Here is a 60,948-nt window from a genome sequence, read left to right on the forward strand (position 1 = left end):
GGGCTGACGGCCTGAAGGTGCTGGGGATATGGTTCGGAGGGACCGGGGCATGCGTTAGAAACTGGAAGGAGCGAGTGGCTATGGTGAAAAGGAAACTGGGCATGTGGGAGCGACGCTCCCTCTCCATTGCGGGTAAGAACCTGGTCATCAGGTGTGAGGTACTCTCGCTGTTGCTGTACGTGGCGCAGGTCTGGCCCATTCCACACTCCTGCGCGATGGCGATCACTCGAGCCATCTTCCGCTTTATCTGGAGGTCAAAAATGGATCGTGTCTGCAGGGACGCGATGTACAAGCCTCTAGATAAAGGGGGAAAAAACGTGCCCAACATCGCCCTCATACTGATGGCCACCTTTGTGTGTGGCTGCATCAAGCGGTGCGTAGACCCTCAGTACGCAAACACCAAGTGTCACTACGTGCTGAGGTTCTACCTGTCCCCGGTGTTGCGAAGGATGGGTCTGGCCACGCTGCCGCGGAACGCTCCAAGTAGTTGGACCGTGCCGTACCACCTGTCCCTGGTGGAAAAATTTATGCAGAAAAACACCTTTGACCACAAGTCCATCAGGCAGTGGTCAGCACGTAACGTCCTAGAGGCCCTGAGGGATAAGGAGAGGGTGGACCCTGTGGGATGGTTCCCCGAGCAGACTGTCAAAGTCATTTGGCAGAATGCCTCATCGCCAGAACTTTCCAACAAGCACCAAGACGTAGCTTGGCTGGTGGTGAGAAAGGCCCTCCCCGTCAGATCCTTCCTACACGCCAGGAGTCTCACCCCCTCTGCAAGATGCCCTCGAGGTGGCTGTGGTGGGGAAGAGACCGTTGTTCACCTCCTTGTGGATTGTGCCTTTGCAAAGAAAGTCTGGAGAGAGATGCAGTGGTTGCTGTCGAGGTTCATCCCGAGCAGCTCTGTGACACAGGACTCTGTGCTCTACGGGCTGTTCCCAGGGACACACACCGAGACAAACATCAACTGCAGCTGGAGGATCATCAACTCGGTGAAAGACGCGCTTTGGTCTGCCCGAAACTTGTTGGTCTTCCAGCACAAAGAGTTGTCCCCGACCGATTGTTGCGGACTGGCACAATCCAAAGTCCAGGACTACGTGCTGAGGGACGCACTAAAGCTTGGGGCAGCTGCCGCAAAGGCGCAATGGGGAAGGGTCGCTGTCTAAGACCTTTCTACCACAGCGCACCGAGAGACTGGGAACTGTTTAGAGCCCCTCGGGCTGTACAGATCAAAATGAAAGGCTGTAAATGACTGTAATATTGTTTGTACTGATGCACCTGGTGATACATTTTGTAAAAGTTTAACCTGGATTGTACCCTTGTAATGTTGTTTTTGAAATGGTTTTGAATGTGATTGAAGATTTTTATGAATAAAGTATATTTTTACAAAAAAAAAAAAAAAAAGCATCTTGAGCGAAGAAGAAGCAAAGCCATTTCCCAGAGAAGCGGCAAGAGGCGTCTCCCATCCGACATGGATGACAGGGGCAGCAGCTCTTCGGATGATGAAGTGCCAGGGCGGCACCGACAGAAGAGGCGGCAAAGCTCCAGGGCGTTGGAGGACGAGACACCCGAGCTCCAGAAAATTGGAGACAACAAGGAGACCAGCGCACCCCAACTTTGCCTGCAACCTGAGGAGGCCAGTGCACCACAGCCCCTGGAATCTGGGAGCAGTGAGGCAATCATCGCACCCCAGCTCCAGGAAGCCGGGAACAGCAACACCCCAGAGGGGGTGAGTTTTGGAGAAGCTTCTCCAGCAAAGGTCATCTCAAAACCCGCTCTCTACGTGAACCTCCAGATGCCACTTGAGCAGAACACTGCCAAGGAGATCTACCTCAGCCCATCCAAAGTGAAGGAATTTGAGCTCACTACGGGTATGAAGGAGCAGACTAAAGGTCTGGGACTCTCAGAGACAGTGCTTTTGGTAGGAGAATAAATGCTTTAAAATGGGTTTAAAGATTGTATCCATAAATGTGCGTAGCATTAAATCTACTACGCGATGTGTTGCGACCTTGGACTACTTAGCCAAGGTCAAAGCTGACCTGTTGTTTCTGCAGGAGTGTGCGATACCGCACCTCAGCTCCTACAAGCAATGGTCACGATGGTGGTCCCATGGGCCATCGATCTGGTCGGGCGGAAATGACTCTCGTTCCTCCGGCCTGGGTATTCTGCTGCAGGGAGGCAACTTCACCGTCTCCGAGGTTAAGGAGGTGGTGGGCGGGCGACTCCTCATAGCAGACGTAATGTACAAGAACGCTCCACTCCGGTTAATTAACGTGTATGGCCCGGCACAAGGGGCTGAGCGGCTGGAGGTTTTTCAGCAGCTCCCACTGCTGCTGGCGACCTCCAGGCCGGTCATTCTGGGCGGTGACTTCAACTGCATCATCGTTGCGGCTGGACGATCCAGCAGGGCCGGCAGCAGATTGGACGCTACGTCCAGATCCCTGATGGAAACAGTTAAGGATGCCAAGCTGCACGACGTCTTCAGCAACCCTGCAGACGGAGCGCAGCGTAGATACACCTGGTCGCGGCCAGACGGGTCCATTCGTTCCAGGATAGACTTCCTGTTTGTGTCCCGTGCATTCACAGTCAGATCCACCGACGTCAAGCCGGTGTTCTTCTCTGACCACTGCCTCCTACTGGCGGACTGCCACTTGGAGAAGGACCTGAGGGTGGGCAGGGGGGCATGGAAGCTAAATGTGCAACTGCTGACCCCAGAGAACATTGAGGAGCTCAAGAGGGATTACAAAGGTTGGAGAACCGTGAAACCCCTCTTTGAGTCCCTGACACACTGGTGGGAAGCGATCAAGGGAAACATCAAGAGGTTTTTCATCCTCAAAGGCACCCAGAAAGCTAGAAAGGAACAGAGGGAAATGTCCCGACTCCAGAAAAACATGCAGAATCTGCTCCGGCTGCAGTCGATGGGGGTCGATGTCAAGGAGGAGCTCCAAGAGGTGAAGAGCCAGCAAGCCTCGCACTTTGCCTCAGAGGCCTCCAAGATCATCTTCCGTTCCAGAGTCCGCTCCGTGGAGCAGGATGAGACGTGCTCACGTTTCTTCTTCCAAAAGGTACACAGAGAGAGCTCTGTGATCAGCAGCCTGAAGGAAGAAGACGGCTCAGTAAAGTCATCACGGTCCGACATTTTGAGGATCAGCAAATCCTTTTATGCCCGATTGTATGACGTGAAGCCCACGGACAGCACGGCCTCCCAGTCCTTCCTGTCCTCTATCACGGAGGTCTTAGACCACAGTACGCGGGAGAGCCTGGACAAACCGCTAACTCCTGATGAACTGACTAAGGCCCTTGAGTCCTTCAAGAAGAGTAAAACTCCCGGAAGCGATGGCTTGCCGGCGGAGTTGTATTCGGCTCTGTGGGACTTGATCGGCCCAGACCTGCTAGGAGTGTACGAGAGTATGCTCCTGGCCGGTAGTATGTCAGAATCCATGAGGAAAGGCATCATCACCCTCATCTACAAGCACAAGGGGGAAAGGGAGGAAATTAGAAATTGGCGACCCATTTCACTGTTGAATGTGGACTATAAGATTCTGTCCAAGGTCATCGCCAATCGGGTCAAATCCGCTCTGGAATTGGTGATTCACCCTGACCAGACCTGCTCTGTGCCAGGCAGGAAGATCTCTGACAGCCTCGCGCTGCTCAGGTATACGATTGCCTATGTACAGGACAGGGGTGTGGATACCTGCCTCATCAGCTTGGATCAGGAGAAGGCCTTTGACAGAATATCGCACACCTACATGGGGGATGTGCTCTCCAAAATGGGGTTTGGGGAGGGAATTCGAAATTGGATCCAACTGCTCTACACTAACATCAGTAGCGCAGTCTCAATCAATGGGTGGGAAACAGATAGCTTTCCGATTAAATCTGGAGTCAGGCAGGGCTGTCCTCTCTCGCCTGTTCTTTTCGTGTGTTGCATAGAACCCTTTGCCGAGTCCATCAGGAAGGATCCGGGCATAAGAGGAGTGACGATCCCAGGCAGTGGAGGCACTCAGGTAAAGGCCTCCCTGTACATGGACGACATCGCCGTCTTCTGCTCGGATCCGCTGTCGGTGCGCAGACTGATGCACATCTGCGACCAGTTCGAACTGGCCTCGGGAGCCAAGGTAAATCGTGGGAAGAGCGAGGCCATGTTCTTTGGGAACTGGGCTGACCGATCCTTTGTCCCCTTCACTGTCAGGGCTGACGGCCTGAAGGTGCTGGGGATATGGTTCGGAGGGACCAGGGCATGCGTTAGAAACTGGAAGGAGCGAGTGGCTATGGTGAAAAGGAAACTGGGCATGTGGGAGCGACGCTCCCTCTCCATTGCGGGTAAGAACCTGGTCATCAGGTGTGAGGCACTCTCGCTGTTGCTGTACGTGGCGCAGGTCTGGCCCATTCCAGACTCCTGCGCGATGGCAATCACTCGAGCCATCTTCCGCTTTATCTGGAGGTCGAAAATGGATCGTGTCCGCAGGGACGCGATGTACAAGCCTCTAGGTAAAGGGGGAAAAAACGTGCCCAACATCGCCCTCATACTGATGGCCACCTTTGTGTGTGGCTGCATCAAGCGGTGCGTAGACCCTCAGTACGCAAACACCAAGTGTCACTACGTGCTGAGGTTCTACCTGTCCCCGGTGTTGCGAAGGATGGGTCTGGCCACGCTGCCGCGGAACGCTCCAAGTAGTTGGACCGTGCCGTACCACCTGTCCCTCGTGGAAAAATTTATGCAGAAAAACACCTTTGACCACAAGTCCATCAGGCAGTGGTCAGCACGTAACGTCCTAGAGGCCCTGAGGGAAAAGGAGAGGGTGGACCCTGTGGGATGGTTCCCCGAGCAGACTGTCAAAGTCATTTGGCAGAATGCCTCATCGCCAGAACTTTCCAACAAGCACCAAGACGTAGCTTGGCTGGTGGTGAGAAAGGCCCTCCCCGTCAGATCCTTCCTACACGCCAGGAGTCTCACCCCCTCTGCACGTTGCCCTCGAGGTGGCTGTGGTGGGGAAGAGACCGTTGTTCACCTCCTTGTGGATTGTGCCTTTGCAAAGAAAGTCTGGAGAGAGATGCAGTGGTTGCTGTCGAGGTTCATCCCGAGCAGTTCTGTGACACAGGACTCTGTGCTCTACGGGCTGTTCCCAGGGACACACACCGAGACAAACATCAACTGCAGCTGGAGGATCATCAAGTCGGTGAAAGACGCGCTTTGGTCTGCCCGAAACTTGTTGGTCTTCCAGCGCAAAGAGTTGTCCCCGACCGTATGTTGCGGACTGGCACAATCCAAAGTCCAGGACTACGTGCTGAGGGACGCACTAAAGCTTGGGGCAGCCACCACAAAGGCGCAATGGGGAAAGGTCGCTGTCTGCCATTGAGCACCGAGGGGCTGGGGAAGGTATAGATCCCTCAGGCTGTACAGCTCACAATGAATATATGCATTGAATACTAACTGTATTATAATTGTATTGAAGCACCTCAGAGTGCAACATGATTGATGTATGTTGATAACTCCAGTACCATTGGCTGATTGTCTGTAATGACCATATTGAAATGATTGTAATATTCATTGATTGTATTGATGCACTTCGTGATCCATGTGTAACAGTTGAATCTGATTGTACTTTTTGTGATGGCAATTTTGAAATCTTCCAGATATTTTATGAATAAAGTATATTTTAAAAAAATCTTGACCTGGTGAGTATTTCTGGCATTTTCTGTTTATATTAAAATCTCTTATTGGTTTGATCCTTGTAATCGCAGAAAGGCTCTCAGTTTGAAATGCCTTCCATTATATTACAATAATGCAAATTCTTTGAATACCTAAATAACACAAAGGAATTTGTTTTGCATAGTAAAATATTCCAGTGAATGTTCTGTTTGAGTGAATACACTGGAATAGAATTTGGGTGAAGGAAACTTGCATGTTTGAGGTGAGTTATTTTTTAATTAAAACAATGACTTGTTTTAGCTTGTTAAACATCCATATTGGGGGGAGACTACTGATTTGGCCAACAGCTGAATATGATCAGTGAAATTGTATTCCATTAACAGCCAATCTTTGACCACATTAAAAGTAGTTTAGTTAGGATATGTGTTTTGTCTGTTGGTTGCATGGCCTATCTTATCTTGATTAATTCTGATGTGACTCGGGTAGTTACTTCAGGCGGTTTTATTAACACTGTATAGAAGATAGTTTACAGAGTATGTCTCTCATGAGTACACATTGTTTCATCTGCTCTACAGAGTCTCTAGCACATATGACTGCTGATGTTACCATTACATCATGATGTGTATCATGGCATTACTATTCTATTAACCCATTATGCTGCAATATTGAATGTTTGTGGAGTAACAACCATATGCTTTATGTCTGGTTTGTGTTTTCAATATTGGCTACGTCAATGAAATAGTTCTTGAATTGCTATTGTATTAAAACACCGTTTACAAGATACACTGTCGTACTGAGTATGATGTTACAATTTAAATGGGAGGTTCATGACAGAATTGTAAAGTTTATATTTGGATAAGATAGTAACTTGATTTATATATTTAGAATTTGTCTCTTGATTTATAAGGTTACTTCCAGGTCAGAATTGGCAACCCTTACACTGGTCTGTCATGCACTGCTGTTTTGTTTTCATTGCTGTGCAACATTCTCAATTTCCAACTGGGGAAAAATGTAATAAATTGAAAATCAGGCATATCTGTGAAATGTCTTCCAAATTTTTATGTTTGTGTTCAGGGCATTGCCCTATGAGGCTGCCTGGGATTTGAATGTTATTCGCTTTAACACAGTGAAACTTGGGCCAACTTTTGACAAAACGCCCAGAGTAAATGTGGCTTCGCTCTCAGTGTCACAGTAGCTCGTGGGCGTGGACTTCCTTCCGGTCCCAGGATTGCGTAACTCATTTGTTTTCAGACCAGCGGCAACAGTAGAAGTCGGAGTTCGCCGAAGAAGGCAAACAAATCATAAAATCTAAAGGTTCTGGAGTTTTCTTCAAATTTCTGACCCCGGCGGAGAGGAAAAATTTTTCCCGAATATTTAAAGATCGAGAGAAGTGGGGAATGGCGGAGAGACTGATCCTCGCTCTAATGGCCATCGGGGTGGCCCGGGTAACGGGTAAGCAGCGCTCCGGCTCCGGCTCCTTACTGCTGTTTCAGGAGGGGGTTTTTAAAGATTAAAAAAAAAATACCTGGAAAAACTCAGCAGGTCTGACCTGCGCGTTTATATAGCGCCTCTAACGTGATGAAACATTCCCGAAGCGCTTGGCTAGGGGGAATATGACACCGAGCTATGTTAGGACCGGTGGCCAAAAAGCTTAGTCAGAGAGAGAGAGAGGTTGGTAAAGGGGCATCTTAACAGGGAAAAGTGAGGTAAACGGGCAGAGAAGTTTAATGGACGGTATTCCAGAGCTTGAGGCCTAGGTAGTTGAAGGCGCGGTCAGAAATGCACAAAGGGAGGTGGGGTTGTGGAAAGCTGGTGTAAACGGAAACTTGAGTCAGGCGGTTTGGCATGCATTACACATTCAGCAGATAGCAGCAAAAAAAAAAGTCGTGGAGCTTGGAGAGTTTTAGAGGGTTGTGGGGCTGGAGGCCATTAGAGATAAACATGGTGTGATTCCATAGGGGATTTGAAAACAAGGGTGTGAATTTTAAAAATAAATGTGTTTTTATTTTCTTCTTGAGTGAGAGCCAATGTAGGTAAGTACGCATGGGTGTTTGGTGAATGGGACTTGATTCAAATTAGGATTTGGGCAGCAGAGTTTTGAATGACCTCAGATTTGCAGAGGGTGGAATGTGGGAGGCCAGCCAGGAGTAAATTGGAATAAGCAAGTTTAGAGGTAACACGGGTGTGAATGAGCATTTCAGCAGCTGATGAGATGGGGCCAGGGTGAATTTTGGCAATGTTGTCATGGCACAGATGCGACAGCAAGATTGTGAACAGTCAGGTTCAGCTTCAGACAGTTGCCATGAAGAGCCAAGGAGTATTTGGCACAGGCATGGAGTTTTGGGAGGGGACTGAAGACAGTGGTTTCTGGTTTCTCAATATTAGAGGAGCTCTCTGTTCGTCTATTGGACAGGAAGATGGCATTAGAGGCCGTGAAGGGTTCAACGGAGGTAGGGTAAAGCTGTGTGTTGCCAGTGTACATGTGAAATTGATGCCATGTTTTAGATGATGTTGATAGCATGTAAATGGGGAAAAAAAGGAGGCAGCTAAGGATGAATTCTTGAGGGATACCAGAGGTAACAGTGTAAAAGTTAATTAGAGAAGCCACTATGGGTGATTCTCTGGGTATGGCTGGATGGATAAGAATGAAACCAGGCAAGTGTAACAATAGGGGTAATGAGACCATGTGAGATGACAGGATCATGAATGTGTGATGAAAAGTATATAATGGAGAGTGAGATTTGGGGAGGAAAGAAGGGCAGTAAACTCAACACAGTTTAAGATGGTGATTGGAATCATGGAGAATGTGAACTTGTTCAGTATAGCGGCAGAGGGAAAGATGCTGGGAAGTTAAGATTGAAAAATTTGAAGTGATGCTTTGGTGGGCTGTACAGAAAAAAGATTTTAAATGTAGTGAGAAGGTTGGAATAGGGTGAGTTTCTCAAAGGAGATCAATGATGGGGCTCATTTACCTTTAGGTGCTCAGAATTTTACTGAGTGTCTGTTTGGGGTACACCATCCCTGCACTCTGGATACAGTGAAGGGCTTGATATTAATGTCAGTGGAGGAGCAAAGACAGAGAATTCCAGAGCTCTTCATTGGTGCATTGTTTATCTACAAGTAGCTGTGAATCATAGTTGTTCTCAGAATACTTGTATTCCAGAACAAACCGTACCACTAAACCAGCTGTTCCAGCAATAACATGCTTACTAATATTCAGTTTGGATTCTGCCAGTGCCACTTGGCTCCAGACCTCATTACAGCCTTGGTCCAAACATTGTCAAAAGAGCTAACTTCCAGAGATGGTGTGAGAGTGACTGAAACAAAAACAGAATTACCTGGAAAAACTCAGCAGGTCTGGCAGCATCGGCGGAGAAGAAAAGAGTTGACGTTTCGAGTCCTCATGACCCTTCAGCAGAACTGAGTAAAGTTAGGAGAGGGGTGAAATATAAGCTGGTTTAAGGTGGGGTGGGGGGAGAGAAGTTGAGGGGGGGGGGTGGGGGGTGTTGTAGGGACAAGCAAGCAGTGATAGGAGCACATAATCAAAAGATGTCACAGACAAAGGAACAAAGACGTGTAAAAGGTGGTGATATTATCTAAGAGAATGTGCTAATTAAGAATGGATGGCAGGAGACTCAAGGTACAGCTCTAGTGGTGGTGGGGTGGAAAGACTGACAGGGCATTACAGTTATAGATTTAAAAATAATGGAAATAGGTGGGAAAAGAAAAATCTATATAAATTATTGGAAAAAACAAAAGGGAGGGGGAAGAAACGGAAAGGGGGTGGGGATGGGGGAGGGAGTTCAAGATCTAAAGTTGTTGAATTCAATATTCAGTCCGGAAGGCTGTAAAGTGCCTAGTCAGAAGATGAGGTGCTGTTCCTCCAGTTTGCGTTGGGCTTCACTGGAACAATGCAGCAAGCCAAGGACAGACATGTGGGCAAGAGAGCAGGGTGGAGTGTTAAAATGGCAAGCGACAGGGAGGTTTGGGTCTTTCTTGCGGACAGACCGCAGGTGTTCTGCAAAGCGGTCGCCCAGTTTGCGTTTGGTCTCCAATGTAGAGGAGACCGCATTGGGATCAATGAATGCAGTAGACTAAGTTAGGGGAAATGCAAGTGAAATGCTGCTTCACTTGAAAGGAGTGTTTGGGCCCTTGGATGGTGAGGAGAGAGGAAGTGAAGGGGCAGGTGTTGCATCTTCTGCGTGGGCATGGGGCGGTGCCATAGGTGGGAGTTGAGGAGTAGGGGGTGATGGAGGAGTGGACCTGGTCCCCTGGACCCCTCTCCTATCTTTACTCAGTTCTGCTGAAGGGTCATGAGGACTCGAAACGTCAACTCTTGTCTTCTCCGCCGATGCTGCCAGACCTGCTGAGTTTTTCCAGGTAATTCTGTTTTTGTTTCGGATTTCCAGCATCCGCAGTAGTTTTGTTTTTATCTGTGAGAGTGACTGACTTCAATTTTGTCAAAAGTAACGGGAATGAGGAAAATACTACCATGTTCGCCTCTAAGTCACATACCAACCTAACTTGGAACTTTTGACCCTAACTTGTAGGTTCAAAACCCCCGAACTCCTTCACTAATAGCACTGTAGATGTTGGATGGATTTCAGCGGTTCGAGAAGACAACTCACCACCATCTTCTCGAGCGAAATTTGGGATGGGCAATAAATAACTGTGACTAAATAACTGTGAATAAATAACTTGACTGTGGCTCTGACTTCTCATGAACAAATAAGGGAAGGGACCTTGTTATTTAGTTGTGGATATAAGATAACAACACTTTCTTTTAGGAAACAGTATCCAAAGCTTTTAATCGAGCACTTTATTGACTGCAATGAGAAAGATTTGTATCAATTGCAAGTCCATCTGTTCCACTACTAGTTTTACAAAGTCACTGATACAATTATTAAGGGATTTTGTACTCTACCTTTTTTTTCAGGGTAGGTGGTATTTGTTCATTACATTGAAGTGAGGCTTTTGAATCTGAGGTTCCAGTTGCTGTGCTAGCTCACTAGTTGACTAACAGATAGGGCATCTCATTTTGGGTATTATACTAATTGCTAGAGGGAAAAAAGATTGTGTGTGTGACTTGACTAAAATCTTATTTTTGACTGCTCTTTTCCTCACCAATTGACTGTGAAAAGACCAATTATATGGCTGACCTCTTTTGTGTAAGCTGTTTAAATCCATTTTGCTTTGTCACTTGTCTGAAGCAAGTAAGTCACTCTGCCAGTGTTTGGTAGATGACTTGGGATTTTTGATTTGATTTTGGTGAATTCTGTGTTTCATTGCTTGTCTCATAGTGGTATTAATCTCCTTTGTAACGTCAAAACACAGCTACTTGGTGTGTGTGTATGTGTCGCAACTTCAGATTTTAAGCTTTTCCGGTAAGTTGCCTAATCTTGGCCATTGCAACATTGTAAGTTTGCTACATATTGATAGTTTGATCTCTTGGTTTCAAAAATCTGTCAATTGATTTGACATCCCTACTGTCATTCCTTCTGATCATGTAGGATAAGTGGGATCTGCTTGGCATATTAGAGACTTTTTTCTTTGCCTCACTTGTAGACAACTGTGACCTTTCAGGATGTTTTGACTATTTGACCTCAGAGGAATTCTGAATTAATGTATAAAGGTTAGTCAACTTATATGGCTTTGCCCCACAGTGAGTTTGCAATACCCTGTTGAATTGTCTAATCTTATGCCAACATTCTTACCTGAAGTGCTATTGAGCTCGTGTTGTTGTAAACCCACTGTGATGAGTTTACTGCTCTGACATATTCTGTTGTTACTTAAATGGCCCATGATATGTGAGCACTATAATGTGAACCTCAATGTTCACATGAAACTCCAAAACCTATTAATGATATGTAATTTCCCCATTTATAGTGGATTTTGAAGATTTGTCTCTTGAAGTTTTGCCCTACTAGTATTGCTGAGCACTTTGTGCTAAACTGTAAATTTGAAAAATAACTGTTTAAAAACAATATACAATACTATGTATAACAACATTTCCAGTGTTTTCTGTTTGTTTCAGATTTCTAGCATTTGCAGTACTTTGCTGCTGTTCCGCAGTATTTTGCCCTTTTGGTACTAAATCTGCCTTGTGTTGTTCCTTGGTTGCCAAGCACAATTGGGAAGGTTGGAACCTGTTCAACTCCTACTTTGGAGATCTTGTGGGTTACTACACACAGGATGTTTTTGCTGTACAACACCAAATTTTGATTGTTTTAATCACTTAATTTGATCTGTCACCTAAGGACAATGTCAGTTCAGTAACATAGAACATTTTAAATATTCTGCACATTTGCTTTGATCAGCCAGTTCCTTGATGTACAGAATCCTACTGCCTAGTTTGAGTCTGAGAAATCTGAACTCAAGCTCTGCTGTTGAGAATTCTATTTACTTAACCAATGCAGGGAGCTTGGGTGCAGGTTGCCAAAACCAAGGTTTAGGAGCGATACACTGTAGTTTAACTAGTTATGCAAATTAGCCAAGTATCCTCCTGTTAACTGTTCAATTAAGGCTACCCTACCCGTTGAGGCATTGGCAAACGGGTGGCACTTCAGTGCAGTACGGCACTTTTCTGGTATCCTGAACAAACTTAATTCCTTAACTAACACAATCAAAGTGGATTGATTCACATTCAATTTACTGCTAATAATAAGACCTTACTGTGTGCAAATTGGCAGCCATGTTCATCTACAAAATAAGTAACTAATTCATTAACTGTAAAGCACTTTGGGGCATTTATAGGATATAAAAGCTGCTACTTAAATGCAAGTTAGTTTTCTCTTTACGTTATATCCAATTCTATGCTAAACACTAGACTTGCTTGTCAGAGACTTTAACAAGGGCCTTGACCATGGACCAGAGGAAACCATTTGTTACATGTCTAAGAACCTTGAATCATGAAGGAGAACTGTTAGAATGCAAGTCTTTAAGCTGTCAGTTTAATAAATATAACTTACAATCTGCTTCTCTGTAATTGAGGAAAGATCTATGTGTCCTTGGTCCTTTATGCACTTTGGGAGGACTGTGTCCAGTGAACTGAATAGCCATTGGGCGCTCAAATTCCAGTATGAATCAACAATTGCACATCTAGATCCTCAATTCTGCATCTGTCTGGTACACTTCTATTTACACTTGAAAATCTATGAATGAGGAAAAATTTTGATTGCTCCACTAGCATACCTTGTTCTTGGCATGAGGGGTGGTGAGTGGAGGTCAAACTCTTTTGCCATTCGCATTCATGTTCTCCAACCCTAGATTCTTTTGCAAAGTTGAAGACGCTTAGAATAGCTTATTTCTGCATGCCCTTATTCAAATTCCCTCTTTTCTAGCCAATGTCTAAAAATATAACTAACTAAAATCTTGTTTTTAAGGTTAGGGGCATAAGATACATGTGCAGCAAAGTCTTGAGGGTGTGTTCCGTATGGAACTTTATTTATATTTTGTTTGAAATTCAACAGCATTCATGAATAGAAGATAATTGTTTCAAGGGGACCACTTGTATAAATAAGCACAGGTACAGTGTCTTAAATCCAGCTGCCCAAAAACCAGACGTTTTTAGAATGTGCCATGCATCAATTTTAATTAAGTAAACTTAAAAAAAAAAATTACCTGGACAATTTGGCTAGTTATGGTGTGACACCTGACTAGTTACCTGCTTGGCTGCTTCTGTGTCAGTCTATTCTGGCACTCTGAGCAACCCTTGACTGCACCTGATCCAACTTGGCCCAAACAGTGCACAGCCTGAACCTCCTGACCCAAAATCTGGCACTAACTTCCAGTAGCACCTCTACAGGACTGGTTTAAGCTAAACTTGCAGGGGAATGGGTGCCAGCACGTAGAGGTAGAAAAGTGGATTAGGTTAATAAAGGAGTAAAGGTGTTGGATCGTACTAGAGAAGGAAGTCATATAATATTAGATAGTCATCCTTAGTCTGGTCCTATGTGGAATCCAAAGACAGGTTTAAATGCCTGTATGTAAATACACAAAGTATGGTGAATAGGTTTGTGAGCTTCAAGAACAAATAGCCATTTTGGAATATGATGTAGTGACAGTAATGGTGAGGTTTATGTGATTAATATTCAGGGATACAAGGTGTTGAGAAAAAATGGGGAAAGAGAAAAGGGATGCGGGGCGGTAGTGCTGATATGGAAGACATTGTAGTGTTGGAAAACAATGTTGTCCTTGAAGGGGCAAGGACAATCCCTTTGGTTAAAGTTGAGAAGCAAAAAAGGGGGCAATCACTCTACTGGAGGTATCCTGTAGACCTCCAAGTGGTGGCAGAGATAGAGGAGCAAATCTGTAGGGATAATGGAGATGTGCAAGAGCAATAGAGTGCTGACATTGGGGGGGCATTACCTAAATATCGCTTGTGATAATATTAGAATAGTTAAAGGGTAAAGAGGGGAGGCATTTCTGAAATGTGTTTAGGTGACACTCCTTAACCAGTATAGTCTCTGCAGTTTGGGAGGGAGGAATTGCTGGATCTGTTGCTGGGAAATGAGGTAGAGCAAATGTCTGTGGATGAACACCCTTGGGTAAGAATGATCATCACATAAGGTTTAGATTAATAATGGAGAAGAGCAAGGAACAATCTAAAGTAGGATTTCCCATTTCAACTTAGATGAGAAGGGATTGAGCATAGGTAAAATGGAACCAAAGACAGGTTGGAAAAACAATAACGGAACAATGGGTGATCTTTAAGGAGGAACTGTTCCTTGTTACAGCTTGGTACATTCCAGCAGGGGCACAAAATATTGGAACTGGAACCAGAACCAAGATTCCTTGGATGATGAGAGAGAATATGATGATGAAGCAGAACAGGAGGGTGTATGTTGCATCTCGGGTGAATTTTTCAAGTGAGAATCAGGCCAAATACAATAAAGTTGAGAGGAAGTGTAAAAGAAAATAAGATTGGAATGGCAGTTAAAAGGGAACCTAAACTCCTCTACTTGCATGCAGGTAGTAAGCGGTGAGTTAGGGCCTATTAGGGGCAAAAAAGGTGATGTATGCTTACAGGTCAAGGCTTGAAAAGTCGGAGTACTTAGTCACCGCTGATATGAAGGGAGAGCATGCAGATCCAAAGGTGATAGAGATAATGGATGGGATGAAAATTGTTAGGGAGAATGTACTTGAAAAGGCCGGCTATGTTTTCTTTTATGCAGGCATCCACAGTTAGGTAAGCATAATTCCTTGCATACTTCTGGGTGGCACCTGGATAGGATTTCACTTAAGCGCGCAGAAAAGGGTTGTTATGAGTTCCAGTCATGGCAACAGGTCCACAGGGACAGAGGATGTGGGAACATAGCAGGAGTAGGCCATTCAGCCCCTCGAACCTGCTTTGCCATTCAATTAGATCATGGCTGATCCTCCTAATTTAATGCCGTTTTCCTGCTCTATCTCCATTACCTTTTATCTCTAATAAACAGAAATATATCAACCTCAGTCATTGAGTATATTCAAGACAGAGCTTCAACAGCTGGCTGGGGTAAAGAATTTCAAAGATTCGCCACCATCTGACTAAAGAAATTCCTCTTCATCTCAGTCCTAAATGACCTGCCTCTTATTCTGAGACTGTCATGTGGTTTTAGAACCCCTAGCCAGGGGAAACATCCTTCCTGCATCTACCCTTTCTAGCCAAGTAAGAATTTTGTACACTTCAATGAGATCACCTCCCATTCTTCTAAACTCTGAGAAAACTGGGCCTGTATTCTCTGATCTTTCCTCGTAGGACAATCCTGCCATCGCAGGAATCAATCTGGTGAACCATTGCTGCACTTCCTCTATGGCAATTATATCCTCCTTTTGTTAAGGAGACCAAGACTGTACACAGTACCCCTGGTGTGGCTTCACCAAGGCTTTGTACAACTGTAGCAAGACTTCCTTACTCATGTACTCAAATCCTCTTGCAATAAATGCTAGCATACCTTTTGCTGCCTCTCTTGCTGAACCTACGTATTCACTTCCATTGATTTTATGAACAAGGACACCCCGGTCTCTTTAGATGTCAACACTTCCCAGTGTCTCTCCATTTAAGAAATTTCTATTTTTTCCTACCAAAGAGGATAACATCACGTTTTTCCACATTATGTTCCATTTGCCATGTTCTCGCCCATTCACTCAGCCTGTCTCAATCCCCTTGAATCCTCCTCACAGTTCACATTCCCACCAAATTTTATGATCAGCAAACTTGGAAACATTACATTTGGTCCCCATCCAAATCATTAATATAGATTGTGAATAGCTGGGCCCCAAGCACTGATCCTTGTGGTACCCCACTAGCCAAAGCCTGCCATCCTGAGAATGACCCATTTATTCCTACTCCCGTTTTCTGTCTGGAAACCAACCCCCAATCCATGCTAGTATATTACCATTACTCCCCAATCCCATGTGCTCTTAAGGTACAGGTCCAGCTCTACTTCAGGTAGAGTAACAATGGCATCCACGTAATGGTAGAACTAACACATTTCCCAGAATGGCTACCATCGGTATTCAAATTTATTTTTCAAACTTATCACTCTGCAGCCCTCCATCACCTTTCTTTAACTTCACATTTCTGTGTGTTTGATTTCTGTGCCTTCTGGACAGTTGTGTTCTCCTGTCAAATCTGCTTTTGGGCCTGTGTGCCATTTTAAATTTTTCTTGTGTGGTCCTGCTCTCCGATTTCTGTCCTTTTTTAAAATATATTATACAATAGGTAATGCTTCATACAGGATTTGTTCCCAGTTCTTCCTCTATATCTCCAATTGCTTTGCCCACTCAACTCCTGCCTCCAGTCTTAGAAAATTTAATATGATTAAGCGACGATGGACTATTCCCTCATCGTCTCTTCCTTCCCCCCCCCCCCCCCCAATCTCTGCCCTCCAAAATCTATGATCTTCCAATTCTGGCCCCTCTCCCATGCAAGAAATGGGACCTTTAATAAATTATACCTTTCAGAATGAACATATAATTCTAATTGAACTGATAGGCTTGGCATAAGGCCACTTCAGAGAAATTGTTTCATGCTCCCTCTGGATAAGCACACAACAGCCTCTAGAAATGTCAAGACCTTGTGCTTCAGGCTTCCATGTTGATATTCCTAGGAGGATAGGCTGGTGCCTTATGTGTACCCTCCTGGTAAGGGCTAGCAAATGGCCCTCAGCATGAGATAAACTTAAAAAGTGACCTTGAGTTAAATGATGGACAGCGGGGAGGTGACCACCCTGACATCTTGGTACCTGTCCCATATTCACTGGTAGAGAAAGTTTCAACCAAGTGATTGACATAGCCCTCAGAAATAAAAGCATGTTCAGGAGAGCTTGAAGGCGGGGCAGTCTTCGTGGTGTGGTGGGTGTGGGCGGTGTGCACGGTGGGGGAGGGAGGGGTGGTGTACGTCAGATGGAAGATGGACCAGGAAAGAGTTCCTGAACACTTTGGCTAGAAAGCACAATGCTGCCAACACCAGCTACTGACATCCATACTCTGCTAACTATTTGTTCGTCTTCTGGATTTGTGAACAACACTCACTTATCACGGGTCGTATACTTTTCCTGTCTATTTAACTAATGCATCATGTCTAAACTGTTGCTTCTTAACAAGCTACCTTAAATTTTCTTACCTAAGACAGACAGTTGAGTATTTGTGTCTGTGGCTCCTGAACACACGGCCTTGCAGTCATCCTTAATCGCTAAGCTCTGCCACGTGCCCATGACTTCAGATATCCAGGACCAAAGCTTTGAAATTTCCCCCTAAACCACTCGGTCTTTACATCTTTCCTCCTTGAAGACACTCCTTAAAACTTAACCCTTTGACCAAGCTTTTGGTCACTTGTCCTGGTATTTCTATGTGGCTCCGGGTCAGTTTTTGATAACAGGCCTTTTGAGTTGCTTTACTATGTCAAAGGTGTTATTTAAATAAAAATGGTTGCTGTTCAAGCTCCTCTGCAAAATTTAAAATACTGCCTGAATTATTTCCGCTGTGCTTCAAACAGTGGTTTTCCTCATTCCCCACACCCTAGTGATGTCATCAGAAGGGGTTCCTTGGAACTCATGAGAGCAGCTGATAGCAAGGGAAAAGGGACCGGTTCACAGTACCAGTAAAAGGGCAGATACAAGATAGAATGGAAAATAACTGGCAGAGCAACAAAGGACACAGATACAAATGAGAATGAAGGAAGCAGGAAAGCAATAAATTGTAGTGAATAGAGAGAGGGGGCTTGATCTGGCAAGAAACAGCAGGGAATAGGAAGACACCTCACTGGATGCTGGTGAGTGGAATGGCAAGGAGCCAGGCTAAGGAACACCAGGAACTGAGGTAGCAGTTGAAAGGCAAAGAAAGTCATGGGATGCAGTGTGAGTGAGACGGTGATGAGGGAACCAGAAGAGAGAGGTAAGGGAGGAAGCAAGAAAGACATTGGGACACAGAGAATTGGAAGGGGTGGCCAAAAGTGAAGTGGGGAGAATATAAAGACTGAAGCCATATTTTCTCACATCTTGCCAGTTTTAAAAAAAAAATCCAATTTAAATCCTCTGCTTCCTTCTCTGCACCATCTTACACTCCCAAAGACAGCAGAGGAAAAAGAAATGACAGACAAGCAATGACAGAAGAAGAAGAATAGATGCTCATAAAATAAAATAAAACAATTTTGCAAATGAGCACGGGGCAAACTAAAATAGAAGTAGTTAAAGGAGTCATATGATGACAAGAGATGGGTAAGATACTGTATATTCAGACTTCTTGTGAGCAGCGCTTTGGATGATAACTAATAAACTAATAGCTCTTAAGTATCTTAAACTAATGAGCAACTTCAATAATTTATACAGGCTTTTTCTTTGATGTAGGCAACATAAAATCTGCCATGGTGAGACTGGGTTAACGTTGATATGACAAAGCATATCCTGCAGCTGAGCATCATTACAGGAGAAGAACTAGCTTTTCTAATATTAAAGATTGCTTGTAGGGCGTTCATTTCACACTTCATGGAATGTAAAAGTTAAATACTGCAGATGCTGGAAATCTGAAATAAAAACAAAATGCTGGAAAAACACTGCAGATCTGGCAGCATCTGTGGAGAGGGAAAGTTAACATTTAGAGTCCGTATGACTCTTCAGAACTTCATGGAATGTCTTTGGGTAATAATTTGGTGTCTTTTTAATGACATAATTGGACTCAATTTTATTCAGGAGCCCTAATTTCAAAATTTATGCTACTAACTTATAGTTGGATCATATCTGAACTTTTTCACAAAGTGCTTGGGCTCCAGCTAATTGTCTGATGTCCAAGTTTATTTAAATTCACTCTCAAATTTTTCAAGAGTAGCCAATTCAAAAATGAACCAATCTAATTGCGTAACCAAAAAATTCCAAGCTTTAGGAATCCTCTTGGTTTAAATTATTAATGTCCTCAAAGTTTTAAACTAAAAATGTGGGTGCGAAAATCTTTTGAGGCTCAAGAGCTTGCACTCACCGTTGTAAGTTGTTGAGTGGCTTAGATGGAAGTGCACTCCTCAGGTCTCTGCTGTGGTCTAACCTCATAAATATTATCTGTACTTTCAAACCCTTCTCAATGCTGCAAGCATCCAAGCACTTCGTCTCCAGTAATGCTAGATACTGGTATCTCAAGTACTGCACCCTTTTAGCCTATTCATTGCTGTTATATCTTTCTTGCTATCAGACGCTGAAATCATCCAGTAAACTAATACTTGTGTTCCATGATGCTAATTCCAGGCTCTCCCTTCATAGCACTGTGATGCCTAACCCCTCCTTCATGACTGCATGATCCATTAGATCTGTAGAACTGGGCACATGTCATATAATGTCGTTTGCCTGCATAGTGATGCTTCATGGCTTCATTTAATTATTTGTGATGAAATCTGCAGTTTTCAGGACCAATGGGGAAATGCGAGAATTCCCATCTGCTGAGATGGTTTGTCAGATATTCTGGTGGGTGCACTGACTTTGGAGCCTGTTTTTTTTTAGACAGAGAAACTAAAACTTAAGGTTCCTAGGAAAAGGTTTGTGACTTTAGATTTCTGGTTGTGACATTAGATTCTTAAGAAATCTGACTGTGATCTTAGGCTGCTAAGAAAATGGAAGCTTTTTGAAACCAGAAGGAAAAAAACAGAGCCCTCAGATCAGATTTCAGCAGGAGAACAGTAAAGGCAGGCTCGGGAGAGGATGTGTGTAGAACAGCTGAAAAGAAGGAAACTTGAAGATTGGATGTAGCAGTTAGCAGGATAGTGAAATAAAGTTACTGCCACTGCTTCTGTTTTTGGAGGGACTGATTAATCGGGGTCGGGCATGCAGTGCACCGCGGTGTTACGGAGTAATCTGATGAAGGTGACAGGGGAATCCATGCCATCAGGACATTGAGCCGAGCTGAAGAAGTTCTGCAGAGATACGCCTTTTCAGCGACCACCACATCTGTGGAGCGCTGATGGAGAAAAAGCTGCCGTCGGAGGTGACTCGGTGGCCTCATCCTTGGTGAAGCTTGAGGATGACTAGTTTTAAAGGTCTTTGTGGTGCCATAAGTGCTGAGAGGGCTGCCAGTAAACCCCTGAAATGTATCTTTGTAGTGGCTATTTTAAAGTGTAATAGTTTCTATTGAGTGCAATTTGCCTGTTAATTCGTGTTTGTTTTGGTTTGATGAAATAAAAGTTATATAAAATGAAACCTTGCCCATTGGTTTGGGGTCATTTGGTACGTTTGGTTCTTTTGGTTAATTCATCTCCATGGGAATCATATCACTGCAGATGTGTTTAGACCAACACAACTTTATAGGAGGGGATCCTGCTAGAATAAAGGAGGGCCAAACTAAAGCAGAAATGGTTTTGAAATGGATGACCAAATCAAAGAATTATAAGAACTGTAAAAGGTACCAACTAGACTAGATGGAAAGAGGGGATAAAAGTCTGATTAAGGGAGATATCTTCCAGATTTGAACTTAATGTGCTAATTAATCTCTCATGGTTGAAAGGAAGATTACCTAGTGAAAGTTGAAACTTTTTTTTAAAGGTAATTGCGGCACACCTCCAAAGCTGTCCAATGGCGACGTATCTGATGAATTCAGTTCTCGGAGCTCATTTCCTGTTGGCACCGAGGTCACGTACAAGTGTTACCCGGGTTACACTTTTGCAGGAGTAGGTAGAAGATTCGTTACCTGTAAATCTGGGGACGTTTGGGAACAATTGTTGATGACTTGTGAACGTAAGTAATCAGAATAATTTTATCCTCTTCCCCTCCCCCTGTTGTTTCCCTGTCCCATTCTATTCAGAAAGAAGCAACTTGGCTGGAATGTTGTTCCATGGATGCAAATAGTTTGTTCTTGAATATTACCCATTACTCCCAGATCTGTTGGAAAGATTACTGAAGTTCTGCTTATCCTTATCTTTCTGGTAAGAAAATACCAGACCAAAGTTTTAGGTAATTGCGTCCGTGATTAGGATGACACTAGAGCTAACTCCCTCCATTTATGATGGCTGCTGAAAATAATCCTGAATCCATGTAGTGGTAGATTGTTTCAATGTTGGCTATATTGCGGAATTTTTACCTTGCAGTTTATTTGCTTGGCCATAACTTTGAAAATAAACTGGGGCAGCCTGATATTTTGGAAAATTATGTATCAATTTATTTGAAATTTGTGCTGGAAAGGCCTTTTGGAGATTTGTAAGGTCTCTACTTTTTCCTCTTTTTTTCCCTTTTGTAGCAAGAAACTGTGGTAACCCAGGGGAGATTATTAATGGATATTATGAAACAAATGATGCTACTTTGGGAAGTAAAGTTATATTTTATTGTGACCCAGGGTGAGTATTCAGTACACAAATGGCTGAAAGTAGCTTATTTAATTTTAATGACGCCTTGAGTTCCTTAATAATTTAATTATTAAAGTGTGGTTATGGCATATCTATGCTGATACAACAGTGCAGCTTAATACCAGTCTAAGAAGGTGGTAGGACTAAACAATTTCTCCTTTAACTTGTCTCACTTCCTCCAAATAAAAGGTGTGGCTATGGGTACCTGCATAGGCACCAGTTATGCCTGTCTCTTTATGGGGTATGTGAAACATTCCTTGTTTCAGTCCTACTCGCGTCTCCTCCCACAACTCTTTTTTTCGGTACATCGATGACTCTTTTGGTGCCGCTTCATGGTCTCGCCTGGACCTGGAAAAATTTATCAATTGTTTCCAATTTCCACCCCTCCGTCATCTTCACATGATTCATCTCTGACACTTCCCTTCTCATCCTTGACCTCTGTCTCAATTTCTGGTGATAGACTGTCCACCAATATTCACTACAACCTTGCTGACTCCCATAGCTACCTTGACTACAGCTCCTCATACCCTGCTCCCTGTAAGGACTCCATCCCATTCTCTCAGTTCTTTCGCCTCCGTCGCATCTGTTCTGATGATGCCACTTTCTCAAAATGGTGCTTCCGACATGGCTTCCCTCTTCCTTAAGGTTTCCCACCCACTGTGGTTGACGGGGCTCTCAACCGTGTCGAACCCATGTCCCACGCCTCCGCCCTCACACCTTCCTCTCCCTCCCCGAACCATGATGGGGTCCCCCTTGTCCTCACTTTTCACCCCACCAGCTTCCGCATTCAAAGAACCATCCTCTGCCATTTCTGCCAACTCCAGCATGATGCCATCACCAAACACATTTTCCCTTCACCACCCCCCACCCACTCCCCCAAGTCGACATTCCATAGGGACCATTCCCTCCGGGACACACTGGTCCACTTCTCCATCACCCCCCAACGCCTCATCCCGCCCCCACCCCACAGCATCTTTCCATGCAATTGCAGAAGGTGCAACACCTGCCCCTTTACCTCCTCCCTCCTCACCGTCCAAGGGCCCAAACATTCCTTTCAGGTGAAGCAGCGCTTCACTTGCACCTCCTTTATTTTGGCCTACTGCATTCACTGCTCCCAATGTGGTCTCCTCTACATTGGGAAGACCAAACGCAGACTGGGTGACTGCTTTGCAGAACACCTTTGGTCTGTCTACAAGCATGACCCAGACCTTCCTGTCGCTTGCCATTTCAACACACCACCCTGCCCTCATGCCCATATGTCCATCCTTGGCCTGCTACAATGTTGCAATGAAGCCCAACGCAATCTTCCGATTAGGCACCTTTACAGTCTTCCAAACTTAACATTTTCTGTTTTGGTTTTAAATAAACACCACCTCTGTCAGAGCTCTTGTGTTCATGCTATCTTAAGTTGACTCTGGTTGATCAAGACTGGGGGAGAAGCTACATATGCATAGACACCCTGGTCTGTGGTCCCTATGGACTCTATCTTGAACACTTCCCATTCATCCTCTGTTCAGAGGCAAGGAAACTGCCGGAATACCAGTACCATATTTCCTGACCCAGGTTCCCTTTCACTAAATAGGATATTCCATGCTGTTTGGTTCCCTTCACCTCATTATAACCACGGGCCATTCCCTGATCATAATATCACTTACAAAGGATGGAATCCAGTTGTCCTCTGTTGTTAAGTCCATCAGTGTTTTGATCAAGCATGCAACTCCCAAACGCGGAGCAGGCAATGGCCTTGGATTTATTCTTAGCCTCCCTCATCTTCAATAAACTCATTAATTGTTCCCTAAATCTGTTGGAATACCTTCACCTCATCTCTAACAGTCAGGAGGCTTTGCGACAGTCCCTGGATTACATCCAGTCCGTCCTGGTTTGCCCCAAACAGAATGCCTTTTCGCTGTTTCCTGATTGCCTCTGTGTTCCCACACACTCACATCAACCAGATTCCAGGCAGCAGTTCCTGTCAATACTGCTATCCCAATCCATTCTCCTAAACCCTTTTTCCTTTTTTTGTCTCTTTCTTTTCTTCCTTTTGCTACATCTACTTTACTGGCACTCCTTCCCTTCTTATGATTCCCAACCATTCTTTGCTGGGAAATCCATCACTCTTTTTCCCACCAGCTGATCATGGTATGTTCAGTATTCTAATGGGCATAACCCTTGATGGAGGGCAATGTGCCCAAAATGTAGTATGATGGGTGCTATTTCATATCTCGTGTCATTGTATAATCATTTGAGTGCGGATGATTATTAGTCTATTTGTTACAGATTTGCTGTAAAAACCCATCGGGTTCACTTAAGGAAATCTACCATCCTTACCAGGTCTGGACTGCGTGTGACTCCAGATCCACAGCAAAGTGATTAATCCTTAACTGCCCTCTAAAATAACCTATCCAGCAACTTGGTTGTTTAATCTGCTACGAAAAAGTCAAATAAAACCAGATAAACCACCAAGCATCAGCCTGGGCACAAGATATGGCAGAGACACATCCTCCTCATTCATCCCTGCAGAGACCACCTAGCTAAAGCTTGTGTTAAAATTTGAGAGCTATGCAACAGACTAGCCCAGCAACAGCCTGAATTAGTCATACTCGCTGAATCATATCTCTCAGGCAATATCTGGGACTCCTCCATCACTACCCCTCAGAATGCCCTGTCCCACTAGCAGGATACACCCACCACACAGTTGGAAGGACATGGCATTGACTCTGGACTCCATGAAGTCTCATTACATGAGATCAAATGCGGGCACGGAAATCTCTTGCTGATTACCACATATTGTCCTCTCTCAACTAATGAATCGGCACTCTTCCAAGTCAAACACCACTTGGAAGAAGCACTGAAGGTAGCAAAGGCACAGAATTTACTGTGGTTGGCGACTTCAGTGGCCATCACCAAGAGTGTCTCTGTAGCACCACTACTAATTGAGCTGACCAAGTCCTGAAGGACATGAATGCCAGACTGAGCCTGCAGCAGCTGGTGAGAACCAACATGAGGGAGAAACCTAACTGATCTTGCCCATACCAATCTACCTATCGTAGATGCATCTGTCCATGACAGTATTGTGAGGAGTGACCAATGCATAGTCTTTATATTGATGGAGCGCCATCTTCATACTGAGGACAGTCTTCATTGTGTTGTGACACTAGCACTAGTGTTGTGTGACACTAAATGGGAGAGATTCATTACAGATATATATCAGCTAATACAGGGCATCTATGAGGCACTGCAGACCATCAGCATTAGAATTGTATTTCACCATAAACTGTAACCTCATGGCCAAGCATATCCCTCACTGTCAACCCTGGTTCAAAGAGCTATGTATGAAAGGATACCAGGAGCAGCACCAGCCATCACTATAAATGAGCTCCCAGCCTAATGAGGCTACGTGACTGGAATGCATGCATATTAAACAGCAGAAGCGACATGCTATAAACAGAGCTAAATGACCTCTCAAAAATACAGGTCAGATCAAAGCTCTAGTCTTGTTTTGTCCTGTCATGAATGGTTGTGGATAATTAAACAATTATTGGGAGGAGGAGTCACAATGAGCAACATCTGCAATGATGGAGGAGCCCAGCACACCAGTGGAACCATCTTCAGCCAGCGCTACCAAGTGCATGCTCCTTCTCCGCCTCGCCACCGATAACCAATTTTCACTCAACTGTGATGAAAACTGACATCAAGAATCAGCCAAGCACACTAGATATAGCAAAAGCTATTGGATGCAAATGGCATCTGGCTGTAGTGCTGAAGATGTGCTCCAAAAATGGCTACCCTGCAGCAAGCTGTTTCAGTACAGTTACAACACTGGCATTTTCCTGACAATGTAGAACATTGGCCTAGTTATGTCCTTTCCAAAAAAAGCAAAACAAATCTAATCTGGTCAGTTACTGCTCAGTCAGTCTACTCCTTGATTATCAAAACAATAGGTGTGATTGACAATGACTATCATGAAGCACGTAGTTAGCAATAATTTCCCCGATGCTCTGATTTGGTTCTACAGGGCCAGTCTGCTCCAGAGCTCATTATGGTCTTGGTTCAAACACTGACAAAAGACCCAAATTCTAGAAGTGAGGTGAGAGTTACTGCCCTTAATATCAAGGCAGTATTTGAACAAGTGTGGAATCAAGGAGTCCAAGCAAAATTGAAATCAATGGGAATTGGGGGATGTGGGTGAACTTGCCATTAGCTGCAGTCATACCTAACACAAATGGAGGTCAATGACCTCTGTCCCAGAACATCGCTGCAGGAATTCCTCAGGATGGTGTCCTTAGCCTGACCATCTTAAGCTGCTTCATCAATGAACTTCCCTCCATCATAATGTCAGAAATGGGAATCTTTGCTGATGATGGCACACTGTTCAATTGCATTTGCAACACCTCACACTGAAAGAGTCTGTGCTTGCATACAACAAAACTTGGGCAACATTTCACGCCTGGGCAGATAAGTGGCAAGTAACATTTATGCTGCATAAGTGCCAGACAGTGGCGCTCTCCAATAAGAGAGAACCTAACTATCTCTCCTTTTAATACTCAATAGAATTAGTATCATTGAATCCCCATCATCAACATCCTGAGGGTTACTATTGGCCAGAAAATTTAATAGAACAACCACATAAATGTTGTGGCTACAAGAGCAGGTCAGAGGCTGGGAAGTCTGCAGCAAATAACTCACCTATTGACCCTCCAAACCCTGTTGACCATTGCAAAGAACAAGTCAGGAATGTGATTGAACACTCAGGGAGGTAGGGAATATAGTTCTAAAGGAACTCAAGAAATTTGACACCATTCGGGACAAAGCAGCTCCACCACCGGCACACAGTTGGAGGAGTGTGTACCACCTACAAAATGCGCTGCAACAAATCGCCAAGCCACCTATGGCACTTGGCAAACCTGCAGCCTCATCAAACCCAGAAGAGCAAGCAGCAGGTGCATGGGAGCACCGCCACTTGGAAGCTCCCGACCAAGTTCTCACCATTCTGACTTGGAAATATATCACCGTTCCTTCACAGTTGGTCAGTGAAAACCCAGGAACTTCTCCATAACAGCACTCTGGTGTACCTATACCACATGGACTGTATTGGTTCAAGAGGCAGCTCATCACCACCACCTTGAGGGTAATTGGAGATGGGCCATAAAATCTGGCCTAGCCAGCGACACCTACGTAAATGGGGAAAAAAGTAATGCAAACTGTGTATCATGCTTTGACCGTTGTACAATAATAATGCACCCGCCTGATTTTTAATCTGTCCATTTAGTAAGTAATCTAATATAATAAAAAGAGCACAAAACCAAAATACTGTAATTATTTTGTTCTGTGGTAACTCTTACTTACGCACTTTGATTCTTAACCCTCATCCCTGATCGCTTTGCTGTAACATTTAACTTGATGCTTGATGAGTGACTTTGTTTTGACTTTATAGTTATCAGATGGTTGGTAGAAACTACCGGATTTGCACAGCTGAAGGGTGGGATGGTCAGGTCCCAACATGTGATCGTAAGTTTAAAGTTCTATGTTTCTTAAAAATTTGACTTGTTTTGGTCCATTACCATTATTAAAGTATTTTTAGGTTAATTCTAGGACTTTCTGTGGGGCATCTCTTTGCTTCTAATCCTCATTTTTCTTAAATGTTTGTTCCTGTCTTTCTTTACTCTTGACCTTTTCAGTGTGACATATTGGGTTGTGTGCCAGGGGAGAAAGTACTTTTTGGTGGTAGGAAATACTCAAGTGATTGCACTTCAGCATGCTATGGTTTTTTTTTGTGTTGCAGGAGGAAGGATCCAAGTTGCATACTTTTTTTGACAGAAAAGCAGGGTGATGGGTGAGGTATGGTGCAGGTGCTCGAGGTGGGAAGCAGTAGAAGAGAAATGGCAATGCTGAGATCTAGAAAGGATTGTTTATATAGCGAGTGGGAAGGAGATCAGGGGTGTCCAACCAGGAGAGTTCTGCACTTATTTGCAGGGCAATGTGTCATGGATGCCTTTTGGGCTGCTTTTCGCGGCTGGCATGTTAGACCATCAGTCATATTTTTTTTTTGCTAGAGACTGGGGTATTGTTTGAAGAGTGACACAAAGTCAGCAGTGGCTCATTTGGTAGCGTTTTTGTCTCCGAGCCAGAAGGCTGTGGGATTTAAGACCCACTTCAGGAGCTGAGTACAATAACCAAGGCTGACACTCCAGTGTAGTATTGAGGGAGCGCTACATGCCTGAGGTGCCATCTTTCAGATGAGACATTACACTGCAGCTCTTTCTGCCCCTCAGATGGATGTTAAAAATAACTTCCAAGGTATTATTTTGAAGAGTAGGTGAGTTACTCATGTTTCCTGTGCAATATTTATCCCGCAACCAACATCACTAAATCAGATTACCTCATTATTATTATGGCTGCTTGTGGGAGCTTGCTGTGTGCAAATTGACTGACTGTTGCTGCATTTCCTATATGGCAGCAGTGTCAATACTAAATTCTTCTTTGGTGTAAAGTGCTTTGGGACACCCTCTGGTCACAAAAGTGCAAATATTATCTTTTCAGTAGGAGAGAGAAGTGATGTTGAAGGAAATTAAATTACAGGTATTCAGGATTGCAGGTACTAAGAGGCAGAGGGAAAGGCCGAGGGACTGGAGGGACGTAGATGCTTGGAGCATCTTGAGGGCCAATCCATTCTGATAGAGCAATGCTTTAATTCGCCTGATGGGGAGAATCCTCTAAGAAAGTCTTAGCTATATATGAAGAATTAATATACAATTTTACAGTAAAAATCCCTAACCTACCCTCCTTCCATCCTCTGTCAACCAGTGGTAGTTCTAACCCTTTTAACTGGTACTTTATGTGCTGCAATCCTATGATTTTTCTCGTTCTCCATGAGGCAGGCAATTAAATCGTTCTTAGCCAGCGTTGATCCCAAACTCCCAGATAATCTTGTACCTCATCGTGAAGCTGAATAAACTTCCAGAACATTTCCAAGTTTTAATTTAAAGTTGGTAAAATCCTTGGCACTATGACTTGATACCTGGGGAAGAATTTTCCCGTCGGCGAGCGGGGGCACTCGCAGATGCAGAATGATGTTGTGCAGAAAATGTTGCCCCAATTTTACTTTTCCTGGTTTTGTTATTGTAACTTAATTGATTTCCTGATGAAGTTCAGCCACTCCAACTCGTAAGTGACTTAAGCCTATTTTTGTTCGTACAAGTCTTAACCAATTTAGGCAAGAACAGGACTCTTTGGATAGTAAAGTTTATTAGAAGGAATACTTATTAAACTTGGGACAATGGCTTTTGCAGCTTCAGCTGGTTGCACAGTCCATTGAACTGTTAAGATTCACCCTCAAGACGCTGACTTGGAACTGATCCCACTTGTGGAGATTAACATGTGGTTCTTGTCTAGTAGTCTTCAGTACTTGGCTAGCAATGAAACCTTACAGAACCACTACTTTTATCCCTTTTCATGATGATCACACCTTGCCAGAGTCAGGTTATTGTTGCTTTATGATTGGTCCTAACTGTTGTTAGGTAAATTTAGTTCTTATTACACTTTTTCTAGTTGAAAACAACACCTTAGTTCAAAAGGGCAGCAATGTCTCATCCATGGAAGATGATAGCTTCTTTACCAATCTTAATCTGATTGTGAGCAATTATTTATTCATAAGCCAGACTCTGCCAAGGCATGATTGGAAATGGCTGTGGAAGCCACATGTTACATTAAAATGGCTTCCTTGACCTTGTTCCTTAATGAATACAGTATAAAAATGATTTTTAAAATAAATCTGACCACTCAACCCTATCTACAGATTCCTCATCAATGTACTTGTTATTAAAATGTTACCGTGCCATAACCACCAAGTTCCCAGTCATAGGCAATATGATCTTATTCTTGACATTTCAACCTCTAAAACTGAGAAGGATGAGTGGATGAGAGGATGAGTCATAACAAATAATTAAAAAGAAAAAATGTTGGAAATACTCAGCAAGTAAGGCACATTTGTGGAGAGAAAAATAGTGTTAACCTTTCAGGTTGATGACCTTCCATCAGAAGTCCCCCTCTAAATATTGCATACCTTTTTGACTTGTACATATTAATGTTTTTCATTGCTAGGAGAAATTCCCAGAACCTTCTTGCTAACGTTATTGTGAGATCACTGTTTCTCCAAGGACTGCAATAGTTCGAGAATATCCAGCTACAACCACCTCGAGCAATAAGTGACCTTGCCAGTGTTGCCCACATCCTGAGAACAAAGTGGAGGGAAAAGAAAACTCTTCCCCTCTCCTCCTCCTTCCCCACCACAACTCTCCTTCTCCTCCCCTTCTCAGAGCTCTAGTGCTGTTACCAGATAAGGTTAGGTCCTTGCTGTGTGTTGGGTTGGGTTAATCTCTTTTCCCAGAGGCAATTGGACCTCTGGAATTGGCTGCAGAGTTGTGGTGGATGTTGTTTTGCTGAATTTCTTCAAACAAGAGCTGGATATCACAAGGTGATATTTGAAATTCAGGGTCAGTGTGGAGATCTGAACTAGTTTTGACCAGAGATGAGCCGGAGGGGAATTTCCCAGATTTCACCCTTTGTTTTTCTGCTCTCCCAGGAGATCGCATGGTTTTAGGCGAGTTGGAGAATATATATAATACACAACATATCATAGAAGTCTGGAACAGGCTGGATGGATTTCATTGCCCATCATCGAAATACACGGGAGAGAACTGAGAAAACACCCATGTTCTAAATGGTGTGGCAGTGTATTCGTTCACAAACATACTGTGTTACTGAACTTGACTGACTTTAATCCATCAAGGTGAAGTTTTGATCTGACAGCCTGTTCAGAACATTAATTGATTTTCATTTATTTTCAGTTGTCACATGTAGAGATCTTGAACCTATCAGTAACGGGATAACTCCAAATCCGCCCAGTGGAGATATCTGGAAATTTGGAATGATAGCACAATATTCATGTACTAATGGCTACGCATTGATTGGCACAGACAAACTTGTTTGCAGTGCATCTGGAGAGTGGGACAAGAAGCCGCCAATATGCAAAGGTATTCAAGTACAGAATCAGAATCTGTTTCAATTGTCCTTTACAACTAGAGTGGGGAAGGTTGTTACTTGGTGTTTTAGTATTGCCATACATTTTGCAATCAACTCTACTGACTACTGATTATAATCATGCATGGTTTTATAATACAGGAAATGAGGAAGGGGTTACCTATGCAATGTAAACTCATGGCTCTGCTGTATTTGTTGTTTGTCTCCTGTAAATTTGTTTGTATCTAAGGTCCTGACATACCAAAACTGTCACCAAGCTGGGAGCCTTAGCTCTTCCAGTTCCTAGCCTGCTTTTGCAGTGTGCATCCTAATATTTAGTGCTCTTGCTTTTCCTTCCAAAAAATTATAGAATTAGACTTCCCCTCCTTCAAGCGCTGTTCAGCCTAACTGGGCAGAGCTGCATATACGATTATTTCATGAATAGTAGGGTGGGAGGAAGCTTGTGTGGAGCATAAAAATTGGCATCAACCAATTTGCCCAACCGGTCGTCATTTGTGCTGTACGTTCTACATTATTAATCTCGTGTTTGGGAGTGAGAATGAATAATTTTCCAGAACAGTGCTAAAGTGTTATGTAAGGTTGTTTAAATTCCTGACATTGTTTGTCCTTCTAACAACCATCTGCTAGCTATCTAATAAAAGGCAAGAGATGCAGGAGGAATATGAGGGAGAACTTAATGCAGCAAGTGTTAATAATCTGGAACTCGCTGCCCTGGAGTGATGAAAGTGGAAACAATCAATGATTTCAAAAGGAAACTGGATGGGTACTTGAAGGAAATAAACATACAAGACTATGGGGATGGAGCAGGGGATAGGAACTGACTGGATTGATCCACAGAGCTGGCATGATGGGCCAAATGGTCACTTCCTGCACTATAAATAACTCATGGCTCTTAATGTTTGATGTGTACTTCTGTAATGTGATGCGACTGTCTTATTCCCATTCAACAGAATAAACTTTTTAACCACATGACATGTAGCATCAGTTAGGAGCGTTGTAGATACAATCCTAAAATGTGGTACCAAATGAAGACCATCTTTTATATGAATATTTTTTATTTCACATCAGGGTGGCGATTACTAGCACTAGTAAGCTGAAACATAATGCAATTAAAATATCTAACTGCAGTTCCTCAGTTTGCCACCAAGTTGGCAAAGACCTTAGAGCAAATCAGAACCCATGTCAGCAATCCCACAAGAAAATGGGGTGGTATCTCTGGTTCTAGTATAGGCAGAGGCCAAGCAGCGCTCCCATTCCACAGTTCAGAGATCAGGAAAAGAGGGAGGTGGTCTTTTTTTAAAAAAAAAATCATGATCCTCTATCTCAATGCCTTCCCACTTTCTCTCCATACCCCTTTGAAGAGGAGAAGGTACACTCTGATCCTGCAACGACCACAAAGACTCGGGCTTCCTTTTAACCGGTTTTATTCAAGCATATGCAAGGGAGCCGCAATCATTCCTTAGAATGAAGACCCAGCTCCCAGACTGATTACATTTCACCACTTTTGTACTTTTTCTTATAATACATTTGAACACATCCAATCGGTAACCAACACACTGGTTCCATTATCTCTATCCTATTGAGTACGTAAACAAGTGATTTTGCTAACCAATTATTCTAAAGGATGTATACATAATTATATTATCCAATCAAAATTAAAACACGTACACAGACCTTGGTTCTTACAACTCAAGACTGTTTTTCATCAAAGCCCCCTCTTTTTGTCCATTGTTCATCTTCCCATATCAAAGCTAAAACCATCTGTCCCTAATCTGAGAGAGGAGTGCACTTAACCTAATTTATTTCATACTTTTATCTCCAGTCTGACTCTCAAGGCTGTGCAATGTTCATCAGGTAATCTTCAACCCTTAATATGTTTAGCAGTCATGTCTGCATGGAGATTTTAGGGGTTTTTCAGTAAATTCTTACTGTATTCTTTTTTAGCATTTTTAATTTTCCCCTAATATTCAAAAATTATCAATTTCTTTCTTTAATATATTCAGTGACCTGGCCCCCACAGCCTTCTGTGGCAAAGAATTCTGCAGGTTAACCACCCTCTGAATGAAGAAATCTTTCCTCATCTCACTCTTAAATGCCCCGTATTCTGAAACTGTGGCCCCTGGTTCTAGACTCCCCAACCAGGGGAAACATCCTCTCTGCATCCAATCTGCCTGCATCTAGTCTGTGTAGCCCTGTTAGAATTTTATACATTTCAATCAGATCCCCTCTCATTCTTCTAAACTCTAGTGAATACAGGCCCAGTCGAACCAATCTCTCCTCATACGACAGTCCTGCCATCCCCTCTATCAGCCTAGTGCACTCCCTCTATGTCAAGGATATCCTTTCTCAGGTAGGGAGACCAAAACTGCACACAGTACTTCAGGTGTGGTCTCACCAAGGCCTTGTATAACTGCAGTAAGACATCCCTACTTCTGAACTCAAATCCTCTTGCAATTAGGGCCAATATACCATTTGCCCTCCTAATTGCTTGCTGCACCTGCCTATTTACTTACTTGTACTGGTGTACAAGGACACCCAAATCCCTTTGTACATCCACAGTTCCCAATCTAGCGCCATTTAAATAATACTCTGCCATTCTGTTTTTCACACCAAAGCGTATAACTTCACATTTATCCACATTATGCTGCATCTGCCATATGTTTGCCCATGCACACAACTTGTCTAAATCGCTTTGAAGCCTCCTTGCATCCTCCTCACAACCCACAACGCTGCCCAGTTTTGTCATCAGCAAACTTGGAAATATTGCATTTGGTTCCCTCATCCAAGTCATTTACATATATCGTGAATAGCTGGGGCCCAAGCACTGATCCCTGCAGTACACCACTAGTCACTGTCTGCCACCCTGAAAAAGACCCATTTATTCCCACTCTCTGTTCTGGTCTGTTAACTAACACTCAATCCATGCAGAGTTTAACAGAGCCCCTGCTCCTAGTATGTTGCCTTGGGATTTTTGGGCTTTGGCTTGGGGGAAAGCAAAGGTGCCAGCCAATTTCCTTTACAGTTGTTAATTTTGTGCATCTTGAGTTGATATTTTGCGTTTTACTTCCATTTCTGTCCCTAAACAGCTGCTGATCTAATCCTATGAAATTTGTTTTGCAATGTCATTCAGTGAAGAGGAAGTTTTGTTGGGAAATTTAAGTGCGTTTTCTCTAATTAGTAGTTTTTACCTAATGACTTGGTTTGAATCTTAATTTTGAGTACTACAATTTCTGCCAAGCTTGATCTTTGCTTTTCCCACTTCTGCTTATTCCTAGGCACAGAATTGAATGTCAGACTGATATTCAGTCTGATAATTTAGCGACAGTGGAGGAGTAACGAAGTGTTGGTGAGGTAGAGCCAGGTTTCATCTGCGTGCATGTGAAAACTGATGCTGTGGTTTTTTTTTTTGGATGATATTGAGGGGCAGCATATAGATGAGAAATTGGAAGGGGCCAAGAATATATTCTTGAAGACACCAGGGGTATCGATGTACAAGTTGAAAGGAAAGCTATTGCAAATGCTACTCTGGCTATGATTATATAAGAATAGAGCCAGGAGAGTGCCGTCGTCTCACCCAGCTGAATGATGTGAAGGTTAAAGAATGAGAGTAACTTAAATTTGGCAGTTTGGATAAAGGATGTTAAGGGACATGTCACTTGAGGTATATGAGAAGTATTACATGGTATAGATAAGGTCAGTTCAGATTATTGTCTCAAGCTTGTATGGCAAGAGATCTTAAATTGTAGTTAGTGTAAGTAATTACTGATCTTAAAAAAAAGACTGATAAATGTTTGGAGTAATCTGCTGGGTAAAGTTTTCAGAGTTGAGCATTAGAGTGGTTAAAATACTAGATCATCTTATTTGGCATTTTATTGAATTTAGAAATTTTTTTAGTATATTGCACTGCCCATCATTCTAAAGGAGGTTCTGGTTGTCATTAGTTCATGTAAAGGCAGCACAATTGAGTATAAGCTATCTAATGCATTGTTCTTTTCAGATGTTAAATGTACGCGTCCTCTAGTCTCTGAAACCCTGGAAGTCGTGTCAGGATTTGGACCCAATTACAAATACCGGGAGTGGATCACCTACCGCTGTATTGAAGGTTATGAAATGGTTGGCAATAGTACCATTAAATGCGGTGAAAATAACGCATTTGTACCATCGCCACCTATTTGCAGATTACGTGAGTAACCATCTCTTAAACTTGAGGATAGAATTTATTCTGAATTGAATTCTCTAAAGTCTGTTAAAATGATGGGCTGGATTCTTTGGGGGATGGGAGGCAGTTTACTGGTGAACTGTTTCAACATTCACTGTCACTACACTTCTGAGACTGATCATAACTTCAGGATTTTGGACATGTTCAGGATAGTGTGAAAATCCTGAAGTTGTGGTCTTTCACTCTGGGCTCTGCCACAGCCTGCACTGTGGATCCTCCTAGACTCGGCAATCACTGAAATCAGTGAGAATTTCAACTTTCCTTCCTCTGCATTGTTGTTTCAAACACGATTAAAATGTTACACCTTGTTCAGTCAGGTTTTTAACAGCGATGTGATCGATAAAGTTTGAACAACTGGACTCTCCCTGGAAAAAATAATTTTATAATCTTGGAGTGCTTTTAAATAATAGATTTTCATGCTAAATTTTTTGGTGGTTGTTTGAAGTTTATTCAGCATATTTTAGCTTTTATTTTTGTCCCATGTGTATATCGCAATCTTTAAATTACACTTTTTTAAAAAAAATTGTTTTATTCCTGATTGTATGGGGGGGTGGTGGGTCTGTGAAAATGCTTTAATGTGGTTGGCTGCTTGGATAGTCTGATGACATCACTCCGCTCCAACACCACAATCAGTTGCAGTACTGACAGAAGTGAAATTATTACCAGAAAGATCATTTGATCCTGCAGCAAACCTTAGCGGCGAGTACGCTTGCTTCGTCACTATCTGCAAAATCTGGCTCAATATATTTAGACGTGGATATTTCCCAAGTTCCTTGCTCCTCTTTGCTTCTTTTACTACAAAAAAATCAGAAGTTGAAGTTTTGTACTTCTTAGTGACCTAATAAGTAACAGAAATAGTGGTAATTTTTAAAATGAGGTTTATAATTTTTATATGTAACAGTGATTTAGATAGCTTACACATACAAACTGGCGGAAAGCTCAACTTATTTGCTACTCAGCTTTGCTGCCCTCCTTATGTGAGCTCATGATAGTTAACAAACAGATAAAAATTGTGCTGGTTCTAAAGACCGAGAGAACATCCTTTAGAATTTTGTACTGTGTAAAATATACCAAATCATCTTTAAATTTGATAAAGATAAAAGATGATCCAAAACATTCAACATGTGAATTAAAAGGTTATTGTGTTGGTGGTAGAGCCTGTGGCTTGGACTTTCTGCTTAATTGTAATGCTGCTTACAAATGAAGCCAAATGAGCTGAAAATTGAAGCTACTATAAAAACATTGCAACAAAAACATTGCGCTGCAATTGCAATTAAGTCAGTTTATAAAAGTGTCCAACAGCCCTAAACCCCTGTACCTACAAATGGTAGTTTATTTTTGTCATGGAACATATAATTAGCATTTCAATTCACTAACCCGCATTCTGGTTAAGCAACACATTGAATTTCAAATTCCTAGCCTTGATTTTTAAATCCTTGCATGACATTGCCCTTTCCTATCTCTGCAGTCTCCTCTAGATCCGCAACACTCTGATATCTGTGCTCCTCCAATTCTGGCCTCTTGAGCATCCCCAATTTTAATAATTCCACCATTGGTGGATGAGCCTTTAGCCGCTGATTCGCTAAGCTATGGAATTCCCCATCTAAAACTTCTCGGCCTCTCTTTCCTCCTCTTAAGCCACTCCTTAAAGCTTTTTGTTATTTTCCCTAATGCTATTTTGTGGCTCATTTCAAATTTTGTTTAATACTCGTGAAGTGCCTTTGGACATTTTACATTGATACTGTATAAATGCAAGTCTCTGGTGGTGGTATCTGTAGTACAGGCCTCACGGGACATGACCTTCAGCAGAAGAGCAGATGTGAATACATTTCAACATAATCTGCCTCCAAAGGAAGGATGCTGATGTGACAGCATGATAACTATAAAAATGAGAGTTTAGGAATTTTGAAATCTTCTCCTGAAGACAGTGTAAGATTACTGCTACACTGCATTTTACTAATGAAGGAAGAAAGAAGCAAGTGACAGAGCCTAAGATTTAGCTATGTCAGGGCAATAGTTATAACTCCTATGCTGATACAAAGTTAATTCTCCGGGAGTTATACATTTTCATGATGGGAAGATTTTGAAGGATAATTAGAGTTGGGCATTTTTATGCATAAAATATTTGATCAGGTTTTTTAGCAAGTCTTCTGAAAACTGATTCAGGCCAGCTGTCACCAAAATAAATCTTACTGTTGCATCCTATTAGAAGTGGATACTGGCACCTGTAAGTCCACCAATGGAGGTTATCTGAGAGAACACAGAAGAAATGCTTAGTGGTGTAGTGCTGAACTACTTAGTTAACTACAAGAATTTTTGCTAACAGTTGGCCACCTGACTACAGTAACAATAAATAAACTTAACGGCATACTCCAGAATGTCCTTTCCTTTATGCACACCACATTCTTTAAGAAGCACTGTTTTTTGATAACACTGCTTAACAGTTGGATGATTTTCTTTTTCTGTCCAATGTATAGGAACTCCAGCTACTACAGCTGGTAAGTATATTACATTGAATTGATAGTGTACGTAAACTGTTTCCTTTTACATGTTTTAGCATTGTTATGGTAACACTGTCCACATGATTAATTTTACTTTTTCTTCCTGGCCCCCTGTACAGTACCTGCTACAACAGTACCTGCTACTACAACAGCTGGTGAGTGCATCGGGTTAACCTAATAGGGTACTCTTAACGGCCACAAAATTGCACAGAAACGGGCAGTTTGGTCCAAAATTTTTAATATGAGCAGTAGCCCTAGTCCTATGTGCTTGCCCTGTTCCCACATTGCTTAATGCCACCTTTATAATCTATTCTTAGTAACTGAAGCAAAGACCATGTCTAACTCCAGGAATATGCTGCATGGCCACACAACTTCATATATATTTTAAAGAAAAATTCTCCTGCTTTATATCTTGTTTCTCTCCAATTTAACCTTGTGTCTGTGTTTACTCATTTTAGATCACCCAACCATGTGAAACAGTTTGTTTCTGTGCGTCCATGGTCTCCAACCTCTCAGCCCCCAAAAAGCTCACTTCTATGTCCTTTTCCTAGATTCACAAATAGGACTGCCATGGTAGACCTATGGTTTCAACCTGTAACTGCCCCAATGAATTGGTTTCTTCCAATCATGGCTCTCTTTTGTGGCCTCCTGGCTAGTCTCTTCCCAACTGAACCCATGACTTTTCCGATGCTCTCCATCACTTTCAGTTTTTAATTTCCTGGCCCAAACCATCCCCCGTTCACCATGGACATCCAGTCTCTCATATACCTCCATCCCTGACGAGCACTTTTGTCTTCCTGTTCCCTCAGGCAAAGACTCCCTACACTGTGGTTGATGGCATTCGCGACTGTGTTCCCCTTGTCCTCACCTTCCACCATACCAGCTACAATATTCAATGGGGGAAGGTGGTGACATAGTGGTAATCCAGACACCCAGGGTAATGGTCTGGGGGCCTGGGTTTGAACCCACCATGGCAGATGGTGGAATTTGAATTCAATAAAAATCTGGAATTAAAAGTTTATTGATGGCCATAAAACCTTTGTTGATTGTTGTAAAAATCCACCTGGCTTATTAAAGTCCTTTAGGGAAGGAAATCTGTTGTCCTTACCTGGTCTGGCCTACATGTGACTCCAGACCCACAGCAATGTGGTTGACTCTTAATTACCCTTGTTTGGAGGACACTTTAATGACGGGCAATAAATGCTGGCCTAGCCAGTGATGCTCACATCCCATGAACAAATCATTTAAATCCTCTGCCATTTATATCACCTCCAGCAAGATGCCACCACCAGTTTTACTGTACATCTTTCCCTCCCCTTTCAGCGATCTGAATGGACTGTCCCCCCTGTGACACACTGCTTTGCTCCTCAATCATCACCCCAACATCTTTTCCCCTTCCCATAGCATCTTTCCATGCAACTTCAGGAGGTGCAACACCTGCCCTTTTACCTGCTCTCTCTCCTCACCACCTAGAGCTCCAAACGCTGCTTCCAGGTGTAATAGCAATTTGTGTGTGAACCTTCCAATTTAGTCGACTGTATTCACTGTTCGCTTCCCTACACCGGGGAGACCAAAAGCAGGTTGACCGCTTTGCGGAACATCTCTCCTTTCAGTCCACAAGCGTGACCATGATTTTCTGATTGCTTGTTATTTTAATTCTCCACCTTGCCTTCAGCTGATCTCTCTGTCCCTAGTAGTGTTCAGTGAAGGTCGATGTAAGCTTGAAGATTAGGCAATTTGCAGCCTTCTGGACTCGACATTGAGTTCAACAATTTCAGACTGTAATCTGTTCCCCCTGTTTGTTACCTTTTCCTGTGCAGGTTTTGGTACTGTAGTTTGAAACTGTAGTTTTTCCCTTGTTTTTGTTCATCATTCTGCCATTTGCACCTCCTCTAGATGCAACATTTCTTGCCCTATTACAGCTCACTTTGGACGTTTAATCTCTTCTGTCTCCCAGATGATCACAGTCCTTTCACCTTTTTTATTCATTCATGGGATGTGGGCGTCACTGGCCAGGTCAGCATTTATTGCCCATCCCTAATTGCCCTTGTTCAGAGGGCATTGCTGTGGGTTTGGAATCCCATGTATGTCAGATGGCAGATTTCCTTCCAGGAACCAGATTTTTACAGACAATGGTTTCATGGTCATCAGACTTTCAAATTTCACAATCTGCCGTAGTGGGATTCGAACCCAGGTCCCCAGAGTATTACCCTGGGTCTCTGGGGTACCAGTCTAGTGACAATTCCACTGTGCTACTGCTTTCCCACCCCTTTTTACTCAATTAAAACCTACTGCGTTTCCAACTCTTCCCATTTCTGATGAAAGGTCATCAACCTGAAATGTGAACATATTTATGCACACAATACTTGATCAGGCTGTATTACAATTGTTCTTAAAACTGTTTCAGGCTATTAGACATGGAAACTGGCACCTGTAAGTCCATCCATGGAGGTTATTTAGAGAACACAAGAGAGATGTTAAGTAGTGTATTGCTAAACTATCTTTTTTGATCACTTGAGTATGGTAACAGTAAATAAACGTAATGGCTTACTCCAGAATGCCCTTTGCTTTATGCACACCACATACTTTAAGAAGCATTGCTTAACATTAAGAACATTGTTATAGTAATGCTGTCCACATGATTAATTTTACTTTTTCTTCCTGGTCTCCTGTACAGTACCTGTTACTACAACAGCTGGTGAGTGCATCGGGTTAACCTAATAGGGTACTCTTAACGGCCACAAAATTGCACAGAAACGGGCAGTTTGGTCCAACCAAACTGTTAGTTTTTATTTTTAATATGAGCAGTAACCCTAGTCCTATGTGCTTGCCCTGTTCCCACATTGCTTAATGCCACCTTTATAATCTATTCTTAGTAACTGAAGCAAAGACCATGTCTAACTCCAGGAATATGCTGCATGGCCACACAACTTCATATATATTTTAAAGAAAAATTCTCCTGCTTTATATCTTGTTTCTCTCCAATTTAACCTTGTGTCTGTGTTTACTCATTTTAGATCACCCAACCATGTGAAACAGTTTGTTTCTGTGCGTCCATGGTCTCCAACCTCTCAGCCCCCAAAAAGCTCACTTCTATGTCCTTTTCCTAGATTCACAAATAGGACTGCCATGGTAGACCTATGGTTTCAACCTGTAACTGCCCCAATGAATTGGTTTCTTCCAATCATGGCTCTCTTTTGTGGCCTCCTGGCTAGTCTCTTCCCAACTGAACCCATGACTTTTCCGATGCTCTCCATCACTTTCAGTTTTTAATTTCCTGGCCCAAACCATCCCCCGTTCACCATGGACATCCAGTCTCTCATATACCTCCATCCCTGACGAGCACTTTTGTCTTCCTGTTCCCTCAGGCAAAGACTCCCTACACTGTGGTTGATGGCATTCGCGACTGTGTTCCCCTTGTCCTCACCTTCCACCATACCAGCTACAATATTCAATGGGGGAAGGTGGTGACATAGTGGTAATCCAGACACCCAGGGTAATGGTCTGGGGGCCTGGGTTTGAACCCACCATGGCAGATGGTGGAATTTGAATTCAATAAAAATCTGGAATTAAAAGTTTATTGATGGCCATAAAACCTTTGTTGATTGTTGTAAAAATCCACCTGGCTTATTAAAGTCCTTTAGGGAAGGAAATCTGTTGTCCTTACCTGGTCTGGCCTACATGTGACTCCAGACCCACAGCAATGTGGTTGACTCTTAATTACCCTTGTTTGGAGGACACTTTAATGACGGGCAATAAATGCTGGCCTAGCCAGTGATGCTCACATCCCATGAACAAATCATTTAAATCCTCTGCCATTTATATCACCTCCAGCAAGATGCCACCACCAGTTTTACTGTACATCTTTCCCTCCCCTTTCAGCGATCTGAATGGACTGTCCCCCCTGTGACACACTGCTTTGCTCCTCAATCATCACCCCAACATCTTTTCCCCTTCCCATAGCATCTTTCCATGCAACTTCAGGAGGTGCAACACCTGCCCTTTTACCTGCTCTCTCTCCTCACCACCTAGAGCTCCAAACGCTGCTTCCAGGTGTAATAGCAATTTGTGTGTGAACCTTCCAATTTAGTCGACTGTATTCACTGTTCGCTTCCCTACACCGGGGAGACCAAAAGCAAGTTGACCGCTTTGCGGAACATCTCTCCTTTCAGTCCACAAGCGTGACCATGATTTTCTGATTGCTTGTTATTTTAATTCTCCACCTTGCCTTCAGCTGATCTCTCTGTCCCTAGTAGTGTTCAGTGAAGGTCGATGTAAGCTTGAAGATTAGGCAATTTGCAGCCTTCTGGACTCGACATTGAGTTCAACAATTTCAGACTGTAATCTGTTCCCCCTGTTTGTTACCTTTTCCTGTGCAGGTTTTGGTACTGTAGTTTGAAACTGTAGTTTTTCCCTTGTTTTTGTTCATCATTCTGCCATTTGCACCTCCTCTAGATGCAACATTTCTTGCCCTATTACAGCTCACTTTGGACGTTTAATCTCTTCTGTCTCCCAGATGATCACAGTCCTTTCACCTTTTTTATTCATTCATGGGATGTGGGCGTCACTGGCCAGGTCAGCATTTATTGCCCATCCCTAATTGCCCTTGTTCAGAGGGCATTGCTGTGGGTTTGGAATCCCATGTATGTCAGATGGCAGATTTCCTTCCAGGAACCAGATTTTTACAGACAATGGTTTCATGGTCATCAGACTTTCAAATTTCACAATCTGCCGTAGTGGGATTCGAACCCAGGTCCCCAGAGTATTACCCTGGGTCTCTGGGGTACCAGTCTAGTGACAATTCCACTGTGCTACTGCTTTCCCACCCCTTTTTACTCAATTAAAACCTACTGCGTTTCCAACTCTTCCCATTTCTGATGAAAGGTCATCAACCTGAAATGTGAACATATTTATGCACACAATACTTGATCAGGCTGTATTACAATTGTTCTTAAAACTGTTTCAGGCTATTAGACATGGAAACTGGCACCTGTAAGTCCATCCATGGAGGTTATTTAGAGAACACAAGAGAGATGTTAAGTAGTGTATTGCTAAACTATCTTTTTTGATCACTTGAGTATGGTAACAGTAAATAAACGTAATGGCTTACTCCAGAATGCCCTTTGCTTTATGCACACCACATACTTTAAGAAGCATTGCTTAACATTAAGAACATTGTTATAGTAATGCTGTCCACATGATTAATTTTACTTTTTCTTCCTGGTCTCCTGTACAGTACCTGTTACTACAACAGCTGGTGAGTGCATTGCATTGACCTAATGGGGTGCTCTTGACAGTCAGAGGATTGCACAGAAACAGGCAGTTTGGTCATATGAGCACAAGTCTTAGACCTATGTGCTTGCCCTGTTCCCATATCGCTTTTTTATCTTTACTTCAGTTACTAACTGAAAGAGTGCATTGGATAGCCATACTACTTTGTGTATGTATTTATATTAAAAAAAAAAGTTTCTGCCACTCTCGTGTCTCTTGCAATTTAACCTTGTGTCTTTGTCCATTCGTTTTAGAGCACCCAAACATATGAAACATTATGGTTTGTTTCTATTGTTCCATGGCCTCCAATCTCAGTCCCCCAAACTCAAACAGTCCACTTCTATCTGCTTTCCAAGATCTATAAATAACACTGATTTAGTAGACCTTATTTCAGCCTGTAATTGCTCTGCTGACTTGGTTTCTTCCTATCTCGACTCTCCCTTTGTCCAGCCTCCCCACCTATGTGCCCTCCATTTCAATAGTTTCCAATGACCTGATCCTAATTGTCGTCTCTTCAGCATGGAAATTCAATCTCTCTACACTTCCATCCCTTACCAGGATGGCCTGACGTCACTCTGCTTCTTCCTTGAAAGGAGGCCCAACAAACCTCTGTCCCCTGCCACCCTCCTCCGTCTGGCTGAACTTATTCGCACATTGACCAATTTCTCCTTAATATTGTTTGCTACAGTACCCACACTCCAGGTCAGGCCTTGCCAAAGCCATGCACTATTGTAGCAAGATGTTTTTTTACTAAAATCCTCTTGCAGTAAATGTCTACATGCCATTTAATGCCTTAAATGTTTGCTGTACCTGCTTGCCAACTTTGTTCCTCGTAAGACTACGCCTACATCCATCTAAGCATCAACATTTACAATATTCTGCTTTTGTATTCTTACTACTGAAGTAAATAACCTCACACTTCCCCCATATTATACTCCAACTGCCACTGTGTTTGCCAACTCAATGAACCTGTCTACGTCTCTTTGCAGCCGCTTTGGATCCTTCTCACCGCTTACGTTCCCATCTAGCTTTGTATCGTCAGCAAGCCTGGACTCCATCTAAGTCATTTTAAAGAATCATTTCTTGGAATAAGAGTGTCACTGTCAAGGCCAGCATTTGTTGGTCATCCCTGATTGCCTTTAAGAAGGTGGCATTGAGCCACTTTCTTAAATCACTGCAGTCCATCTAGTGTAGATACACCCACAGCGATTAGACTTCCAAGGCAGGCTGTTGTGTAGTTTGAGGCTGTATATAATCCAAGGGTGGTGACAATCTGTTGACACAGGTGTTCTGTTGCTGACAGTGTGCTCAGTTTATTTCAAAAGAGCAAATTTCTTCAGGAATAAAATAATACATTAGGAGACTTGAAAAAGGAAAAGAATCGACAAATCTCTACCTATTGTTTTCTCCACTCTGACTCTTGTCTTGCTTATGCTGTATCACCCACCATTTTTGAATATAGTGTCATGACATTTATAGACCTTTGACTCATGGCCAACCTCCTGCAATCTCTTCCGTTTTACACCAGTAGCACTGTATTCCTTTCAATTGCTTATTTCAACAGATCTATAAATCTAAAGATCTGTAAATGTAAAGAAGGCTGAACACATTTGAATGTTGCTACACTGCCGTAGTTTGCGAAAATGCACATTCTAACCCTATTAGCAGCCATGCAGTGCTACCCATTGCTCATACACCAACTCACGAAAACTGCCAACCAGTAGCTAAATAAAACAAAGTTCTTCAGTTAACATCCCCTATATCACTAGATTGCCCAAGAAAAATTTGAGAACAATTGGACCACTATCCTTCTGAAGACCTCCCCCCTTTCACAGCACTTCCCAGAGCAGTCTGCAGGTCTAAGTGTATTGTCATTTAGAGATCCACTCCCCTACTGGTGTGCTGCATCACCACCATCTCTCCCTCTTCCCAGCCCCCTGCCCCTTCCCAACACCCCCCACACACACTGTCGCTGAGAAAAGTCTCATATCTCTAAAGCGCCTTTAACAACCTCAGAATAAGCCGTGCCCCTTTGAAAACTATGAAATACTTTTGAACTCTAATTACTACAGTAGCGTACGCAAAAGAATTGCTCTGTATGAACAAAGTTGGTTGGAGAGATCTGACTTGGCCACTAAAGCAGCACTTGGAAGATGATGATCCAGCTCTTTGAAACCCATCCAGGTGGGAAATCTGCCATCTCCACTGATCATGAACACCAGTAAATCATTAATCAGCATGAATTATTGCATTTAGGACATTAGTGATCTAGGATCATAATGTATTTATTTGTCTTGCTGAGTAATGACTTACTGACTGGATTTGTACATGGGGACAAAATTAGCACCTATAGTATTCAGTGAAGGCTGAGAGCATAGAGTAGCAACCCCTTCCAACTTAGAGTGGACAGTTGTTTGTTGCATGCTGGATGAATAAAAGCTTATCCGCTAACAGGGATACTTGTGATTGAAGAATTTATCTGTTTTAGATTATATACCTTAAGTAACTGGGAATGTTTTTATGGTTAACTTAAAATGTTCCTTTTTCTTTTAATCCTTTTGCAGAAGGTGAACCTGAAAATCAAACAGGAAAAATTATTGGTAAGTGGGCAAACTAATGCACGGTTATGTTGTATTTGCAAACTTCATCAATGCACTTTTTAAAAACAAATACATACTGATAGTTGAAAACTTGAGTAATATATTGTAAATGGAAATTGAAGATGAAAGTGGAATTGCAAATGTTGAAACTAGCAATATTCTGAAGCGAGTAACTCACTCCTGACTCTCCCATGACCGTCTACCATCCACAAAGCACAAGTGTGATGGAATATTCTTGTCTGTTTGAGTACAGCTCCAACAAAACTCTAAACACAACAACATCCAAGACAAAACAGCCTGCTTGAATGGCACCTCATCCACCACCAGTGCATAGTGGCAGCAGTGTTTACCATATAGAAGATGCACTGCTCCAACTCACCAAGCCTCTTTGTCAGCACCTTCCAAACCCGAGACCTCTACCACACATGGGAACACCACCGTCTGCAAGTTCCCCTTCAAGTCATACGCTATCTTGACTTGGAGCTATATTGCCAATTTTCACTGTCACTGGTTCAAAACCCTGGGACTCCCTTCCTAAAAGCATTGTAAGTGTACCTACACCAGATGGACTACTGTGGTTCAAGAAGACAGCTCACCACCACCGCCTCGAGGGAAATTGGGTTATGGACAAGAAATGCTAGCCTTGTCAGCAATGCTCACATCCCATGTAAGAACAAAAAAAAACAGAGTGCACAGATTTAAGCTGATTGACTAAAGAATGATAGACAAGATGAGGAAATTTCTGTGCACACAGTTATAATCTAGAAATGCACTGCCTGAAAGTGTGGAGGAAGCAGATTAAATGATAACTTTCAAAAGGGAGTTGGATGAATACTAATATTGGCAGGATGGACGATAGGGAAAGGGCAGGAATTGTTTTTAATTGGATAACTCTGTCAAAGAGCCGGAACAGTCAGGGTTACCAGATGCATTTCTTTGTTATATCATTCTATGATAAAGGAATGGACAGCAATTTAATCCAAGCTGACTTAATTTTGGTAATACCTGTTCATCATTAATACATAGAATAATCTAAGGATGTGGAAATAGTGCACATTTTTCTCATTTGCCTTTATTGCATTTTAGGTTGTGCTTCACTAGAAATAAACCAAAATCAATTAAGAGAATGCAGGATTATTGCATTTAGAAGTTGAGCTGCTTCAGATTCTAGAAGATATTGCAAGTTGATGATATGTCAGTCACTATATATGAGATGGTGGTTCCTGAATAATTTGCATCTATCTGTACTGGATTGCTTTTCTTGTTTCAAGCATTGTTTATCTTGTGTATTTTTAAGGAATTATTTTCGGTTGTGTTGTTCTCCTTGCTGCTGTTGCCCTTGTAATCCATTGCTGTAAGAAGAAAAAAGAAGGGTAAGACAATTTCACATTCTTCATTGAATTACTTTTGGGGCTGATAGATCATGAACACACTACACCCTGCCTACCTTGGGCCTTTCTCCACATACTTCGTTCTTGATATATTTACATTTTCTGTTATCTACTTGACTTACTGAAAAACGTTCAAAATGCATCTGCTTTGCATTGGGAAAGCATTCGAGAACATAACTGGTTTTTTTGTTGATGGTCAGCCATGGAGTGCTGATTGTTGTCATGCTAATTTTTCAGTGAAATATTTCTCTCAATTCTATTAAAAAATGTAAATGAAGTGAAATCTCAGAATATCTATCCTTGCATCCTATCTTCATCCCTGATTGATCAGTGCCTCACAGCATAGGAAAGCCCTAGATTACACCCTCTTGATCTTTTCACAACAAAAAAAAAACAATCAGTTGAGAGTTTCTACTAATAATAGTTCAAATCTTTAATTTTTTTGCATTACAACAATAGGTATACTTCACTGGCTGTAAAGTGCTTTGGGGTGTCCTGGGTTGTGGAAAGCATCATATAAATGCAAGCTTTTCTTTTCTGTCTATTTGTCTGTTCCATAATCATCATTCTTGTGTTTATCTGAGGCTTCTGATGTATCAAATTTAAATGTAAAAGGAAGGTGCCTAAAAAGGCCTTAACTGTGGTCTCAAAGATAGTCTATATAAAGCTATAAAACTGTCTGCTTGTTTGTCTGTCTATCTTTACCTCACTTGAAAAGGCATAGGAAAGGGACCATTTGGGGCATAATACATTTTACATGTAGCTGTTTCTTTTATGGACATCCAAATGTATTTCTTGCAAGTGAAATTGAATGTTGGTGCTTGACACTACAGTTAAGTACCAAATTCTTTGTCTGTGGATTTTGTGCTTCTAATTTGAATTTAAAATATTAACATGTACATGAAACTATTGTTTTTCTATCCTATTATTACTGAATTGTCTTTTGTGCTTGTCACATGTTACATTTCCAGACAGTATACCACCTCTGAGAAAGTTGCCATGAACCCTCAATCTGAACAAGTCCAAGTGAAGCCCAATTAAGCTGATCATTAATTGAAACTTTAAAAAAAAATCAAAAGGTATATCATTTTATAAATCTTACAAGCTATTTTATCTCACCAGTGCTGTTTTGATACAGTGTTTAAGTATTTATATCTGGGCATGTTCAGAGGTTATTGGCCTGGCTGGTATTGCATAGGTTGGAGCTAGCATGTGAATTCCTGAAATAGGCCTGTACCATGAAAACTCAATGTCATTTGTAAGAAAGATGCTAGAACCTTTGCTGAACAAATAAGAACCTTTGCTAAAAGATGGAAATAACACTTCATCTGGAGAGGGAGAATATAAACCTAAGTCAACATGGATTTTTAGTAAGGTCATAGCTTGGTAAATTATTTGAAGAAGTAATAGTAAACAACATGTACATGGACTTTTAAAAGCCTTTTGACATGGCAGCACATAAGATCAGGGCGTGTGTTGTCATGGCCCAAATAGCAGATTTAATTGAAAAACAGAACACAGGGCAGGAGCTAAGGGAGGTTTCTTGGACTTATTTCACTTCATAATTTTGAAAACTTGTTTCTCTCAAAATCTCATTTTTGGTTCCGGGGGAGGAGAATGGGTGTGGTAGGTCAGGAACACAAACACAACCACTACACTATCAGTTAAGTCATCATAAGGCTGTCATATAATGATGGAATTGGTGACAAGAGAATAGTTTTTGATGGCTCTACTGTTCACTTGGATGAAATTGCAGTTCGTCCATATCTCAATATCATTAATCAGTCGACAGCACGCAGGAAGTAAGGAGTCAAGAGGTAGTGGTGCTAAGTGTCAACAGCACACATGGAAGCTATCCTGTGTGAATGATATTGCCAAGTGTCCAGATGTATATGAGGAAGGAGGATACAAGGATAGGTTGGGGCTCTGGAGGTAGGGGTGGGTAAAGTAGCTGTGCTGAAGATGCTCTAGCTATGCTTGAACAGTCAGGAGCCTAGAGGTGAGATGCAGCTGAGTCAAAAACTGAAAAGGGCTTAAGGGATAAAGCAGTACAGTCACAGAGGATGTAATTTGTAGCTTTGGATTGCAGAGGTTCAAACCAGATTAGATGGTTTTAAATATGAAGTTGTGGAAAAGATAAACATTTGGGAGGCAACAACATGTTGAAGTACTTTTTAGTGAGGGAAGGGATTAGTTATTGGGTGCCGGTTTGCAAGGACAACAGGTTTGAGAGTGGGTTTTTAGAAGAGAGAGACACTACTGTAGTAGTGGGAACCATTTACAATACCATCTGGTTTGCAGTCAGGAAGGCAATTTGGGTAGAAGCGGTTTAATGGAGTAGGAGATGGATGTCATGGGCAAGGTGAACTTGAAGAGGGCATGAAGGTTGCTGGGGGGGAAACTAGAATAAGACACAGGCCCGAGGAGAGTCTGGCTATGGTGGGGGAGAGAGGTGCGGAGCAGGTGGGAGGGCAGTGATTTGGTTTGCTGAGGAAGAGGGAAAGTAGAAAAGGTAACTAAATGGATGGCCTCAATCTTGCTGGAAAAGTGCACACCTGTGGCTGGTGAGCATTGAGGAGATGGTGAGGCTTTTCAAGAGGTGGTTGACAGTAGAGCAAAGAAACCAGGAGTTCTCTTTTGTGCTGTTCAAAATAATCCTTAAGTTGAACGGATTTGGCAGAGGAGAGTGAAAACAGAGTCCAACTGGATCTACTGATGAATGGTTAGATCAGTTGATTAGAGCTGCACAGAGCAGGAAAGATAATTTTGCAGACAGGATGTTTGGAGGGGAATTAAAGACAAACTGCTTTTTGGAATGCCTCGATTTTGGACAGCAGTTCCTTCGATTTTGAGGATGCAGTGAGCAGATCATCAAGAAACCATGATTGATTATGGCTAATTACAAGGAGAACTCAACCCAGAATTGCCCTCCCAGCTCTAATTCACAAGTTTTGAAATATACTGCATTTCCTCCTTCGTGGCAGAAACATGATCAAACTTCAGTTTTGTTGCTCCTTTCCAAATCTGAGATGGGCTTTCCTATATCAGCTTGTATATTTCCAGTTGTCACTTTAAGATTCCGCCTATAAGTGATGCTAAACTGACTTGTTCTACAGCTTTTCTTGATTTTCATTTGGAAATAATGCAGAGCTTTAATAGAGAAACGAAGATGAAGGCCTTTAGTCTCTTGATATGATCAAGGTTGGGGAAAATAATTGCATTTGCTGAGCACCTTTCATGACCACAGGATGTTCCAAAGTGCTATACAGCCAATGAAGTACTTCTGAAGTATATTCACTGTTGTAATTTGCGAAACATGACAGCCAATTTTTGCAGAGCAAGTTCCCACAAATAATATAACAACCTGGTAATCTGTTTTTTGTGATGTTGATTGAGGGATAAATTTTGGTCATGACTCTGGGGATAATTCCCCCTGCTGCTCTTCCATTCTGACCACACACTGATCTTCAGTTATCTCACCTGAATTCAATAAATTTATGAAATAGATAAACTTACAATTCTGCCATTTCTGTCCCAGTTTGTAAAATCTAATGGATGTTTGTTATCTGAACTCTCTCAAAAGCACCTAACCTGCAGCCTTTGTATTTGTTGGGGTCTATTAAATGTCAAAATCTCTGACAATGCAGCTTTGATTCATCAAAATTACATTCCTGCATTTTTTTTACTTCTAATGAACTAATAGTAAATACAATATTTTAATAAGGCTTTTTGCATGTATTTTCTTAATGACTTGAAAATGCCAAATGTCACTGCTGGTTCAATCATTTAAAAGTTTAGTGACTCAATACTGATCACCCAACAAAGAATTTGATTCCTATATCTTAGGCCCATTCGAGCTCCTTGAATACTAGTGTTGCAATCTGTTTGACCATCTTGCCATATATGCTACATTTAAAGACCTTTTACTAATACTTATTTTTTCTTCTTCCCCTCTCAGGTTAATAATTTGAACAGCTCATCATGTTTGGTGTAACTACTTACAACATGTCCTAATTTAATTCATCCTGTCTGCAGAGCAACTGAACCTGAAACAATTTCCTTCCCTATTGAATAATGTATAATAACATAGCTGACACTGTTTCCACATACATACTAGGTGTGTTTGTGCTGAATTCATTTTCTGCTTTTTTTAAATACAGAGATTGGTCGATTTAAAATAAATAACATGCACTGCAAAGTTTTAGCACAAGCAATGTGGTCACATGGCAGCAATTCAAGTAGAAACATATTCCATGCTTATTGCAAGAAAAAACTGTCTCCCACAATTTTCCTCTGATAAATTGAGCTAAAATTGTGCAGCATTCTTTTTTTACCCCTTTATTGTACTTGCCCTTCACTTTAGTGAAAGCACTTGAAGCTAATGGAATTGATACTTTTCACAAATGACTGCTAGAGGTATGTGAGATGTATTTGAGCACTTTTTTTTGTGTATATTGCTAAATTTATTTTTATATATGCAGACACCCACACAATATTAGCAAATAGGTCAAATAAATATCTTTATTGCAAAGGTAGTTACTTAAATACAGGGTTTCTAGTTATTCTTTCACCAAAATGTTTAACAGAATCAAAACTTTTTCACTCTGGAAAAAGCTACATAAAGCGGTCACTGTAAAACAGGCTTAGGAACATAGATACAAATTTTGTTTCTGGCCTTGAGACTTGTTTATTGTTATTGAATATGAAAGTTTAATTGGGAAATGTTTTCTCCTAAGTTGAAAAGGCAGGTTCACATCTGGACTCTATTATCTGAGGAATAAACACACTGTTTCTGTCATAATTTCAGCACCTATCATCAAAAAAACCAGCTTCCTAACTTCGAACCTTGTTCCATTATAAAGTCTTTTGTTTAGGATTCAAGTTTCGTAGCAACATTACACATGCTCATGCCTTGAATTTAAGCTTGTGCAATGGAATGCCACTGGAATTAAAGATAAGCTTATTGTAGGACCTGTTTTTCTAATTAACATGAACAGCTGTGTACAGGTGTTAAATTTGCTTGAACATATACTTACCTGATTTTGTTAAGCTGAATCAACATTTTCTGAAATTTTGTTCTGCTGGGCAGTATGAAGTTAGCAAAAGATAGTGTCAGTGATTACCATTTCAGAATTTAGTTCTGTTTGGTCTGTATTCTGTTAGAAGCCTCAAGATCTGTTTTTGTGTGAAATTTGTAAATATAGCAGATTTATTGCATATCTCAAATTTTAAGAGACTATAATTATAATATAATCTGATATTGAAAAGAAAACACATCAAAATTAATACCAACCCATTCAGTAAATGGCATGTTGTCTTTTTTAAAACCTTGTTCTGGAGTTCATTTACAAATTTAATGTAACTTGGGTAATTTTGACATAAGAGCAAAACTGTTCCCTTTTTTCCTGAGATTTGCATAAAATTGATTTACATCAGTTTTCTGCTGAAGTATTGTTACACGTGAATTTCTGTGGTTGTTTGTGCCGCTTCTATTTGCGATGCATCTAACAACCCTCTGCTGCTTATTTAGATGATACTCCCAGCCATGAAAAAGACTAGCTCATGTGAGTTTCTTGGATTTGCATGAATAATGTGTAGACTTATAGCCAATAATTTAGGTGCTGCATTGCCTGAAGACAGATAGACATGAGGTTTCTGGATTTTGATGGCAATTTTAACTTACTTTGGGGAGAAAAAAAAAACATTCTTAATGAGAATTGCACCATGCTTCATCATTAAAGTGCAGTCTTAATGCATCTGAAAATTTTCATTGCTGCTTGCTCTCTAAAGCATTCAAAAGGATTAAGCACCTGAATAGCCTTCATAATTGTCATATCTTTGTTCTCTATGATAATGAAAGATGAGCATTGGCAGAGGCAAGAGTCTTGAAGAGTGAGGTGCCATTGCATAAGACAGACAATTGCTTATTTTTACTAATATTGCTGCTGCATTTGTCTTTGATTTGTGCTCACTTTTATGTTCTGGCATAAGCAAATGAACTCAGGAAATTTGGACATAAACTCCCTAGAACAAGATTGCCATAGCTACCAGTGTAACTTTTGGCGTAATATGGGGCCTGTATCTCCACTCACTATAGATAACATACAGCAGCTCAACATAAAATAAAGCAAATACTAGGTTTGAACTTGATCTGATCTTCGCCTATGGATTGTCCATTAAAACTGCTTAAAATAATCCCCTTGGCATTTGTCGCACAGGTCTTTATTTTTTAAATAAAATTTTGCATATTTAGCCTTACACCTGAAGACACAGAAAATATGCCTGAATATATACATTACTGCTATTAAAAGTTCTCTCTGTTTTTGTTTCTTGTGGTTGCTGACCATTTGAATTATTTTATTGATGAGGTCAGATCATAGGGTTAACTTTCTTTGTAACACAAGTCAATCTCCTGCAATATTGCTCTAATAAAGCCAGTTAGAGGGTGTGGAATAAATGGATTAAGGCTGAAGGATGACTGCAGCTTTAAAGTGGTTAGTGTTTAGGGTTGGTGGCATCTGGAGATTTTTGGAAGATGCAGTGAAAGAAACGTGAATAGGATAGTTGAAGGAGACCAGGCAGCTGGAGGCTAGAAATTTAGTGCATAGCTTGAGGCGGAGTGACAGGAACATTGGGGGAACCTGAGGTAGGGGTCCTGAGTTAGTCTAGAACAGTCAGTAAAAGTAAGAAAGGGAAGGAATTCTAAGAACGTATTTCAATTGGAATCTTTTTTCTCTATCCCCAAACCCCATCCCCAAAAAATGGTCCAAAAAGGGCAGACTAAAATTTTTAGCTTTCAGGCTGAAGGAGATGATGAGAAACTGCAGGAAGCCTTACAGTAAATAACAAGATTTTATTTTGAAAATTCGCAAGCTCAAATATGTAAACTAAAAGTCAAATTTACAAAAAATTGAACTTTGTCTAGTAGCCAAAGTGGCAGCCAGAGTCAACTTTTTGAGACCCTGCCTAGTGTAGGAGCGTGCAGCTATAGGTGTGACTGTAATGCGAATTCCACATTAAACTTAGAATCAAGAGGGAAACCTAAAAGCATTACAAAAGGGTGTTGCCCAAATAAACAGGATGTGAAATACTTAACATTTTTAAAGATGTATTGTATATTTAACCAGTCTCACCATTATCGTTTCCCATTCTCCTTTTTCTCATTTTTCTCATCTACATGCTGCCCTTTGGTGACATCATCTGTAAACACAGCTGTCAGTTTCCACAAGTATATAGAAATCGCCCAGCTTGACCAACTTCTCCTCCACTCCTCTTGATCCTTCCGCTGTGTCTCAGTTGTCAGGCAGCTGGTTTGACATTCAGTACTGAGTGGGAGAAAATATATTTCAACTGAATATTGGGGAAACCAAAGCCAGTGTCCTCAGCTCTCACCGCAAACTCTATTTGCTGGCCACTGACTGTCCTTTTCCTGGCTATGTCTGAAGCTGAACCATACTGTTTGCAGCTTTGGTACTATATTTTAACCCTAGATGAGCTTCCAATCACATTCACCCCATCAGTAACACCATCAGTTTCCACCTTTGTAAAATCGTTAAAATGTGCCCCATCTTAGCTCATGTACTGCTGAAGCATTCATTCATGACTCTAGACTTGAGTGTTCCAATGTACTCCTGGATGGCTTCCACGTTCTACCCCCTGTAAACTTGATGTCATCCAAAACTCTGCTTCCTGCATCCTAACTTGCACCAAGTCCTTTTCACCTGTGTTCGCTGACTCCCTGTTAAAACCTTGGGTTTTAAAATTCTCATCCTTTGTTTTCAAATCCCTCCATGGCCTAGCCCCTCCCATCTCTGTAATCTCCTCCAGCCTCACGACCCTCATATATGTGCTCTTCCAATTCTAGCCTGAGTATTGCCCATTTTAATTGCCCCATCATTGGAGGCCATTATTCAGTTGCTATAGCCTTAAGTTTGGAATTGCCTCTCTAAATCTCTCAGCTTCTCTTCCTCCCTCCTGCTTTAGAATTCTCCTTAAAATCCCACCTGTTCAACCAAGCTTTTGGCCATCTGCCCTAATATCTCGTGGCTTGTTGTCAAATTTTGTTAATGCTCCTGTAAAGCACCTTGGGACATTGTACTACATTAAAGGCACCATATAAATATGGGATGGGGAGGTTTGCAGAGCTAGCCTGGATTTAGGATCTAGTTAGTTGTCTTTATCATTGGATAATGTACCTGATGAGTTTGCATGTCATTATGTGGAAATTGCAAAAGCTGCAACAGAAATGTGTTCTTATATCTAGCAGATTGGTTTTTCTAACTGCACTCAAACTAGATACTGAATGGCACAGGGCTTTTATGTTCCATACAAAACAAGTTGGAAACATTGGCATTTTCTAATGGTTAAAATTTGAAGCCTGCATTCTTATCTAATGTTCAAGGTAATCATCCTGTTTGTAACAAACAATTAAAAGGCAAAATTTATCACATTTACAGGTGTGCATATAATGCAAGTTTGTGGACAGGATTGCTAGTTTTCTTTTTAAGCAGGCTTACTATCCTAATCCTAAATATGGAATAGCCACAGATCATTACTCTGTGTACTCTGCAGTAACACCCAGTTTAATGAGTTTTTGATAAGGATCAGAGCCCTGGGCTCAATCATCTGTTATTGTATGATAAGTGACAACAAAATTAGTTGTTTAATGTTGCACTACTTTTTCAAGGTAATATGTTTCATTTAGAAAAATGCCTTAAAGTTGCACAAAGATGTTGTAAAAAAAATTACTGCAAAATATGATGGCTAATTTTTCATAGCTGAATGGCAGGTTGACCAAAGAGCATTCTGTGCTTAAATAAGCTGACATCCATGTATATTGAGGAAATGTGTAAGTTGATAAATGCAGTTTCAAACCACTGATTAATATTCCAATTGCTAGTCATCTTAAATCTTAATAAAATTGAAAAGCTCTTTTATTTTTGTCTCTTTATTTACTTTATACCAGAACCTTTATGCTGCTTAGCGCTGTCATTACCTTAACTTTTTTGCTGTTCCAATGCTGTTATATAAGGTGGTAAAACTCTGCTCTTCTCTTTCCTGTTCTGTCTCTGGTTGCTGCAATGTGTCCTCATATTAAAATACAAATATGTTCAAGCTAAGTTTTTTAAGAGATTTCTATCAGTTACCTAGTTACTATGAAACAGAGCATTGCAGCTTAGGCAGTATAAGGTAGTTTTACACCACTGGGTATGGGTTTTGTTGTAAGGTGTTGCACATAGTTCACTAGGTCTTGTAGTCTTGGATATTCAACACTAAGTATTTATTAACTACTAAAGACTATATACAGAGGTAAAAGTGCAAGCTAGGAGTTGTTTCTATGTTTCTACACACTGGTCTGTCCAATACTACACTGACCCCTAGGTGCGGGTCATGTCTTCTCTTACATCATTGTGTGGGTGGTACTGTATTCAGCCCCACATTAATCCTTTTATGTGCCAGACCCTTATACTACGCTTCCCCCATGTAATTAGGTTGGATAAACAAGTTATCCCAGTTTACCCCATGTATTTACATTATTTCTGCTACTCCATCTCCCTTTCAAGTCTGAGTCATGGGTTCAGGTGGTCTGGAGGCCTTCTAGCCCTTCCATGTCCTTCCTCTCACTGCTGTTGGAGGAATGGTAGGATCTGTCACTGCAGGTAAACTTTGTTGAATCAGAGGTTGTTCTGGCATCTGGGGTGTCTTTTCATCCTCCCTTTCTGTTCTTTGGCATTGAATCGCTCTTTGTCGATTTCCCAGTTGTAATGATAGACGGTGGTTTATCCTGCTCTTTATGGGGTGGACAAATTCTGGGCTCACCTCTATAGTGTTTCTTTCTCTCCTTTGTGCACCTCGCCATGATGCACAATGGGATGGAAGATTGCTCTTCCTGTTGAGGGTATGGCTTGATAGCTCACCTTTGCGTTTGGCTGTGTGGTGTGCTGTCGTCAATGGATGGCTGCATCTCGGTTTATGCCACTTTCATGCTGACTGGGGATTGCAGCACCTGCTCTGGTCTCGGGCTTCATCTTTCCAACTGGTGTCAGAGCTGGAAATTGAGGCTCTTATTGCTGGCGCCTCTCTTGACTGTCATCTACTCAGTGTCATGGTAACCATCTGAGTGGTTGGCTGGTCTTTCCAATGAGGGGCTTCTGACACCTGTAACAAAAGTGGACAAATCTATTCTGCAAAGAGAGAAGACAATTCAGAGCTGAAGTCCTGGCTGAGAGAATCTTTCTTTGTTGCAGCTCTCTGGAACTTGCAGTTCTGTATAATTTATGACAGGGGTTAGTCTTGACATCTGCCATTTTGAGAAGATTTGGGGCTGCACGGGCATCCCTGCTCGAGAGAAAAAGACTGGTTATGGGTAACAAATCAACTTAGATTTGTTTGCTGCTATAGGAGGAAGTGACCATAATATGATAGAATTTACCCTGCAATTTGAGAGGAAAAAGCTGGAATCAGATGTAACGGTATTACAGTTGAATAAAGGCAACTACAGAGGCATGAGGGAGGAGCTGGCCAGAATTGACTGGGAGATGAGCCTAGCAGGAAAGACAGTGGAACAGCAATGGCAGGAGTTTCTGGGAGTAATTTGGGAGACACAGCAAAAATTCATCCCTAGGAAGAAGCAGCATACTAAAGAGAGGACGAAGCAACCATGGCTGACAAGGGAAGTCAGGGACAGCATAAAAGCTAAAGAGAAAGCATATAATGCGGCGAAGAGGATTGGGAAGCCTACAAAGACCAACAGAGGACAACTAAAAAAGAAATAAGGAGGGAGAAGATTAAATATGAGGGTAAACTAGCCAGTAATATAAAGGAAGATTGCAAGAGTTTTTTTAGATATATAAAGGGTAAGAGAGAGGCAAAAGTGGACATTGGGCTGCTGGAAAATGACGCTGGAGAAGTAGTAGTGGGGAACAAAGAAATGGCGGAAGAACTGAATAGGTACGTTGTGTCAGTCTTCACAGTGGAAGACACGAGTGACATCCCCAAAGTTCAAGAGAGTCGGGGGGCAGAGGTGAGTATGGTGGCCATTACCAAGGAGAAGGTGCTAGGAAAACTGAAAGGTCTGAAGGTGGATAAATCACCTGGACCAGATGGATTGCACCCCAGAGTTCTGAAGGAGATAGCTGAAGAGATAATGGAGGCATTAGTGGTGATCTTTCAGGAATCTCTGGAGTCAGGGAGGGTCCCAGAGGACTGGAAAATCGCTAATGTAACCCCCCTATTTAAGGAGGGAGTGAGGCAAAAGACGGGAAATTACAGGCCAATTAGCCTGACGTCAGTCGTTGGTAGAATTTTAGAGTCCATTATTAAGGATGAGATTTCAGAATACTTGGAAGTGCATGGTAAAATAGGGCAAAGTCAGCATGGTTTCATCAAGGGGAGGTCATGCCTGACAAATATGTTAGAATTCTTTGAGGAGGTAACGAGTAGGTTAGACAAAGGAGAGCCAATGGATGTTATCTACTTGGACTTCTAGAAGGCCTTTGGCAAGGTGCTGCACAGGATGCTGCTCAGTAAGATAAGAGCCCATGGTGTTAGAGGCAAGGGACTAACATGGATAAAAGATTGGCTGTCTGGCAGGAGGCAGCGAGTGGGGATAAGGGGGTCCTTCTCAGGATGGCGGCCGGTGACTAATGGAGTTCCGCAGGGGTCAGTGTTGGGACCACAACTTTTCATTTTATACATTAATGATCTAGATGAAGGAACTGAGGGCATCCTGGCTAAGTTTGCAGATGATACAAAGATAGGTTGGAGGGACAGGTAGTATTGAGGAGGTGGGGAGGCTGCAGAAGGATTTGGACAGGTTAGGAGAATGGGCAAAGAAGTGGCAGGTGGAATACAACGTGGGGAAGTGTGAGGTCATGCACTTTGGTAGGAAGAATAGAGGCATAGACTATTTTCTAAATGGGGAGAGAATTCAGAAATCTGGAGTGCAAAGGGACTTGGGAGTTCTAGTCCAGGATTCTCTTAAGGTTAACTTGCAGGTTGAGTCGGTAGTTAGAAAGGCAAATGCAATGTTGGCATTTATTTCGAGAGGACTAGAATATAAAAGCAGGGATGTGCTGCTGAGGCTTTATAAGGCTCTGGTCAGACCACGTTTAGAATATTGTGAGAAATTTTGGACCCCGTATCTCAGGAAGGATGTGCTGCCCCTGGAAAGGGTCCAGAGGAGGTTCACGAGAATGATCCCAGGAATGAAAGTCTTAACATTTGAGGACTCTGGGTCTATACTCAATGGAGTTTAGAAGGATGAGAGGGGATCTGATTGAAACTTATAGAATACTGAAAGGCCTGGATAGAGTGGACGTGGGGAAGATGTTTCCATTAGTAGGAGAGACTAGGACCCGAGGGCACAGCCTCAGAGTAAAGGGAAGACCTTTCAGAACAGAGATGAGGAGAAACTTCTTTAGCCAGAGAGTGGTGAATCTATGGAATTCATTACCACAGAAGGCTGTGGAGGCCAGGTCATTGAGTGTATTTAAGACCGAGATAGATAGGTTCTTGATTGGTAAGGGGATCAAAGGTTACGGGGAGAAGGCGGGAGAATGGGGTTGAGAAAATCATCAGCCATGATTGAATGGCGGAGCAGACTCGATGGGCCGATTAGCCTAATTTCTGCTCCTATGTGTTATGGTCTATACATTAATAGTTCCAGAATCATGCCTATAACTGGAAGTTGGATTCCCCTAGGCTCATAAAGCAGTGCATCTGTTGTTTGTAGCTAGAGATGTCCCAGCCACAATTCTTTGTTCGATAGGATTGTAATACTGGTTCCTGTGTCCAAATTAAAGTTTGGGAGATGGCCATCAACAGAGATGTTTGCACTCCAGAACAAAAATCCAGGATCTTTAACTTCGCCCAAGAAGGATGGTTGTGTGTCCTCTTGGCGTGCTGTCTCGACCTCGTGAATCATCTTGGGATCTTGTGTGTTTTGAGATTTTGGCTTTGCGTAGCTTCCCGAAGTGTCCTATTCAGTTACATTGAAAGCTTTGAGCTGAAATTGCTAGATGTTGTTCACGCCTCTGGGGGGCGCTTTGCTCCACAGTGCTGGCAGGGTCACCCTAGTGGTTGGTTAGGGTATTGCTTCCCTTGGCTGATGTGCCCCTGTTCCTGTGCTGTTTCACTAACTGGACAGTGGTGTTTACTTTCGGCCACGGTTTGCTTTCTCCCCTTTAATATGGATCTGTGCTGCAAACTGAGTTTAGATTGCCTGACAATCTGGATGGCTTTCTCAAATGTTAGGCCTCCTTTCGCTTGAAACATGTATGAGTGTGTCGTCCATCACCTCAGCAACTATTCTCTCCCTGATTAGCTCCGATTTCAGGTCACTGTAATCACAGCCTTCAGCCATTCTGTACAGCTCATTAATGGAGTTGACAAGTTCTCCTGACTGCTGGACACATATATTAAATTTTAGTCCTTTCAAGGATTTTGTTACCTCAAGTTCAAATAAGCATTCGAATGATTTTAAAACGTCATCAAATTTTGCAGCTATTAGATCATCAGCTATTGGGCCTACCGAATAAAGCAGTGTGTTAACTTGTTCAGCTTCTGTCTTTTTATCCAGACCTGAAGCAATCCCATCTCTAAGGAATCTCATTCTCCAAAGCCCCCAGTTTTGTGATTGATCTGGACCTTGGCTAAGTCCAAATTGACCTGGAAGAGTGGATTTCTGATCCATGGTTTAAAATTTTGAAATTGTAGGTTTAGCTTTGAGGTTTCTGAAAATCCAAGGTGGCACTGCTGCATGCCTCTGCACAAAGGGTTTTCCTGCATTTGCCAGTTTTGGTGGGCTCCTGCATGTGCAATCTCAGCATTTAAATTTTTCAATAATGGCTGATTGACTGGTTAGACTCTTCTCTGCTTTAACACAATATTCTTGGGTCTTGGAAGTGTGGAATCCTGGCATTTGCTGGGTTTTTAAAGCTGCCTACTCGGTCACGATTTTTAATTATTTTTCTTTGTTCAAAGTGAGCTTGGTCGCCACGTGTTCAGGTGTTGACTCAGAAATTGGGTTTCTCAAACTGCAATATGAACAGTAATTTCTAACCACTGCAGCATTTAACTTTTTATTAGGACTTGTCCAGGAATTTTTAATTTTTAGCTCACCCCTGCTAGATCTGCTAACTCTGCACACTGAGTATTGAAGCTGGATTTCCATGGGATCCAATGGAGTCTTCTGCAGTGTGGAATTCCTGCCTTCAGCTTCCAAGCATTTCTTTGGAGCTTTTCTCTGGCGCTTTCCTTCTGCGTCTTAGCTCCTTGAGCTTTTCAGGTCCGAATGCTGCTTTGATTTTCCTTCAGTTTTCCAGAATTCTAATTTTCTTCAGTCTCTGCGAGGTTTTGAGTTCTATTCGCTGCCACCATGTTATAAGGTGTTAGGTGTAGTTCAACAGTAAGCATTAATGAACTACTAGAAACCATATACATAGGTACAGTAAAGGTCCAAGCTAGGAGCTGTCTCCATTC

General features: G+C 42.2%; 1 protein-coding gene across 1 annotated transcript; it reads left to right on the top strand.

Moving 5' to 3' along the window:
- The first annotated feature begins 6,847 nt into the window (after positions 1-6,847).
- Positions 6,848-51,285, top strand: LOC144683502 (membrane cofactor protein-like). The gene is made up of 13 exons (XM_078546565.1): positions 6,848-7,099; positions 20,650-20,841; positions 21,341-21,437; positions 26,881-26,954; positions 30,293-30,478; positions 34,483-34,668; positions 37,182-37,202; positions 37,325-37,360; positions 42,442-42,462; positions 45,041-45,076; positions 46,374-46,449; positions 47,439-47,546; positions 50,426-51,285. The coding sequence occupies exons 1-12, from the start codon at positions 7,045-7,047 to the stop codon at positions 47,506-47,508; spliced, it is 1,050 nt and encodes a 349-aa protein (XP_078402691.1). The 5' UTR covers positions 6,848-7,044; the 3' UTR covers positions 47,509-47,546; positions 50,426-51,285.
- The last annotated feature ends 9,663 nt before the right edge of the window (positions 51,286-60,948 follow it).

This window comes from Cetorhinus maximus, chromosome 8, assembly GCF_964194155.1.
Source record: "Cetorhinus maximus chromosome 8, sCetMax3.hap1.1, whole genome shotgun sequence".
Lineage (NCBI taxonomy): Eukaryota > Metazoa > Chordata > Chondrichthyes > Lamniformes > Cetorhinidae > Cetorhinus > Cetorhinus maximus.

Coding starts and splice junctions, on each gene's coding strand:
- LOC144683502 (XM_078546565.1), top strand. CDS start 7,045: ATGGCGGAGAGACTGATCCTCGCTCTAATGGCCATCGGGGTGGCCCGG. Junction 30,479..34,482: donor GAAGCCGCCAATATGCAAAG/GTATTCAAGTAC, acceptor TGTTCTTTTCAG/ATGTTAAATGTACGCGTCCT. Junction 37,203..37,324: donor AACTCCAGCTACTACAGCTG/GTAAGTATATTA, acceptor CCCCCTGTACAG/TACCTGCTACAACAGTACCT.